We start from the raw sequence: 72,089 nt of genomic DNA on the forward strand, positions 1-72,089 counted from the left end.
AAAAAATGTGATCTCAATGAGTTTGGCCATGGCATGGTTGCTGGTGCCAGATGAGCTGATTTGAGTATTTCAGAAACTGCTGATCTCCTTTCACTCACACTGTCACAACTGTCTCTAGAGTTTACACAGAATAGTTTATAGAAAAAAAACATGCAGTGAGCAGTAGGTCTTGTTGAAGAGAGATATCAGAGGAGAATGGCCAGTCTGGTTTGAGCTTACAGGAAGGCTATGGTATCCACTTGTTACATCCTTAGTGAGCAGAAAAGCATCTCAGAGCACCCAGATGGGATACAACAGCAGAAGACCACATTAGGTACAACTACTGTCAGCCAAGAACAAAATCTGAGACTACAGCAGGCAAAGGCTCAATGATGTTTTTTTTTTTTTTCTCCCCCTAATCTGTCAGCCTTCTGCAACTCTGGGAAACCATGCCTGATAACAGCCCTATAAATGTCAAGAATGATCTTGAGTTTGTGGCTCAGGTGTGGCCTCCCAAGTTTATTTACTTTGTTTCTTGAGGTTTCCTTGACACTAAATTACATCTTACACCACTAAACAGTATAAACTTTACATTATACATTATGCTGCACAGTTAAATTGTTAAAAACATAGCATCCTTGCATAGTTAACAGCTGAAGCATAAACCTTCTTCACAAAGTGCAACTATAAAAGCAACATTCTCTCTTTTATTTTATGAAGGAAAACAGAACATTTCACTTAAACTAATTCAAGGCTCCCTACTGTCTATAATGAAAGGCTGTTAAAATGGCACGTATACACTGTACCTCCTCCTCCTGGCCACTCTGCATCTCCACAGCTGAGTCAGTATAGGTCTAGTACACTGTGTACAAATAAAGAATGCCATGCTTTAGGCAGGCATTCTGGAAAACATGGTTACCAAACAATTGTAAATATTACACAGGCAGAATTGTACATACAGTTTCTTTTACTGCAATAACACATAGTATACAGATAACAAAAGAGAAAAACAAAATGTATAAATGGGTCAAAATTATTCCTTAAACCGAGTTATAACTACAACATTCATTTTAGAGCTGTAAGGAAGAGCCACATCAACAGAGCACAAAACACAAAAACAGACTTACAGTAAACAGCAAGGCAATCACATTTATATAACTACCTTTGTCTAAGGTTGAAAATGTAAAATGATCCCCACATTCTTATTACACAATTATATTGTTTCTTTCAAGTACTTCCGCACTTCAGATCTCTTCAGTTTCCACTTGCTTGATGATAAACAGGGTATAGTGTAGATACTGGCCAATGGGGGACAGTGAGGCAGAAATACACTGCCTAATATGAAATTTCGTGGTTTGTATTATTATTTTTTTTTTTAAACAAATCTGAAAATGCTTCCTTGAGACTGATGAATGCAAACGCACACAAATTGTGTCTGTGTGTGCTGCATACAAAGCTTTATAACTGTTCACACTTTCCTTCAGTCGGCTTATAAGAGATTAAAACAAAGGATGCAATCTAGGATTTTTATAATCACAAGTTTTACTCCATGACATGAGCTTGAAGTGTGAGTTTCTAAAGCTCTCTACAGCCAACACTACTATGAGAAGAGAAAAAGAGAATTTTGCTGTGGGAAAATGAAACAAAAATGATAGTTAGGGTAAATCGGCCAATTAATCCTAACATAAACAGAGTCCTCAGTGAGGAGCATTTCCTGTTGCGTTTACCTGGTTGGTTACAGATGGTCTAGAGGGATGCAGAGGGTTTGCAACCTGCTTTCCCTGCTAGATAACTATAAATAAGACTATATAAATGAGGTGGCATATTTTTAAATCATGTGTGCACAACAACATTAAAAACTATCACATGGTCCGAACACTGAACCAACATATTTCTGTTTAATCTTACAGGTGCATAAACAGAGAGAAAACGAGAGAGAAGGATGTGAGATTGTTCCTTCTTGTCTAGGTCTGTTTATTATGCTTTAACTTGGTGTTCTTCTTGACCGTGCCATTCTTTTTGAATAACTTGAGGACTCTGTCTTTATGATCCATTATGGTGTCATCCATTGTTTTCATCATGGAGTCCACTGAATCAGTCACTTGATCCACCACTTGCTGACAGCGCTGCATATTACCCTAGGGATGACACACAGACGCATATTAAAACATACTGAATACCTGTCTAGATCTAGTGAATACACATGTAGTCATATGCAGTTACCCAGTTCCCACCCACAAGTCTCCGCTACGGTATGACAGTCTCTGACCCGGGGAGGATGACGAGTAACATGCCTCCTTTGAAATGCATGAAGATGCTGATCATGTAACATGCTTAAAAGAGAGCATTATCTACTTTATGCTGTATACGTACATGATCTAAGAGATACCTGCTTTGATCAATAGTGAGAAAGGAAGGTCATCCTTTCCCCATCAAAAGAGCAAGACCAAATGTACTGCTTTTATTTTGTTCAATATTTTGCCTAAAATCTGTGTTTAAGGCAAAAAGTTAATTGTCACGTCACTGTTTTTGTAATGTTTTCAAGATGGGTTATAAAACTGCTTCAAACAAAGCACCTTTTATGCCAACCAGCCCTCAAACTGCACCTGTGCTAGCTTTGGGTATATCTCAAGTTCCCATATCTAATCTATGCAGTTATGAAAAAGATACAGAACAAATTCCAGATAGTGAATGAAACAGCATATAGAAGGTTAGTGATGTTTTGCCTCTTGTGCAGACCTGGATGAGCTCACTGATGCGGTGCAGGTCATCATCAACTCCTGCTCTATTTTTTGGGATGAATCCCCCCTGCAAATATACATAAGAGAAACAATAAACAACTTGGTAATATCTATACTTTCCTTTACGATAGGACTGTACTTCCAGAGGTTTACTTACAGCTATATATTTTATGCTGCTTACAATTTCTCCACTTCTGTTGTCTACTTGAGTGTTATGCTGCTTCTGCTGTTCTTTGCATTAGCATATTGGTGTGCTGTGCTGCATCTGGCATTCCAAGACTGATATTATCCAAAGATTTTTTTTTTTTGTATTCTTACAATATAGGTACAGTAGGGATATAACCCCGGTGACCTCCATTGGCCCTTCTCTATCATACTGCCTAATAATCCCATCTCTGAATTGGCTACATCACTCTCCTCTCCACTAATAGCTGGTGTGTGGTGCGCGTTCTGGTGCACTATGGCTACCGTCGCATCGTCCAGGTGGACGCTACACACTAGTGCTACGTACTATGTGAAGCGCTTTGAGTGTCTAGAAAAGTGCTATATGAATGTAACTGTAACTAACTAACTAACAATAAGCCTGCTACTACATACAGTGCTGTGCAAAAGTCTTTCGCACATGCAAAGAAATGCTGTAGAGCAAAGATGTCATCAAAAATAATTAAATGAAATGTTTCTCCATTAAAAAAAAAAATACAATAAAGAGCAGTAAACAGTAATAAATGAAACAATGGCAATATTTGGCGTGACGAGCCTATGCTTAAAAAAAAAAGTAGGCTCAGGTAGAATTTGTGCAGTTTTATAAGGTAATGAGCTGTAGGTTTTATTGAGCATCTTACAGAACCAGTCACGGTTCTACTGGACACTTTGACCTTCGCACTCGCTTCTTATTTTTGCAGCAAAATCCAGCAGCTTTCATTCTGTTTTTGTCTGAAAAGTGTCTCTAACCACTTAATATGCTGCTTTCTTTACTGACATACAAACATTTTTCTGTAATGTTTAATTTTGTGCTACAAAACTAATGTTTGGAAAGCTAAAATGTTTTTGTACTGACTTGATAATGTAGAAGTCATAAAATAAAAAAATCTATAACAAAGTTTGTACTAAAAAAAAATAGGGTGCCTAAAACTTTTGCGCAGTACTGAATGTGTAGGATAAAATGAGTTAAAATCCCAGTATCGAAAAACAAGCTGCCACTGCTGGACACTTGAGCAACACACTTAATGCAAAGATACTTGTGGGTGAGATATATATGCAAAAGAGAAACATACATGTATTTCAGTTCAGGAAAGTTCAGAACTTTTGAGAAATATAGAGAAAATGTCAAATTTGTCCCCACCAGGTTTGGCAGGAAGCCAAAGAACGGGTCCCTTTTCTTTTTTTGATGATTGAAGGGCTCAGACTGTTCATCAGCCTCTTTCTCTCTCTTCTGATGGAGAACTTCCTCTCGCTTTTTCTGCCTCTCCAGAGCATCCAGCTCTTCAGCCCTGCACTCCTGCAACAAAATGGCCTACAAACCACAGACATGATGAGTTAAGTATGTATATATTTTGTAATATGTATATATATGTAAATATATTTTCCTTGTCATAAATAAAATCATTAAGACAATAAGAAGGCAAGTATAGAATACAAAATAAGTATATACAGTATAGAAGTATCTGGTATAGAGTAGACCTTCATTGGAATAGTAGTGCTTTGAATACTGAAGGTATTATGTATTAATATTTATGCATAGGTCTTTAGCGAATAGCACAATAAGAAGTTTCAGGTTAGTAACGCACATCTTTCTTTATCTTCTGAACAGTTTTCCGGGAATGCATGCCTCTGACATAAGCCTGAAGGAGGATGACAGCGGCTCTCTTTCGCTTCCACTCCTTCCTGGCAAAGTAGCCACGGATCTGCGCCTGCAGCAGCAAGGTGGCCTTACGCTCCAGTTCGTACTGGTGTGCTAACTGACATGAGCGCACAGTGGCCTGAAGACGAGCATATCCCAAATCTACCTGTGCATAAGATCACGGGCTCAATCACCACACAACACTCAGATGCCTTTCCAAAGACAGCCTTTAAAAGAAAATATGAGAACCATTCAGGCCCAGCTTATTATCCAACTGTTATAACTCACCACTTTATAGAATTTTCTGTCTGTGTGTCTACGCCAATACTTCTGCACAACCACAGCTGCAGACCTTTGTTTAAGAAACTGTTTCCTGCAGTCAGGAAGATTAAGATTAGCATAATGAGCATAGTACAGTAGCAATTTGTATATATTTTTGGTCTTGTGTATAGCTAACCTGTGCTTGTATCGTCTCAGGACTTTCTGGATAACAAGCGCCTTCTCGTTCAAGGCCTTGTCCCGTTTCAGCTCCAACATGGTATCATGGAAATCCTGTAAGAGGGTTTGGATGCTTCAAGCACTGGGTAATAAATCATAGTCTACAGTCCTAGATCATGACATGTTACATTACATTACCTTCAAAAACACTTTGGTTTTGCCAATTTTCCAGTCATCACCTGCACTGAGCACATTCTTACAAATACTCTCACTGCATGCCTTCGCACTCTCCTGGAACAGAGTAAAATGTTTTTTGAATGAACACATCATTTATAACAGTGTGCATTTTTGCTGAACTCTTCAAACTCTAACCATGTCCTTACTCTAGATTTAAAAGGCCAAGTATTTCTCACCGTTTTTGGGTCACAGATGATGGAGTTGAGTAGGACACGATAGCGATCCAGAAATTGCTGGAAGGTGTGACGGATCGGGTAGCCAGCTTTCCTGATGCGAATGGTCTCCATCATGCCCGAGTAGCGCAGCTGACGCAGGCATAACTCTCTGTCAAACAGCTGGATTATACAGGAACCAGCATGTGACCAAGAAAGAGAACATAACAATAAATTCATCCCATTTCACCAGCAAAGTTATTTAATTAGTGTACACTTTAATATATAGAGGAATAACTGGATTATTTTGCAGTGACATTACCATGGGTTTCTTAAAGTCATTCGGTTTGATGCAGCGAATGAAGTAAGGCTGGCATGCAGTCACAGTTTTTATCAGGGAGTCCAGAGATTGACGAAACTGTCCACATAAAGTGGGCACTCGCTTCTTAGTGTCTGTCATTTGCTGAAAGGAGTTCATAACATGAGCGCAACAGCTCCTATCAAAAAGTTCATACACTAAATAGAAATAAAGATGAAATCTAATTTAAACTTACATGCAAAGAGTTCTTGAAGGTGATCATCATATTGGTGTTGGCATTGCTCTTTAGATCACTGTGGAAGATCTGTTTGAGGAGATTATTAGTGGATGTTTCCACCAACATGATGAGATCTGAACTAAGAGCATCCCTGTTCTTTTCCAGAAAACCTTACAAAAGAGCAAAATTAAATAAATCTCAATATTTCTCAATAATATTAAGCATGAAATTTCATTTACAATTTCTATTGGATTGCCCATGGCCAATTACCTTTTGAGTCATAATAAACTGGCCCGGCGAAATGCTCAATTCCAAACTTTTTGTCGTGACTGTTCTTAGGAGGGATGAAGACTTTGCTTTTGTCATGGCACTTATGCATCTTTTGCAGCAAGGTGGTGTCTGTGCCCTGACATTAAACACACAATCACATTAGTGATCAGTAAAGATCTGTACAGTATACAATTACAAAGCAAATTATTTTAAATGCTATAGAGTATCAATTAGTATTTTTTTTTATATTTCTATATACGTAGTTGAATAATGATTACCTAGTTGAGAAGACAAAGTTTGTATGATAAACATCAAACATTTATACCTTAGGAAAGTGACTCTCCTCATCAATAAGAGAAAGAATGTTGAGAGGGTTGCTGGCCAGCACATCGAGGGTGCCCTGGTTATCAATGTAGTCGATGTGTTTCCACACAATGTTCTCTTTGGTGTACTCCTCCTGCTCCATCTTAAAGACATGCTTCACAAAGAACTGCTGTAGTTGCTCATTGGCAAAGTTAATGCACAGCTGTTCAAAACTGAAAGAAAGAGCCACACATATAAGAATAAAAGAATATAACAGTCAAATATCAGACAAATAGTATCAATGCATTTCTATATATTTTTTTTTTACAGAACCTGTTTTGCTCAAAGTTTTCAAATCCAAAGATGTCCAGCAAGCCTATTGAATGACTGGTATCGTTGGACTCCTCAGAGGATCGCTTGTAGATGGCACTATTGATTTTCTCCACAATCCACATGAACAATCTTCCATAGATGGCCTGTGCAGAAAGATTACCCTCATGGTTAGCAGAGCTGAAAGATTTCATTTAAGGCTAACAGGAATGGTACAGAAAAACAAACATGTATTTTTTACATGATCACAAAATGGGTTCTCACCTTTACAAAGGCATCCCTGCCATCATTTGCTTGGTCTGTGGTAAGAGGTTTAGATACACTCTCTCTGTTAGTCATGAAGGACCTTTGAGTCAAACTTGCATCTAAAGTTTTTATATCCACCTGGAGAGAAACATAAGAAACAAGTTAGGCACATTACATCAAAGATTATTATCCTTTTAATAAAAGTTCTCTTAAGAATTACCTCCAACAACTGAGCAGCCATGTTGAAATGGGTAGAGGTGATAATATCACAGCCTTCCAGATGATTTGAAATGTTGGCTTAAATAAAAATGAAAACAGACATTTTATTCTTATTAAGCATTATTGTTATGGCTTATCATACTGAACATCCAATAATGTGATCCTATGAAGTTTTACCCTTAACCACTAAAAGCCTCCTCACCCTCAAAGTCCATGTTGCCTAGGTGGAGGATGGCAGCAAGCAGCTTGTGAATTTCCCAGGACTCATTCTCTGTGAATGTCAAAATCTTCATGGCTGAGCAGAAGTGGGCATATTCCTTTTTATCATCCCGCCCCTCACAGGAAGTGCACTTGTCCTGGTTTAAAATCACAGTGACTAGGTAAGCCATTATTCAAACCATTATCTTTGCAGGTGGTATGAAAACAGTCATAATAGGACCATACCATGGTCAGATAGTTGTACTTAACAGCATTACTCAGAGACAACATTTTCTTCTGTTCAGCCTGCATGCCCATCAGCATGTAGTAAAATATATGGTAGTTCCTCTCCTCTTGAGCCTGGACAGGTTTTCAAATGTAAAGGTCATTAAACATCTCTCCATTTAACAACAAAACAAAATGTGACTCTCTTTCATTAAAGCTGATGTTGATTTGTCAAGGTCTACCTGTTGACAGACACGTGATTTCTCCAGGAGGTACTGCTCAATGCGGGCTCCTTCAATGGCTCCCTCCTTACTGAAGTGGATATCGATGTATTTCCCAAATCGACTAGAGTTATCATTGCGAATGGTCTTTGCATTACCAAAGGCTAGACACACAAAGAATCACAACAATATTGACACTATGTGATAAGAAAGCAGTAAATGATAGGTAATGTAGTTTTGTTAAACCTGTGTAAAAGGGCTGACTGAACTACCTTCCAGTATGGGGTTAGCTTCAACAATCTGTTGCTCTATCCACGATTGCTGTCCACTCACTGCTGCCAGGAACTGTAGCATCAGTTTGGTGCTCTCTGTCTTTCCTGCACCAGACTCCCCACTGACATACACAAATACACAGAACACACTCTGATGATATAATAAAAATTTACCAGATACAAAGCTGTTCTGAAGATACTATATGCTCAGGCAACCAGTTTATTCTAGTACAACCAGTACATCTAGACAACTTGAAACGACCCTCTAACCTATTCACACAGGCACAGACACCCAAGCACTTTTTAACTATTAAGGGTGACCTCAGACTAAGCACAGTGATAGAAGTGTGTTTAACTGACCTGATGATGCAGCACTGGTCTTGGCGGTTGCGGCACATGTTAAAGAAGCAGCTGTTTGCAATGGCGAACACATGTGGGGGCAGTTCACCCAGATGCCGGTTTGTGTACTGCTGCACCTGCTCTGGAGCGTAGATCGGCAGCAGCTGGTATGGGTTCACTGCCACCAGAATGGACCCTGTGTATGTCTGAGAAAAGAGAAAACGAAGCCAATGAGTGATGAAATAACTGTCATATAGTCACTCATGTAAATGGGCTAGCAGAGAAAAGCCACCCTGTAGTTCAAACTTAAAGAGGCATCAATATAATATAGTGTGTGTGTGTGTGCGTGGCATTCACATCAGATTATTTGCTGTAATGTTGTAAAGCAGATTATTATGGAAAATTGTGGAACCAAGAACAACAGCACCAACAAAGGTTGTAATGGTATGAAAAAGTGACCCAAGGCTAATTTCTTTCCAGCCCTGACTGTAGATTCATGCCTTCATCAGCGACAGTCATGGTAATGTCAAATAAAAATGCCACCTAAAGTTGATCTCCATTTGGGCTGATATTTTTCGGTCCACACGACAAATCCTTGACAGGTCATCAGGAGGCACATGTAAAAATACAGTCATGTGTGTAATGAACATGAACAAGGTGGATTTTTATTTATGAAATGAAATTTTACTCATGAAATATAACACTTCGGGTTAACTTTAAAAGTTTCATTATCGAACTACAGATATAACTTAGATTATTATCTAAGAATAGCTTAGATAGCCATCACATCTTTTATCACGGCCAGATATCACTGCCTTTAGAAATTGTTTTGGTCTTTGATTTTCTATCTACCATATTTTTGACAAACTGTGTAAGAACTCAGATTCTAAAGGCGCACTTTACTGAACATGGTGAATTCTGATTAAATTTGAAAATTTCCACTGATAAGGAACTTTGACTATGACACTCCCTGTTTATATAATGAAATAGGACTGGTAGCTACACAGATATGATATTAACACAAATATTAACACATACTAACCACTGAGGGCAAAGTCTAAGCAATCTCTCATCACACAGATGGATATGTTCATTCAATAATTCACAGAGCTCTATAATAAAGCCTGTAAAGCATTTTTTTTCCTATCTACAGAGAAAAACACGTATATGTAACTATCAGAGTGACTCACATAGATGATTCCCTCCCTGTGGCGAATCAGAAGGTTCCTGAGCAGGCCTCCTTCGTTGAGGTCGCCCAGCCGAATCATGTCATCTACGCCATTAATAGATGAGGCATGTATGTGCTTCAGGGAGCTGTACTGTTTGACTATGTGCTCCTAAAATTTACACACAACAATCAACTTTATCACACATCAAAAGACAACAGATTAAATCAGGAGGGCTCTGTTAGGTGATATTACCTTTCCTTCATCATCTATGAGTTGAATTTTGCCTGCTTCTGTGATTCTGACCTCAGCACCGATCGGCACACCTGTGCTAGAGTCCACCCACACATAATCGCCCTAAAGCAGAATTGGAAAAGAAAACAGAAAATAATCAACATATCAAGCTGAATATATGTGAAGTTTTTTAAGTCACCTTGTCATTTATATATATATATATATATATATATATATATATATATATATATATATATATATATAGAATATTACCTGTTTTAAGACCCCCATGACTGAGTTCTTTTCTTTCCCTGGCTGAGCAACAAGCAAGAATAATTAATTTCAGTGCTTTAAATAAAGACATTAAGACAGACCATCAACATCTCATATTTTCTAGAAGTTCCTGCTGTTAACCTTCAGTGTATTTATAAATTTGATTACATAGTACACACAACCATTTTACACTACCACGTTCTGATCTAGCACATGTATGCAAACAAAATAGTGCAAAAGTAGTCTAGACAAAATATCTATTAATTCTCACATGCAAGGCCTGATTATTACAATTCAGAATTACAGTGCACACTTGCATCCTTATATTTAAAAGCCTGAAAGCTTAAAAAAAAAAAAAAAAAAAAACCTGCAAATTTTTACCTGTTTTTACTGACAAATTTTCCAAGAGGGACAAAATCGCAAGCCTCTGACCCTCACTGTTTTGTAGTCGCAGAGAGGATCAGGTGCTGAATTTGTGTCTCTGCAAACAGCAGCTGTTTATGGCACTTTGACTTTGTTCTCTTTGCATAAAGCTGAGCGTGTTATCATATTGGCAGCAAATGATGGAAAGTATTCAACATCCTCTCAATAATATCACTGTGAACTCAGTGATGTGCAGACTATAAAATGGGGAAGCTCCCTATCTTGGTTCGATAAAGTAAACTGTACTGTTGAGGTCTATACTATTTATAGTGCATTTTTATTGGAAACAAATTATGGCGTAATGGAGAAAAATGATGAACCTTTGGACTTCGGAGTGAGTGATGTAGATATTAATTATTACAGGGGGTATTAAACTGTAGATAAGCAAGCTTGTGTGTCATGGCTACATAGCTGTGGTATCAGGCTGGGTGATAATATATACTGATTATTTTTTAAATTTAGTGAAAGGAGCATAGGCTTTAAACTGTCATACACCAGCATGAAATATGTGAAAAGGGAGGGCCGTCTTAAAATAAATCTTTCAGCAGAAACGACAAGGCTGTAAATTCAAGCGTCAGGGTTAATCCTTAAATTTCAGCTGCTCAGATCTATGTTTGGATTAAACTCGTTTCTGAGCACTAGATAGTAATGTCCACCAAATGACCAGAGACAACTTTTCTTTCTTGTGTCAAAGACGAAACATGTATAAAATCCACATTTTTTGTTAATATTTTTTTATATTTTAATATTGTTACGATTTTTTTTGGTCTTCTCAATCTATCCTACAGGAATGCAAACTTTTGCACTTAGCTGTATGAAGGCTGTCAAAAGATGCAACAGAATTTTATTTTAAAATAGAACGTGCTACACAAATCAACCTTTGCTTAATTAATTTCCCTCAGGTCCTGGAAAATGGCTATGCCTATAAAGGCAAAGAAAGATCTTGTGATTAGTTCGTTTCCTTGACACTAATAGAGTATAATAATAGAATTATATAGAATAGCATAATTATCAGGTGGAAAAATAAAAGCTTATTTTATACTTTAGTCACATGGCCAAGAATATATACTATATGGGCAAAAGTTTGTGGACATCTGACCATAACATTCAAGTGTGTTGACCATTCCAGATTTAGTCCCCCTTTGCTATTATAATTACTTCAACTCTTCTGGGCAGGCTTTCCACTACATTTGGAGCATGGAGCATGACTGTGGGTATTTGCCAATTCGGCCACAAAAGCACAAGTGAGGTGAAGCACTGATGGCAGGTGAGGAGGCTTGGAGTGCAGTCGGTTATTCCGTTCGTCCCAAAGGTGTTCAGTGGGTTTGAGGCCAGGGCTCAGGGCCACTCAAATTCTTCCACTCCAACCCTTGCAAACAATGTCTTTATAGAGCTTGCTTTGTGCGTAGGGACTGGAACAGGTTTGGACCCCTTATTTCCAGTGAAGGAAAATTGTAATGCTACAGCATGCAAAGACTTTCTATAGAATTGTGTGCTTCCAACTTTGTGACCACATATGGGTGTGGTCATGTGTCCACAAACATTTGGACATATAATGTAGCATCCTTAGCAAATTAAGCTTGTTTGAGGATTCCTACAGCATATAATGAACGGTTGTTAAAATGACACATTCGTACCTATACCTGCTCCTCCTGGCCATGCTGCATCTTCATAGCTGAGTCAGTACAGATCTAAGACCAAGATCAGAGCAAACCTGATGACCTGCATCAGAGAAGAGTACTGAAGAACATATATTTTGGTGTTATCTACAGCTTATATATGGTGAGAATATTATGATTTTCAAAAATTGTTAATAAAAAAAAAGTAGGCAGGCGTTCTCGAAAAGTAAGCGTTAGCTTTAAAGTAAGGTTACCAAAAATTAAAACATTACACATCTAGAATTGTACATAGTTTCTTTTTTTTTTTACTGCAATAACACATAGTATACAGATAATAAAAGAGAAAAACAAAATGTACAAAACAGTCAAAATGATTCCTTAAACTAAGTTATAACCACAACATTCACTTTATATCTGTAAAAGAAGAGCCACGTGAACAGGGCACAAGAACAGTCTTATCAAACACAAAAACAGACTTACAGTAAACAGCAAGTCAATCACATTTATACAACTATCATCATCATCATCATCATCTTCTGAGGTTGAAAATGTAAAATGATCCACACATTCTTATTACACAATTATACTGTTTCTTTCAAGTACATACTCAACCTCTATGTGCCGTCCCGAACTGCTCTTCAGCACTTCAGATCTCTTTAGTGCATCCACTTACTCGATGATAAATAAAATATAGAATGGATGCTGACGAATGGGGACAGTGAGACAGAATTATACTGCTGAATATGAAATTTGGGTTGTTGTTTTTTTAAGAACTGATCTGAAAATGCTTCTTTGAGTGTGTTGAATGCAAACACAGAGAAATTCCACAGCTACACTCACGATAGAAGGCACTGAATCTTGGATTGTATACACACTGTGCTCTAGTGGGTCCGTGTGCTGCATACCAAGCTTTATACCTGTACACACGTTCCTTCAGTCGGCTTAGTAAAGATTGTAATTAAGAGGTACGTAGTCTATGAGTCATGATTTTCCCTTCATGACATGATGGAGAAAATCCGCCTCAAGCATGTGCGAGTTTCTAAAGATCTCTATGACCAACACTACAACAACTCTAAGATGACAAAAAAAATAAATAAATAAAATGTAAGGCAATCTAATGTTCATTTTAAAATGCTAAACTAAGAATTTCCTGCAGCGGGTGGGGGAATGAAACAAAAATGTTAGTTAGGGTAACTGGGCCATTTAATCCTGACCTCACAAATCCTCAATAAGCAGCAGTTCCTGTGGAGTTTAACTGGTTGGGACAGTCAGAGGGTTTACAACCTGCTTTCTCTGCTCAGACTAATATAGATGGGGTGACATCATATATATTTAGATCATATATGTGTGATTGTGCACAGCATCCTGAAAAACCATGACATGGTCCAAACACTGAACCAAAATATTTTCATTTGACCTTACAGGTGCATAAACAGAGATTAAGAGAGATAGATGAAGGAGAGAGATTGCTCCCATCTTGTCTAGGTCCGCTCTTTGCGCTTTAACTTGGAGCTCTTCTTGACTGTGCCGTTTTTGTTGAGTAACTTGAGGACTCTGTCTTTATGGTCCAGAACTTTCATCATGGTGTCTCTTGCCTCAGTCACCTGATCCATCACTAGCTTACAGCGCTGCATGTTACCCTAGAGACAATTCATAGACAGACACACAAATACATTCATGTTTAAAACTAGTGAACTCGAATTGAGTTCCATGCAATTACCCAGTTCCCACCTACAAGTCAGTTACTGACACCGGGAGGATGAAGAATGTCTCCTCCTGTGTCACAAATCAAGCTGTTGTTCCTGAGCTTGGTGAAAAACACTAACTATGGCATTGAAATAGTATCTTTCATAGAGATGGTGAGGAAACACAAACCTAGTGCACAGAGCAGTATCAGCGAGTATCGTCGTTACAAATGAGCACAAGGTGCCATGATTTTGAGTGCACACACATATTTGTGTGTGCATCTCAGTGCTCATGGAGTTAAAGAGGAACCTGACTCATGAAGGAACCTATCCTCTTCTGGGTGACAGTGGGATTATAACCAAACCTCAAACTGCTCCATTCTGCTTCTGTGTTAGCTTTGGGTCAAGTCCAACACTACTGACTTAATGTGATTCACTTCCTTTGGGTAGATATAGAATAATATCCAGACTGTTAATACAACAGTGGATTTCATGTTTCACTTCTTGTACTGACCTGGATGAGCTCGTTGATGCGGTGCAGGTCATCATCTGCTCCTGCTCTCTTCTTTGAGATGAGTCCCTCCTGCAGTGTGGTGAGGCGGCTGTACACGTCATGCTCTAGGCTTGTCTGTAGTCACACAAGGACAAATAACTATCAAACAAATGTATTCAAGGGAAATACCTAGATAACATTTCTGAGTACTTTCCTTTACTGTTCAGCACTGTACTTCTAGAGGGTTCCATATCTATTATATTCTGTTTCACAATTGTTATACTGTTTCTTATGATGATTTAATTTACTACACTTCTGTTGTCTACTTGAATGTTATGCTGTGCCTTTTTTTTTATTATTTATTTTTTACAGTGCATTTAGTTCATTTAAGTGTTCTGTGATGCGTTTGTCATTCCGGCTGTAAATTGTGATTATCTAAAGCTTTTTCTTTTACACTCTTTACACCAAGTCAGTGGTTGGGAACCAGTGGCTCGTGAGCCACATGCGGCTCTTTGACAAAAATTATGTTGCTCGCCAGGTGTCTCCCCTTCACCAACATTTGATCGTTAAAAACACATCGCTAGAGATCAGCTTCCTGCAGAAAATGCTAATTCAATTACAATTCTTTTGTTGTAAAGTCTACTGAAGTCAGTTTACGATAATATATTATTGTACAAGTTGTTCCGGCCAGTGCATGTATGCAGCGCTGTGCGCGTGTCTCGACACCAATCAACGGCAAACCACTTACTTTTCTATGGTAACCGCTCGCGTTCAGCAAGCAGCTACCTAGATAGTTTGTGGAGATGGCGAAAAGAAAGCATTTCAAAGAGACTGGACTGAAACATATGCTTTGTCTGATTTGCACAGAACATATTGCCTCATTTAAAAAAAATTTTAAAAAATCCAATTCTTAAGAGACATTTCGAAACCCACCAGCTTTTGCAGTAAAGTACCCAGTGGGGCGAAAGCGTGCACGGAGCTCCGACGTAAACTGTAGGCTGGACAGCAGCGGCTGCAAGAGTGGACAGGAGCAACTAGAAACCTGAGTGTTACCAGCTTTGCTGGCTCATGGGAGATTGTAAGAGGAAAACCTTTTACTGATATATAAAGTCATGTATGTTGAGTACTGAACTGTTTGCGGATTTCCCGAACAAGGAGAAAATCATTCAGAAAATAAAAGACGTGCCCCTGTCATGTCATGATGGCATGTGAGATAGAGAGGGAAAACAGCACGGATATAGCTTCGGCAGATTTGTTTTTTCTCTTGCGTTGGATGAGTCCACACACACATACACACAAAAAGAAGAGGTTTTATGCTGCTCAGGTGAAAACTACATATATATTCTATATTGCTACATGTTACCTATTGTTTGTTGCATATTTATTTGTTTTCGATTTGCCTATGGACATACATAAAGTTACAGTTATTGAAGTGTTATTGAAAAAAAAAACATGTTTTATAATAGTAAAATATGAATTTTTGCAATGGCTCTTTTGAAAAAATGCATTAACCAAAAATGAAGAAATGGCTTTCTGGTGAAAAAAGGTTCCTGACTCCTGAAGAACAAAGACTGCTCCTGAAGGTTATTCAGGGTCTCTGTGTTGTACTGTACAGTTTAAAGATCGACATTAATGCAACTGCTTCCAAATTATTTGGCTGTTTGGGGAAAACCCGCTGAATTCCGGGGTTTTGACTGAAATTGGTTTCCTCTGCCTATAACTTACTTTGACTTCTCAACTTATTTATTTAAGCAACCATAAATAAGTTGCATCAAAATTACGGATTTCTTTTACCCTTTTAATCCTGCCAAGGCTATCTTTCTGCGGGAAGCCAGTTTAACAAATGCACTAATTAAAACGGTCAGTCTGCCTAACGATGTCTAAAACCATTAACTGTGGGCATTTTTAAGGTGACTCACCAGCTGCTTAAGCTGTGCAGCACACAAGTGCACCTTCCAGCCCTGGGCACGGCATGCAACCCCCCTCTGATTGGCCACGTCTTGGAGAGAATTCTTTTTCTCCTCTGCAAAAGGTAGCAAGGAACAAGTAAATTAGGCCAAAGCAACATATGAAGCATATATAAAGTATATGTAGCTGTATCATGTGCTTTTTGAAAAGATTAAATTACTAGTAAAATGGGTTTGCAGAAGACATGACATGAAAATATGCTGAAATGTTTTAACTGTATACTGTGATTTGATGACAATTTATGACTTCTAGAAAATATAGATACATACTATATTTAAGAACACAAGTGACACAGTGAGTAGAACATGATGTCCAAATCCTCACGGGAACAGAAAGCACAATACAGTACACAATACAGTATACTGTAACTCAGACACGTCCATAAGGCACGTGGCATGGCAGAGTCAAACACTTAGCATTGGTACTACATTTCACATGATCACTAGACTGTGTTAAATACTTCATTATGTTCTGTAAAGCTGCACTGTGACCATCATTGTTAAAGAGCTACACAAATATTTGTGTGCGTGGCAGTCTGGGAAAATCTTCACCTCTACTTTATGAAAACAAATATGTTTCACCAAAATTTAGAAACGTTTTTATTAACTTATTGTGGCTTTCTTTTGCATGTGCGCCCACACATGTTCACGAATGCGCACACAATATATGCTTGGACCCCACTGTATCCGATTTGGTCTTACACTACACAGCGAGAGTTGTACTGTCATCTGACTACTGCTCACACTGTACCACTTGATCTCGACGCGATGGAGAAAAAAAAAAATCCCATCACAAAAGTGTCCACAATGTACAATTCCTCGTGATTCATGAATGTTGAAAGTTAACTGCTACTGATGCCACTCGCCACCTCAGTCTGAAAATGATAGGGCTCAGTTTGCACAGTTTTATGCAATGAAACTTTAAAAGGAAAAAAGAGGTGAAGTAAAATAGACATGGAGAAAACGGGTGCTACTGTTCAATTAGTGCCAGTTTCATTACATGGGTGTTTTTGTGATGTTTCTCCCCACTTACTTAAACTCATGAAATAAGCTGGTTACTACTGCTTGTGAATATGGTTACTGAGTGGGCAATCCACACTAATGATATCAACATCAGATATAGAAACAGACATCAGACTGTAACCCTGCTCATACTATATAGTGAGGGAAAAAAGTATTTGATCCCCTGCTGATTTTGTACGTTTGCCCACTGACAAAGAAATGATCAGTCTATAATTTTAATGGTAGATTTATTTGAACAGTGAGAGACAGAATAACAACAAAAAAAATCCAGAAAAACACGTCAAAAATGTTATAAATTGATTTGCATTTTAATGAGGGAAATATGTATTTGACCCCTCTGCAAAACACGACTTAGTACTTGGTGGCAAAACCCTTGCTGGCAATCACAGAGGTCAGACGTTTCTTGTAGTTGGCCACCAGGTTTGCACACATCTCAGGAGGGATTTTGTCCCACTCCTCTTTGCAGATCTTCTCCAAGTCATTAAGGTTTCGAGGCTGACGTTTGGCAACTCGAACCTTCAGCTCCCTCCACAGATTTTCTATGGGATTAAGGTCTGGAGACTGGCTAGGCCACTCCAGGACCTTAATGTGCTTCTTCTTGAGCCACTCCTTTGTTGCCTTGGCCGTGTGTTTTGGGTCATTGTCATGCTGGAATACCTATCCACGACCCATTTTCAATGCCCTGGCTGAGGGAAGGAGGTTCTCACCCAAGATTTGACGGTACATGGCCCCGTCCATCGTCCCTTTGATGCGGTGAAGTAGTCCTGTCCCCTTAGCAGAAAAACACCCCCAAAGCATAATGTTTCCACCTCCATGTTTGACGGTGGGGATGGTGTTCTTGGGGTCATAGGCAGCATTCCTCCTCCTCCAAACACGGCGAGTTGAGTTGATGCCAAAGAGCTCCATTTTGGTCTCATCTGACCACAACACTTTCACCCAGTTGTCCTCTGAATCATTCAGATGTTCATTGGCAAACTTCAGACGGGCATGTATATGTGCTTTCTTGAGCAGGGGGACCTTGCGGGCGCTGCAGGATTTCAGTCCTTCACGGCGTAGTGTGTTACCAATTGTTTTCTTCATTGCAACTCCACGAGGTGAGATCTTGCATGGAGCCCCAGGACGAGGGAGATTGACAGTTCTTTTGTGTTTCTTCCATTCGCGAATAATAGCACCAACTGTTGTCACCTTCTCACCAAGCTGCTTGGCAATGGTCTTGTAGCCCATTCCAGACTTGTGTAGGTCTACAATCTTGTCCCTGACATCCTTGGAGAGCTCTTTGGTCTTGGCCATGGTGGAGAGTTTGGAATCTGATTGATTGATTGCTTCTGTGGACAGGTGTCTTTTATACAGGTAACAAGCTGAGATTAGGAGCACTCCCTTTAAGAGTGTGCTCCTAATCTCAGCTCGTTACCTGTATAAAAGACACCTGGGAGCCAGAAATCTTTCTGATTGAGAGGGGGTCAAAAACTTATTTCCCTCATTAAAATGCAAATCAATTTATAACATTTTTGACATGCGTTTTTCTGGATTTTCTTGTTGTTATTCTGTCTCTCACTGTTCAAATAAACCTACCATTAAAATTATAGACTGATCATTTCTTTGTAAGTGGGCAAATGTACAAAATCAGCAGGGGATCAAATACTTCTTTCCCTCACTGTATGATGTCCAATTAAATTTTACCATTCAATTCACATGCTTTAGCAATGATTCACAGAATTGTTGGCAACAATTTTTTTAATCAAGAGAGCAATATGTAAGCAACACTATTACCACTAACCTTTAACACGGATGTCGGTGTATCTCTGGAAGTGGTGGTATGCAGCTTTCCAGGGGTTTCTGTAATGACGCAGGAGCGTGATTGGTGGTCTGGGGCGCACAGGTACATACCGCACACCCTCTTCATCTGGAGAATGTGTTAAAGGTCAAAAGGTCAGATTCTCTAACTCTACATATGCATACATACATAAGCGTAACAAACAAAAAAAATCAACTAAGCGTAAAACCTCAACCGTTCTTGTAGACGACTAAATCAGTTAAACAGACAACTAGGTAACACTAAGGAATTCATAATTTTTATGAGTACTTTGTGGCCTTTGGTCCAGGGGAAGAAACTCACCCACATATTCCCTGGGAGGTGACTCTGGTCTCTCTGCTTTGCTCCCTGGAATTCTGCTGTTGGCCCTCTCTTCATCTGTGCTGTTGGTCTCCATCATCTCACCCTCCTCGTTGGAGATAACATGCTGCTGTTTGCGTGGTTTCTTGCGTGGGGAGGCGCCAGGCAGAAGATCTCCAGTCTGATGGGGAACTGTGAGGCCTGAGGCCTGGGAGGAGAAGACGGAGGCTGGGGCTGTCGATGAGGGGATGGAAAGAGCTGCAAGACAATTAACATACTGATTATATACATTCTCTCTTTTTGTCATGATGTTAGCGGTTCAATTTACTAGGATGTACAGTAATGATGATAACGTTGCATTTGCATAGGACTTTTTGTTAACTTAAATACACATACTGTACCTATAAACAAAATGACCCTGACATGAATCTGGTTAAAATGGGAGGAAACTTTTAAGTTTGCTTTCTATTCATTTGATGAGTTCTTTGACAGATGATCTGATACTTTGGGCTGTAATGCATGACCAGCACTTTACAGATGGGTTTTCACTGCTATTTTAATAATAAAACATGAATTTGAAGCATATTTAAATACCATTCCAGATAAAGGGACACACAGAAAGGTAACTCTATTGACCTGGCTGTGATGCATCCATGGACTCCGCCTCCTGCTTTACTTTGATCTCTGGAAGGACAGAGCTAAGTGCTGCTGTGCTACTGGCTGCAGGCTGAGTGGGGGAGGAGACAGCATTGGCCATAGAGGCAGGAACAGGAGGCATTACAGCCATGGCTGCAGGGAGGGCAGACAGAACTGCCGCAGACTGAGAGGGAGGTGCGGAAATAGGTGGAGCCAGAAGAGCAGGAATGGCCTGTGATAGGTGCGGAGTTGGAGCTGAGAGGGGCTGCTGTTCTCCACCATGAGTGGGCAGGGCCTCCACAGTGGCCATCACCGGAGGCGTCATGGCAACGTGAATGTCAGGTTTGGGCTTCACTCTAACCACATAAAGAAAGAATTAGATTAATTGTCAACTTTTAATTTTATCACCTGTAAGGCCTGTCAAGGGCTCGAACAGCATCACATGCATGCAAATGAAGACAATAACTTTTGGGAACAATAATTAGTCTGGTGTCCTCTCATATTAATCTAGATGAAGGAGGGTCGGCCTGGACTTACCCCGCTGGTCGTGGGGATCCAGCCAGTCGCACGCCACTATCCACTCTTGCAGAACTAGGCTCGCTCGGCTGCGCTGGGATCAAAGTTTTACGCACAGCCCTGGAAATACAGCCCAAAAACATGATTGACACTCTGACCCATAAATACAGCTCAAAACTTTATGGTTACCGGTGGAACTTTGGTTCACTGATACCATAAGTTGTCTCACTACGGGATACGTCCTGCCGCATATCCCTCTGCTAGTGCTTCAGAGTGTCCAACACTGAATTACACCATAGGAAAACAGAATGAAGTACACCATCACAGAAAAGAAACCAGCATTTGTGCAGGTTCAGGGGAGGTGGGAGGAGTTGTATTTAAGTCACAGGAAACTTTGTAGAAAATCTTAGAAATGTTTGTATGATGCCCAACATCCAGGCAAAAGATGATCAAACGTTTCTCAAAAATCAGTTGAAGCCAAAATTCAAGCCAATCAGTGAATTGTCAGGGCGTGGCCTAACATTCTAAGACTCCCAGGCTGCTCTGACACTCAAGCAGAACTAAACAATGATAAAAGTGGAAAAAATATTCAGACTGATCAAACCTACATATGAAAAACTACCAAATTATATCATTACGGTAGGCCGTCTGCTTTTAGGTTGGCTTTTGCTTGCTAGGCTTCTCAGACTCAAAAGAGACAGATCAAGTGGGAATGCAGTTTTTGGAAAACATCAGGCTTACCATGTGATTTGTGAGGGAAAACTTTACACTAGTTAGATGTAATTTACAAAAAAAGGGAGGAATTCTGGAAAACTACATATAGACATTGCACTACTTTGTAAAGCATATTCCGTGCCCATAAGACCCGTAATATTAAGCCAATCAGAATGCAATTCTGATTTAGATTACGGGACTTTAACACCGAGCCAGCTCAGGTATTCTAGTATTTACAGCTGTCTAATACTCACTTGAAAATCAAAGGTTTTTTATCAAACAGAAAGATATTCATAGTAGAGGTCATATTTCTGCTTAGAAGATCCTACTGATTTGAGCACAGCCCACTTACCCCTCATTCACAGGTTTCTTGCGGAGGATGCTGGGTCTGGGTGAAGACACAAGTGTGGGTGCACCTGTGCTCGTCCCCTGGGGGTGTGTCTGAACTACAGTGGTGATGGGCTGCGTAGCGCTGAATGTACTGCCAATAGGGTTGGTCACAAACGCAGTGCTCTCAGCCAGAACTACACCTGCTGAACAACACAAACAGCAATTTATTTCAACAGTTTAAAACCCAAACTTCTGAAAATTCAGAAAAAAAAATTATTTAGTTATTTATTATTACAAGGGATGTGCGTTCCGACGAATTTGGCTGACTTTTAAATGGAAGTTTTGTAATCGACTAGTTGTCTAGTCTAAAAGTAAGAAACCCCTAGAAGACAGTCAAAAAACTGTGTTTATATGGTCCATTTGAAATACTTAATCTATTAACAAACAGTCCAATCCCATAATTAATGTCCAACAAGCAGTCATTATTGCTATACACTCGGTCTTCTCCACGGTCTCTTTCATATTCGCATATACGTTCTGATGCACCAGCTCCAACCTTGACATGATCATTTTCTGCCCTGGTATTGTGTATTCAGGCTCGACGAAGTCCATCAACTTTCGGAAGCCTTCTCCCTCAACAAAACTGAGTGGTAGCATGTCACTTGCTATCATCTCTGAGAGAAGCACCATTATTTTTTCAGAGCGGACAGGATCACAGCGGCGGTGAGTTTAAGTGAATGTCGCGATGGGAATTCGCTTGCTTCGGCTAGTCTCTCCTACGCGAACACCTGTGCGTGCCTGCGCTGAATACAGTTACGCATGGCTCCAGTGGAATTATTATATACCAGTTTGACATGACATAGCTTACACGGAACTTTTCTGTTTTCTTACAAGTCAAAATACTCCCACACCCTGCTTGTCTTTCGAGTGGTCATTTCTGAACCCGCCACGACTGACACGGAGAAAACGCATGCGAGATCTGAGGTAAAATAAAAAGATTTTGGTTCCGCTCCAGATACGCTTTTAAAAATAACGTATTATTTTTTTCAAACGTTTTATTTTAATGTGTTATTTTAAAAATGGAACATTAAAATGAACAAAAAAAAATAAAAATAAATTTGTGCATTTTTTTCTTCGTGTAATTGACTACTGATTTCAATGTCGACATTGTCGAAAGTAACAGCTGTACCATTTAGTAGACTAGTCTCGCACATCTCTATTACCTGATGGTTTCGCCTCTGGCTGCTGTGTGGTGACTGGTGCCTGCTGAATCCCCTGTGTACTGATTGGTGCAGTGGCATGCAGGCCCTGTACTCCGATTGTTGCAGGTTGAATGCCCTGGGCAGTCATGGAAGCTGGTTGGATATTTTGAGTACTGATTTGAGCTGACTGCAGGCCAATGCGATCCACAGCCATCAGCTGCATGGGGTTCAAATGCACAGTGGTGGCCACGCCTACACCAGCCTGAGCAGGAATTGCAGAGGTTGGAGCCTGTGCTGTGACTGGACAAAAGAGATACAATAAATAAATAAATACAAATATGAAGCCTTTTGTAGTCTTTAGATCTCTACTTGGGAAAAGCATGAACTCCAATTTTAAAAAAAAAAACCAAACAGTGTGCCCTGGGTTACTGTATTTACCTGGATAGGGTCGGATGGTGGAAACAGAGCTAGTGATGGGTGTATAGGTATGTGTAAGCGGATAGGCATATGATTGGTTTGTGGGTAAAAAGTACTGGAACTGGACAGGCACAGTGGGTCTATATGCAAACAGAGAGAAAAAGAAAGACAGAAAGAGAGGGAGAGAGATCAGCAGGTGTATAAAACTCTCTTATAAATGACTCTTCAAATACCTGACACATTAATAAGCACTTGATCGTATAAACCCTTTTTTTTTAACGTTAAGAATCAGAAGTCACCTATTGTCACTGCGGGCCTCCATAGTAACAGGGTTTGGGGAGGAGCGATGACCAGAGATGGGGATCAGGTTTGTTCTCTCCCCGGAATATTCAGGTTGGATCCGAGGGGAAGTGTGGGCAATCGGCTGAGGAACCACTTTAGCTGCACCAAAACACAGGTCATGAGCAGATCTAGTCAAGTTTTAACAACACCTGGCATTTGAACACTTCATCGTTTTGATTGTTATCTGCATTCCAGAGCATTCAACCGTTTTTAAAGACAACTTTTAAAAAAGACAAACTTGTTGGGAGAAGTCACAAGCAGGACCAAGACGCTACAGGTTTAAGAACCAAACAAAGTGGAAACTTCAGATGATAGGATGTTCCAAAAAGAAATAAACAGTAATAAAGGCTATAAGCTGATAGGTGCTTACCAACAGGAATGGCAGAGCTGGTTACAGCCGTGGCATGCGAAGAGTGGGATGCCATCGTCATGGTGACTATTGTACTGCTGCTCATCTGGCTGTGAGGTGCAGAACCTTTGGAAGATAGGACGACTCAGAATCACTTTCTCACAGACATACGAACATATGGTGATTAGTGAATCATTGTTTGTTGGTATATGGACTAAAAAAATGTTTTAACTCTGTACCTGTTGTTGTAGTTGATGGAAGAGTATTGGTAGCTAAGATGGGGGCAACAGTTGCCGCAGCAACAGGAGTCACAGTGCTGAAAATAGACTTCTAGAGACAAGAATATACTCACATTAGAGTCCTTATAATAGCCTGAAGCCTCTTTGGGCATATACATTTTCAAACAAATCATTTTATACTGCTTTTGTTTTTTTTTGAAAGATTCTACGTTAAAGTACATTTTATCAATCAATCATATACTGTGTTTATATTCAAACAATCATGGCTGGTTGTGATCACATCGACTGATCTCGTGTTAAAAAGGAGCCTTACCTGGGTCATGGTGTGTGCAGGCTGGGCTTTTTGAGCTCCCATGGCTGGATGGGAAGGCAGTGTGATGCGTGTGGCCGAATCTCTTGGTGTTGGAGGCCTCTGAATACTGATGGTGGCAGGAGGAGGGTGGATTGTAAGCCCTGCACGCCTGAACAAGCAATCGTGTTCACTACAATGTTATGGTCATACATCACTTCCGCTTAAATTGCCTAAAGCATGAAGTTGTGAAAAGCAGAAAAGGATTAGATGGTAACTAACCCGTGCACTATCTCTGCAGTGTGTGTAACTGGAGGGCTGATAACAGGAGACTGTGTTCTGGCTGTTGAAATGGGGGCAACCACGGTGGGCAGCACAGCGGTGGAGGTGGTGGCTGCAGGTCGAGACTGTAAACAACATGACAATTTGCAGATACAGAACTCAAGTACACTAATTAAGGCCAATTTGGATAATCTGTTTAATAGGGGTGTTAGGATTCACTCATTTTCTCGATGTATCGATTACTAATCCTGCCGATCCATATGCATCGATCTTGAAGTATAATTTTTGATTAAACAATTGTTCGTGCCAGTCGATTATTGATTTGAAATGCTAAAAATCGAATGTGTCACGATTAAGTAATGTAGGTTACAATATTTAAACAAATTATTACTGTAGGTTATCTGAGCAAACCAATGCGAATGGCAGGCGCAGTGTATTATGTCATTACTTTCAGACTCCAGACAGTTTATTAGCTAAAGCGGCGTGTGAGAGAGTTGCGCGGGTGGAGTGCTAGCATGGAAGCTAACGGAGAGCCTGAAATCTGCAAGGCACCAGCTAATATGAAATCAAAAGTTTGGGAACATTGGTATTAACCATTGGAAAGAGATGGAAAACTGGACAAGTCAGTCGCAGTTTGCAGACATTGTAAATTCAAGTCGAAGTACTTTGGGAATACGAAAAATCTTAGCAACCATTTGCACTTTGCATTCCTGCTTGCCTATATGTTCAGGAAATGTAGGCAATGTTTACTTTTCCTGCAACAAAAACTTGGTGCAATGAACAATATAAAGTAGTTTATCATTCTTTTTCTTGCTCGAGATATTTTTGAAGTTAAATACTGTGAATAATACATTTTAAAAAGTTACTGAATTGAACTGCCGAATCAAACAGTTGTTAAGTGGATCGAATCATTCTGAATTTTCCAAAAAATCACTTCTGAATCAGATCGAAAACCAATGAATCGTGAATCAAATCTGTCAATCCAAAGATTCACACCCCTACTGTTTAATAATGATGCATGTGACCGTGGCAACTGAATAGCAACATTACACATAAAACCAGAAGTAAACATGAGCAAGCAGAGAGTAGAAACAACTGTTTGATAGACTAGGCGGCATAAAAGCAGATTAATATTTAACAGCAGAAAGTGAGTGTGCTGATACAGCTCTGAGCAGGAAATGTACCGGAATGGACTGATGGATGATGTGCTGTACGGCTGCAGGTTGACCAGATGCTGCATTTGCTCCACACGCAGGTCTCAGAACCGTAGGGCCTTTAGTACTCGACATCACAGCTGCAGCAGCAGCACCTGAAAATCAGATTACAATTGCACCGCAATCACTCTTGCACCTTCAACTTACTGCAAAATTTTCGTTTATTAAGGTTGATAAAACATGCCTTCAAGTGATAGGAAAGTCGACTTATAAGCAGCCAGTAATCTTCAGTCACTTCTAACTAACTGATAATAAATAACATTATAGTAATATAAATATAGGTTGTGTCAATTAAGAAAAAATATATAGCGTTTGCTCAGCTTCTCAGTCAATAAAATAATTCTACGTATAAGCTACTTAAAAATTAGTAGAGCTTCCACCCTTACCACGGATACTATAATTAAATTAATGACTCATTTAGACCAAGAATCTCAGACTTAATTCCATGCAAATGCTTTGATCAAATTATTGCCAAAGTCTGTCGTCCCCCCCCCAATTATCATATTTTGTACCCGTACACAGTGACGCACAACAGTACATTTTGGATGTAACTATATTTGAGCTGACCTCTGGGCAAGTGGGAAGTGAATGGGTGAGGGGGAGCGGTAGGAGAGCTGATCTGCAGTGCAGGTGTGCTGCTCCTGATGATCTGCAGGTTGGTTGCCATCAGGTGGTGCAGATTACTCTGTCCCTGCAAGAAAGCAAAATAAAAACATTGTCCATCGTCTCCACTTTCAGGACACAGAGTAAATAAAAAATTTCCCTGAGTTGGACAAACCGAGTGTATCGGGCCTACCTGCTGGCCGCTGATGGTCGCCACGGGTATGGAGGCTGGAGGCATACTGCTTTCCAGGGTAACAGTAATATGACCAGGCACCTTTGCAGGTCCAGGAAGGTGCCCTTGACTAGCAGCTGGAGCTGGGGCAATAAGTCGACTGGGCATAGCAGACTTTAAGCTAGCCTGTAGGGGAAAAAAATATATTACTAATCTTTTTCCCCCAATACACTTGCTTGATTTACTATTATTAAATAACAAAAAAGCTTTTAAACTTACTGCCTGAATAATACAGATGTGCTGAGATAATTTTCAAAACATATGTGCTTTATTCAGCACACCCTTCTGACCCCATTCTTTCTTCTCTACTTAGGTACTTACTCACAAAAACTGGTTAAGCAGCCTAACATCCCCAAAGCACAGGCTATTCATTGAACATGAACTACTGGTACCTTAATTGCTCCGTCAGCGAAGGCAGACTGCTGGCCTGGGGCCAGATGAGCTGGTGGTGCAGCTACAGCAACTGTGGGGTTCGGCTGGATAGACACGTGCTGTGCCAAAGCTGGAGACTGGCTCAAAGTCTGCACTTGAGGATAGGGCCTAACCACCACCGTCTCCTGCTTATCGTCACGGAACTGCAAGGACGCTCCAGCCACGCTGCCACTAGGGAGAGAGTCCTGAGGGTGGTCTGCCTCTCTGCTGCCTTCTTCTCCACCTACAGGAAGTCACAATGTAGTTTAGTAAAGTCAAAATTGTTGTTCCAACCATATGCATCTAAATAGTGTGACGAAACAGAAACGCCTGGGATCCACGGTGCAACACAGGAGACAAAACAGGTCAAAACAGCTACGTGCAGAATGACATATAGTGCTAAGAACAAGCAAAACAGTACAATAAATAATAGAGCTTTAAAATTCCTTTAATTGTTGCACTTAGTTTTATATTAGCGATAATCGTATACTGCCCCAAGATAGGGTTTAAATTCCTGCCAGCAAAAATATTTTGTAGATTTAAAGCTTCTCAAACACATGGGTTATATCCTATAATACATTATATATTTTTTACAACATATTTATTTATTTATGACAGGACAGCAGACTACGTGTGTAGATTACATGTAACTAAACCATTCATCTGGAGCAAATCAAAACATCTAAAACTATGGCTGAAATGAACTGGAGATGAGCATCTACCTGGTTGGCCTCCTTGAATGAGGGTGCTGTTGCCAGCGGGTGCTGGGCCTTGTCCCACTCCTGAAGAAGGCAAGGGCGCCCGGGGAAACTGCTGAGAACTCATTTTACCTCAACAACCTACAAGCAAAGAAAATCTAATAAGAGAGGAGTACTTCAATTTATAACAATCCCAATATCAGAGCTCTCTGTATGTCGGAAACCACATCGTATTCATTATACAGCACACTTCTGAAATCCCACAATGCACCACAATAAGTTACTCTCCAGAGAAATTAGAACATCCTGTCTGTGGGACTGTGTTTATTCAACTGATAGTCTGCACTATTTTAAGCTCCACCTCTATGTTCCCTCTTGGTTCACACAGTACCTGGGTAAGAAGATTAACCAAACTCAGCGGAGTTACTAGAGGATGGCTCACTTAATGGTGGAAATAGCAACAATGTAGAGGATTATGGGGAATTTTCTAAACAGTGACTCGAATCAGAAAATAAACTGAACCCATCAGTGAATCGAATCGGAAAATAAACTGAAACCGTCAGTGAATCGAATCGGAAAATAAACTGAACCCGTCAGTGAGTCGAATCGGAAAATAAACTGAATCCGTCAGTGAATCGAATCGGAAAATAAACTGAATCAGCCAGTGAATCGAATCGGAAAATTCTTAAATTATGTCCCATTCAGTGTTGCCAACATAGAGACCCTGCCGCTACATTTGGTGAGTTTTTATGATGTAAATGATGTAAATCTTCATTTTAAAACAAATTTAAAACTTGCTCAAGGGCCCAGCAGTGGCAGTTATGGGATTTGAACTCACGACCTTCCGATCAGGAGTTCAATGTCTGAACCTTAGAAGTCCAACATTAAGAAATAAACTATAATATATAATTTTCTATTCTGTTCAATCTCAATTCTATTAAATTATAAGTCAACATCTTCCATGTTCCCTAATTTGTCATTAGATTTGCCAATGACCATGATGAACACATCAATATGCAAATTATTATATTTTTTTTTAGCATGCTTTAGTTACTTTCCTCTGAAAAGTGTTGGCAGCACTGAATGCATTCGTAAATCCTTAAAACACATGGCATTTCGGCAGCATTGGTGCAGTTTGCAACATGTGGATCCAGGGTTGTTATTTGTTTGTTTTTTTGGCAGCTCACATTTAGAAAGTAAAATATACAGAAAAAAAAACAAGCCGTGTCGTGTAGACGATTTCTTATAAATGACTCATCAAATATACAACATGTTCCTTCATGCATTTGGGTCGATTCAGAGTCGACTCGCAATTGAATTGTGTTAAAGTTTGATCAGAACGGGATTGAGACCAGCAGGGTGTTTTTGTCCACACCCGAGTGTGATTGTGGTGTTCTCATCTGTCCAAACTAAGCACACCAAAGAAGAAAACAAACAACAAAAGCACCATAAAGCAAACCAAACAGCAAACAAACCAAAAGTATCACTTTCCCTCTGACTCAGATGGAAGTACTACAGTTGCAATCAAAAGGCCTTCATTAGATGCACCAGGTGTGCTTGAGCTGGAACACATGAAATATCTGAACTGGTTAGGGGCAGAAAAAGGAAACTATCAACGGCTGCAACCAGATTTCTGAGAAGGCAGGTTGTGTAAAATCTTCGAGTGACTGCAAAAGACGTGCAGCAAGACCTGGTGGTAACAGGCACTGAGGTTGCAGTGAGCACAGTAAGGTGCGTACTAAACGCAGAAGGTTTCCATGCCAGAACTCCAAGACGTTCACCACTACTGAACCAAAAGCACAAGAAAAGTCTCTCAAAATCATATAAATAAGCCAGATAAATTTTGGGACTCTGTTCTGTGGAGCAATGAAACAAAACTTATCGGCACGTTTCGGCACGATGGATCAGCGGTATGTCTGGAGAAAGAAGAATGAAGAAAGAACACTCTGTCCACAGTCAAGCATGGTGGTGGCTCGGTGATGCTCTGGGGCTGCTTTGCATCCTCTGGCACTGGAAACCTGCAGCATGTGGAAGGCAAGATGGATTCATTGAAGCATCAGGAAATCCTAGGAGAAAACATCATGCTGTCTGTGAGGAAGCTGAAGATTGGTTGTTATTGGACCTTCCAGCAGGACAAGGATCCCAAGAATAGCTCAAATTCCACCAAAGCTTGGTTGCAGAAGAAGTCCTGGAAGATTCTCAGGGAATCACAGTCACCTGACTTGAACCCTACAGAAAATCTCTGGTGGGATTTGAAGAAGGCGGCTGCAGCACGCAAACCCAAGAATATTACTGAACTGGAGGCCATTGCTCATGTGGAATGGGTTAAGATTCCTCAGGAACACTGCCAGAAGCTCTGCATCTTGTTTTGCAGCAGGTCATAACAGCAAAAGGTGCTCTACTAAGTACTAAAGATGATTGCCATGAAGGGGTTGAATAAATTTGAGACTTGAGAAGTCAGTATAAGTTGCATTTTCAATTGAATTTGGGGAAACCACTTGAAGTATTCGTTGTGTTGAACTATTTCAATTGCTTTTGTTTGATTTATTCATTACAAACTGCTGAAAGTCTGAAATGATGACGATAAACGTGATTTGCAATGTCTCTAACTGCATTAAAGACAGGTCCAAAGCGAAATGTTTCCATTCCTGTAGATGTGCCTGGCTTCGTTGGGTTCTGCATGCTACTCTAACACAACACAATACAATACAATACAATACAATACAATACAATACAATACAATACACCAACAACAACAACAACACCCGCAACCAACTCTCCATTTTCTTTCTAGCTACTTAGCTAATAATAGCGACCCTAAAAATATAAACAAACAGCTCAATTAATTAACTAGCATTGAGCTAGCCACCGGGCAACTTCACAGCGTTTTACATTTTGAACCATTAGCAGCGAATAAAATATCAGCCAATTTAAATGCATGTCGTCAACAATAACAACAACAACAACAACAACAACAACAACAACAGAAACACCCAAGCTATACAGTTAGGTTAGAGGCAGTGTCGGAACTAAGCAGGCTAGCAATGCTAAATAGTTACAAACTGTTAAAAAGCTAACACAAATAACTAAATACTAAACTGCTAAATTAAATCTGATAGCGATTATATAACTAGGATACGACCAGGATAAATCGGCTGTTTGTTGCAGGTTCGTTGCAAACAGGACTAATATATAAAACATTCTGTATCCTAATGTTGGCTAGCTAACTTCCTAGCTTGTTGGCTAAATAACAATTAGCTGCCCGTGAATCACTCGAGCCAGTAATATGGGTTTCATAGTGATATATTTTATATCGGACAGCATTTGTATATCATGCAGCACAATCCTACAAAGACCACAAGTAAGATAAGAACACAAAGTAGTTTTTTTTTTTTTTTTTAAATAAGATGCTACCGTGAATCCGTCATTTAGTGCTGTTCCATAACTACGGGGTGAAAGTAGCAGCAATGAACAGGAAAGAAAATGGATGAAAGAAACCAAGATTTACAATAAAAGTCCAGTTTCGCCCTTTCTATTATTATTATTATTATTATTATTATTATTATTATTATTATTATCATCAGTCTCTGTAGTCTCATCAGTTATTCCAATTATTTACAAATACAGTCTGGCGTTTTCTTTTTTTATCTAATAAAAACGAAAGCCACATAGCTGTTATTTATTATTAATTAATATTATAATGATACACCTGCGGACAGTAATTATACTCTTCTTATGCTCATTATGGTTATGATAAAGGTTCTTTGTGTTTCACAAAAAGAGAATAAAATTAAATAAAAACAAACAGTTGCTTAACAATGTTTATATGTCAAGGCGCTGGTCAATTCTCGAATCTGATTGGTCACATCAAGATTAATTCATTAATTTTCTATAACAACAGCTGTGACAGGTGTGCTGCTGTAGTTAAAATCACAGGTTTATTTATATTAATGCGCTCCTTCAATAAGTTACTCTATGAATAGTAACAGCAGGGACTTGTGTGGCGGACTCTACATAACCTACAGCCATACGCTAATAATAAACAGGCTTATAATACGTTGTTTAACAAATAAAAACTTACAGTTAAACTTTCTGTAAGGAGATGCTTATTTAACATTTATGGAAGGAGTCTAAAGTGTCAGGGCTTTGGAGCTAGTGGCCTAGGCATTCTCGGATATCTCGGTAACATGACAAGTTGCTTATTTATTTATTTATTTATTTATTTATTTATTTATTTTTGCTTATTAACATCAAGAGAGAGAAAAAACGAGGCCAGTGAGTAAATGTCTGTTTATGCTCTTTAAACGGATGTTATATCACAAGTGAAAACAGGAATTAACTTGTCTTGCAGACATTCCACAATATTAAATGTCACTATAAATATCTAAAAGCACGACTCATTAACAAGGATGGGAAAAAAAGCATTTCCCCAACCCGACACTGATTATTTTACTATAACAGCACCCCTATAATGTTTTATTTATATTGAACCCATCCATACATCCAATATGGATATGAATGAATAACTCAAAAAGCGTTTCCGGACTTGTGCCACTAGATGGCAGAGTAGGATTAAAGGTCAGTTTAAATGTTCCTGTGCAACTCTTAGTATTCACGAGCAGTAAAAAAAAAATATTTTATTTCAATCAGTAGTACGCTTCTGTGTGCAAAACTATGCTGCAGTCCTTTAAAGGCAGAGGAGCACAAGGTCTCTAACATCCACCAGCTCCGTGATGTCATCATGGAGGAGTGGAAGAGGACTCCAGTGGCAACCTGTGAAGCTCTGGTGAACTCCATGACCAAGAGGGTTAAGGCAGTGCTGGAAAATAATGGTGCCACACAAAATATTGACACTTTGGGCCCAATTTGGACATTTTCACTTAGGGGTGTACTCACTTTTGTTGCCAGCGGTTTAGACATTAATGGCTGTGTGTTGAGTTATTTTGAGAGGACAGCAAATTTACACTGTTATACAAGCTGTACACTCACTACTTTACATTGTAGCAAAGTGTCATTTCTTCAGTGTTGTCACATGAAAAGATATAATCAAATATTTACAAAAATGTGAGGGGTGTACTCATTTTTGTGAGATACTGTATATATATCTCAGCAATCTGGTTAAGTATATATATATATATATATATATATATATATATATATATATATATATATATATATATATATATATATAATTATTATTATTATTTTATTTTTTTGGATGTGTACAAAATTCTTTCATACATCCAAGATAAGTAAGTAACTAAGTAAGTAAATATTATTTATACAGCACATGTAAACCAGTGTCTGGTGGCCAATGTCCAAACTGCTACATGTAAACGAGTGACAAAAACAGTATTTAGGATGAAGATTTAGGCTGGACTTCACTGTTTCTAATCTGGCAATCCTTGAGGGAAAGTGTTCTTCCTCTTTTAATCTCATGTGGCATTATTTACCGTTTTTTGATTGCCATAACACACTTCCGCATTCCATAGCACATTGTAACAGGCACAAAGCCTGAGCAGTTCCTGTGGAACTGAGAACTCTATTTGAACCTAGTCTCTATTTGTATCTGTATAATGTGCACTGTTCACCAGGTTTCTCGTCTCATTCTGCATTCTTGAAATTAGGACATCTGCATGGGCTAGCACAATTTTATTTCATTTCTTCTGATTAACAGTTCAATTTAATTACATTTTTAAAAATTTGTATAGAACTTTTAATCCAGATGTAGATTTAGATCTATAATGAGAAAGAGGTGACGTGTGGAAGAAACCTTGAGAGGAATTAGACTCAATAGGGAACCTATTCTCTTCAGGGTGACACTGAATAGTGGGATTGTAGATCATTACTGTTCTACAATTGTATACGATAAAGTACAACAGTGTTATGATTGTTGAAAAGATGTTCTGTATGAGAATATTATGACTAAATCCTGGGATGAGCACAGGACAGTCTTTATGGTTATAGCAGCACTTCCTAGGTACATGTCTAAAGTATCCAGATGAGATTATCCACTGAACTAGGGTAATAAACTGTTTTTGGGAAGTACAAATCTTCGGGGTATCCACGTGGGACCATACACCACAGCAGAAAGTACATCAAAAGTGCAGAAAGATCCAAGGATAAATGAGGCAGCTCTGTAGGGTGAGAGGAGCCACAGCAGTAGAAGTGTGTATCACATCAAGCAGCAGGAGTGCACATAGAGTTATAATAATGACCAATATGCCCATGTAACTGCTATAATAAAGGCTAAATTACCAAACCAAGTCTACAGGTTCAGTGACTTGATGCTGACTTGATGTTATTGTATATTGACCCAGAAGTGTCTCAGGTCCCATGGCAAGAAACCATTTACAAAATAATATCTTAATATCTCTTAGGGTGATCTTCCATGGAAATTGGGATCAGGAGAGCAAATGTTTCAGGGCTTCCTGTCTTGTTCCTGTCCAGCTCACATTCCAGGGGCCTCCACTAATATTTACACAAGGCATTCCCCTATATTTCTGCTCAAAGTTGGTAGCATTTCTCTTTCTATATCTAGTACCTTAGAACTTTCATTCTAGTAAGAATAATGTGTGTCTGCCTCACTTGTAATCATACTGGATGGAAAATAAGTACAAGCCCCATAGACTTTCCCAAGAATTAGATCCCAAGAACTAGGTTCATGTTAATGTTAAAGTTGATGAAGAGATTCTATAAGCCAGAATGTAGGGTGTTGAACTAAATTCTGACTTGGGAGCAGGCACGGACTGACCATTGGGAAGTTCGGGATTTTTCCCGGTGGGCCGGTCTTATGAGGACCGGCCTTTTTTCCCCAACCCCGGCATTATATAGCCTATATATAGATGTATACAGATATATATGCAACATTTTAAATAATAAAAGCAGGCTATTAAGTCAAATTAGGTGTCAGGTGATCATTACATTAATTCAACTTTCAATTTTTGCTTTCTGTACACACAAACATGTGGAGGAAATCCTTTAGAAAAAATTTTTTTCATCGTTTTACATTAGCTTAACACAAACAATACAAATGAACAGGCTGTGGTTTTTTTTTTTCTTTAAATTAATGACTTGTTGATCAAGAAACATGTTGTGTCAATTCGAATTTGGTGAATGAAATTGGGGGCGCTTGTATTAAAATATATATATATATTTTAATCATCAGATAATACATAATGGATAATGAATAGCAAGACATTTATTTTCAGCACTCCTCATGACTTCATGTTTATAACAGCTTGCGTTTCATCAACTTAATACTAGAAATGTCAAAACACCTGGTCATCTCATATAGTGTGAATCTTTTTCTTGTCCTGCTATAGGTGAAAATATATTTCAAGATACATTTCACTGTAAGCAGTTGAAAGACATGCTAAAGTCAGGATATGCATGAAACCCCAAGGTAGGGGAAGGGCCATGATGTCAGGTGCATGACAGACCATTCTGGAGCTGAAAAGTCTCTGAGGCCTGGCAGCAATGTCTCTGAGTCCTGGCAGCATTAGCATCAGGTTGCTCTTAAATTTCACTGGGGGCCATTACATCATCTGGATATCAGGGCGAGTTGGCAACCCCAGGGTGATGTGTGATCCTAGTTGTAGCTATTTTTCAAGGGGACCAGTCTGTTATTTATAGAGACGAGAATGTTATCCACCCCCCCCCCCAACCCCCAGCCCCCAGCCCCCAACCCCCTGAGAAAGGTGCTTCTGCATGATGCATGTACTGAGTCCTTAACCTAAGTGTAAAGAAAATCAGCACCTTATTACAATCATGTGCTAGGTGTTCACTAATTTTGTTCAGTTTACTTGCAACACAAGTCGAAATCAGAGATAGAGATGATTCGATTGTAAACAATGTGTCTTTTTACATATGGTGACTTTTTTTTATTACCATAATACATATAATAGGTCGTATCTCTCAGCATAATTTGGATTGCGGAGGAGCAGACAGATAATACTCCCAAAACAATAAAGCGTCCGTTACTGTGAAGAGATCAAGCAAGGTGTGCAAGCTCATACCTGATAAGTGATCATAAATTTATGATCATATATTCATAAAACCGTTAACAGTTTGATTAGTTGTGAATAAGGATAGATATAATTCAGTATGGCCGACCTCTGATTTTCCTGAAAGTCTAGCACATTATTATGTCAATAAATAACTTATCTGAACTAAAAAAAAAAAAAATGCCCACAATGTCATGAATTTTTAATTCTTCTTCCATACCAAAATTACATTACTTTTACTCTGTTTACTCTGAAATATGGCAACCGTCACCTGTATGACTGTAGAAAAAAAACAACAACAGAGCAATAAGACAGATTTGATGAATGGTAGATATTCCTAAAGGAATGCTCCTTTCTTTGCACTACATTCACAGACAGCAATTTATCTATGAATGAATTACTTGCCAGGCTTGAGAGTGGGAGTACTGCTGAACATTAAGTGTTTTTTGTGCAATGCTATGCTGCATGTTGGAATTCCTGGCAGCTCGACTGAGAGAAATCATCAAACCAGAGTGTCACTAATGATTAAAGATCTGACACTCTCCTGTCGAAGTAACTGATAAAAGTTGCAGATTGAAGCAAGACTTCAATCTGCAGGTGCTCTAAGGTAGAGGCCTGACATTATTGGAAAGAGGAGGAGGACAAGCTAAAATGCCTGTGCTTTGAGGTTTTGCTGAGTTTACAGCATATTATCGCAAGGCAAGAGGATATTCATGTTTCTCACATCTTAAAAAAAAAACATTAATTAAATGAATTTTCTAGAGTTTTAGTGTGGTTTAAGTAACACGTTTGTTTCCTTCTCTTTCTGTTTCTACTTAGTTATAGCTAATATGCATATTGCATGGCATAAGTCAGGGGTTTAGCATGTTTTTATCCAAAATAATTTGGGGTAGGCCTCAGCTAAGGTAGAAATTTTTTGTGAGCTATATTTTGAATCAGCATTCTAGGGTCCAAATGACACAATTATCACAATTCACTTCAAAGTGAATCATGATAAATATTCATTTATTCATCTTCAGTAAACATTTTGTTCTGGTTAGGATCATGGTGGATCGAGAGTCTATACCAGTAACACTGGGTACAAGGCAAGAAAATTCACCCTGGTGCATCTTAGTGCACAATGCTCCCACTCATTCACACCTATGGGAAACCTGCCTACCTGCATGTCTTTGGACAGTGGGAGGAAACCAGAAAACTCAGAGGAAACCCATGCAAACCAAGGGAGAACATGCAAAACTCCACATGCACAGTAACGAGTAACCCTGGAGCTGTAACATGGCAATACTATCTACTACGCCACCTTGCCACCTATGCTAAACATGCTAACGTTACATTTTTAAATCAGTCCACTGCTGTTTACCCTGCTCACCCATGACTGTGCTGCGAAGTTCAATTCTAATTACATCATCAAGTTTGCTGATGACACTTTTGTGGGCCTCATCAGAAACAATGATGAGTCAGCGTACAGAATGGTGTAGAGACAACAATATATCTCTTAATGTTGACTAAAGAGAGTAAAGACTAAAAAGTAAAGAGAGTAAAGACTAAAAAGTAAAGAGAGTAAAGACTAAAGAGATGATTGTCAACTGCAGGAGAACCCAAATGGACCACTCACAACTGCACATCAATGGAATAACTGTGGAGAGAGTCAAAAGCTCCAAGTTTCTTGGTGTGCACATGACTGAGGACCTCTTCTGGTCTCTCAACACCACCTGCCTAATCAAGAAGGCCCAGCAGCATGTCCACTTCTTGATGAGGCTGAAGAGAGCCAAACTTTTGCATGTAAAATGAGTGGCTGTATCTTCAGACATGCAGGTTACTTGAAGGCAACCTTTTCATGCAATGAACATTTTTCATTTGAACGAAATAAACTGATTTTGAAGATACCCAGCAGAGTACTGTTTGAAACTAGGGGGTCTCAGCTTGGATTGTAAATGTTGATTTTCAGTATTAATGAGAAAATACAACAGCTGAAGAAGTTGTGCTCTTCATCAGGAAAATAACATTCCATATGAGATAAACTATGATGGAATTGTAACCTTTATAGCCTTTTGCACTTCCTGCTGTAAAATATTTCAGCTTCTTCAAGAGTTTCAGGATGTTTAAGGTGTGTTTTGTTGGAAGACACATAAAAATCCATCCGCGCCTGGTGAGGTTCTTCACACCGCAAGTAAAATGCACGTGCGCATACCATTCATGCCTTTGTCCCACACATGGGCCTTTGTCCATATGGGGTCTGCATGTCTCTCTTAAAGCTACAGCACTGATGTTATATGAAAGCTGCTTCTTCTGTCCCTCAACCCTACCCAGCTACCAAACGCAAACAGTGTGACCACAAACCATAAATATGTGGCAGCATGCCTTTGTTCACCTGCCAGCCTGTGGCACTAACAGAGCTCTTGTGAAAGAGACATAGGGAACATTTCTGTGTGGAGCCAAATTCCTAACCAGCTTATATCTGTGCTCATAAACTAGAAGGTGCAAATGAATGAGTCTCCAAAATAAACACAGCTTGGAAAGAGCTATTTGATATAGATATTTAGGCTACATAATATGTTGTTATTGGCCTTTGTGATATGGGAATATGCATATGAGCCTTCTAATCTATCAGTAAATGTTTTATTGTATGCTGTGTGGATTCTGACCAATCTCAGACACACCAGATGAATCAGGCACCAACACTACCTGCTATGCCAATGTACAGCCCCTAATCACCAATTAGGGCCAATGAGCATCAGAACTAAACCATGGAGCAATGGAAAAAGGTGGCCTGGTCTGATTAATCGCACATTCTTTTATATCATGTGGACGGCCAGGTGCATGTGCATGGCTTACCTGGGGAAGATGCACTATGGGAAGAAGGCAAGTTGACGGAGGAAGTGTGATGCTCTGGGCAATGTTCTGCTGGCAAACCTTGGGTCCTGGCATTCATGAAGATGTCACTTTGACATGTACCACTTATCTACATTCACATTGTTGTAGACCAGGTACACCCCTTCATGGCAATGGTATTCCCTAATGGCAGTGTCCTCTTTCAACAGGACAATGTGCCCTTCCACACTGCAATAATTGTTCAGGAATAGTTTGAGGAACATGTCAAAAAGGTCATGGTGTTGACTTGGCCTTCAAATTCCCCACATGTCAGTCCAACTGAGCATCTGTTGGATGTGCTGGACAAGTAAAATCCTTAGAGGCCACACCTCACAACTTACAGGACTTAAAGTATCTGCTGCTAAGGTCTTGGTGCCAGAACCACAGCACACCTTCAGAGGTTTTGTGGAGTCCATGCCTCAATGGGTTAGAGCTGTTTTGGCAGCAAGGAGGACCTACACGATATTAGGCAGATGGTTTTAATGTTATGGCTGATTGGTCTATCTATCTATCTATCTATCTATCTATCTATCTATCTATCTATCTATACACTACAGTGTATGACCAAAAGTTTGTGAACACCTGACCATCAAAGCCATATGTGAGCCTTCCCCAAACACAGAATTGTCTAGATTGTTTTTATATGCTGTAGCATTAAGATTCCCCTTCACTGCAACTAAGAGGTGTAACCCACATCTGTTCAGCATGACAATGCCCCAGTGCACAAAGTGAGGTCCATAAAGACATGGTTGGCCAAGGTTGGTGTGGAAGAACTTGAGTGGCCTGCACAAAGTCCTGACTTCAATCTCATTGGGATGAATTAGAACACCAACAGACATCAGTGCCTGACCTCACTAATGCTTTTATAGCTTAATGAGCACAAATCCCCACAACTTCGCTCCGAAATCCAGTGGAAAGCCTTCCCAGAAGAGTGGAGCATATTATAACAACAAAGGGGAACTAAATCTGGAATGGGATGTTCAACATCGGTGATGGGTGATTGTCCAGGTGTCCACATACGTTTCGCCATATAGTGTACATATATTGTAAACATAGAGTTACAGTTTATATAGGTTTATGTAGGTTAATAGATTCAGCAGTGTCACTCATGGGACATCTTACTACAGGAAAAACCACACAACACATCGGAGCTTGTTGCTAGTCTCTCGTTAGGTCATTAGAAAACTACAAATTATTTTCACTGTTCACCAGTCAGGCCTGACCTCCACTTGCAGCACTGCTGTTAATGCTAATGAAATGGCACACTGCTAGTACAGGTCAATGGATCTGTTTTAACAATAATAAAAAAGCACTTTCTCTCCCATCCATCAACAGGGACTACCATAGGGCCACAACAAACCAGAAGCTATTTGAGTGGTGAAAACTCTCAGTACAGCAGCGACAATGACATGATTATGACCTTGTGTGGTGCTGGTACAAGCGTATAAGGCACAGCAGCTCTGGTTTTAACACCTCCATTTCAGTACTTGTGCCTTGGTCAGAAACTGACCATGTAAGAAGAGCATCGGGGCACAGAAAAATTAGCTGTAGTCTCTAATTTCACAGTGGATCAACAAGGTAGGCATGTCTAATAAAATTGCTGGGTAGTGTACACAGTGTATAATACCCCAGAAACACTGCTGCACCTAGTACAGTTATCAGTACCAGACACGCTACCATGTTAGTCACAATATCTGATCAGTAGTGGTCCTAGTGTGGTCTTTTTCCACAAATTGATAGTTTACAGTCAATTAATCACCTACACAGTGCACCTGTATAGTAGGTATACATGATAAAATAGCAAATAAGAGTGATTTACATTAGGTATTAGTTTTAAAAAGGTTATGGGCAGAAGATTCACAACTTTGGCCTAAAAATAAAGCATTCTGTTAAGTGGGAATAATGCTAAAATTAGGGAGTTTCCCATAGAAATTCTGGCAGAAGTTTGAGTATATATAACCACTGTAACAAAAAAAACCCCACCATACTGCTAAAATGTGAGACTCAGCTTTACCTCATCTAGAAGTAACAGCTCAGGCAGGAAGGCGTGTAGAACATTGACATTGCCAATTCCTTTCTCCTTTAAAAAAAAAAAAAAAGAAAGAAAGAATCTCTCTGTGTGGTGGAACAATTTGACTCAGAGATGCCACAGCATACCACTGGGATGTGTAGTTTGGGAGCAAAAGAAATTTATTTCAAGGGTTACATGACACACAACGAATTTTCAGATGTTCCAAGAACAAGCAAATAAAATGCAGAAAAGTATTTTTGAAGTTTGATCCTCAACGCAGCATTTGTTTGTGTAGTAAAATTAGAAGTAGAAGGCAACAAGATTAAATGTGTGTCTGACAGATAGATAGACAGAGATACAGACAATAATTTGAGGCCAAATGAAAGAAGAAGGGGAATTTTTCAGCAGGAGCAGGAAGACGAGGAGGGGGCAGATGCATTCCATGCACAGACCAAGCAGGAAGTTTTGGAATCTCCATGGCAATCAAAGCAAAACACAGGACTTAACTGAGCCATTTTGCCAAATATTTCTGGCTGAAATCTTGGACAAAATGTATGTGCAAAGGTCAATTTCTCAAAGCCAAGGCTCTGCTTGTTTCAGTGTGTTTTGGATTACTGATGCTAATGTAGTGAAACAATGTAATAACATTAATTAACATTGTTTTTTTAAGTACAACATTTGACACAATTTTTATTACCAGATTCTGTCTGAAGCATTGATAGTTCAACTTAATATTCTATTAAACAGAAGCACACCAAGCTCTTTCACTGTGAAAGAAGGCAATTTCTCTGTAATGAATGTGGAACCACCTCTGTGATTTGCTTTTCCCTGGAAAACTACAGGAATTTTTGGTATGCATCTGGTCCATGGATTGGCACCTTGTCCAGGGTGTACCCCGCCTTGTGCCTGATGCTCCCTGGAATAGGCTCCAGGCTTCCCCGTGACCCTGAAAGGGATAAGCGGTATAGAAGTTGGATGGATGGATGGATCTGGTCCATGGCCATTCTGCAGACATTTAAAGGAAAAACTCTTGAAAAGTGCCAGAAATTAGGTTCCTCACAGTAAAGGATCACACAATATTTGCACCAAGTTGGTGAACATCTTTTTAGCAACCTCATCTAGAATGCAAAAAGAAAAGACAAAGAATATCAGAATCTTCAAACGCAATGGTTGTTAGACTGGGCATCTTAGGTCTTTAATACAACAGACAATAACTGAGTACTTTACTGAAACCAGTCAAAGCGAGAAGGTGACCTTGAAGCATGCCAAGACCACTTTGTTCTTCTCAAGTCATTCCTCAAGTGATGCTGCTTGAGTCTTCCCTTCCTGAGCTGAGTAAAGTCACACCTTTATACCACAAATAAACCCAACACCCAAGATACCTGCAAAACATTTAAGGAGTGCCACATTGCGTCTATCAACAGAAGCACAGCAGAAAACTAAGGATTTTGTGTGAAAATCAAGACATACTTTGAGCTCTTCAGAATAACCCATGGAGTAACATCTTACTCACGACACAGGTAAATGCTTCAAACATGAAGAACCGTATGCTCTTTACACATCGCAAAATCATCCATACAGACACACGTAACGCTCACCTCCTGCCTTGTGAATCAACTGTCTGAATTCCTGAGTGACTATTTCAAAAATGTGCCAAATGCATAGAGTGAAGAGCTCTTGAAAGATTAACATGACAGAAAGAAGCCAAAAAGGGAGGAAAGGTGAAACCATTCCAGACAGATTGTCATCATTAATCACTGGAGTGGTTTCAACCGTCATAAAAAAACACATGAAGTAGTGCACTCACAGTGCTGCCTGAGGGAACAGTTACAATCACTAAAATGTAATAAAATAAACCCTAACACTGTGGGCTCACTTGGTTACTAACCTCAGTTTTCCCCCTTTTGCATTGGAATGTTTGAACATTTTGCTGTATCAAGATAACATGAAGTCCCAGATATTCCTCTGTCACTCGGCTAAATATAATTTCTCATTGTGTTAAGTGCAAAATGCTTTGTTTTTACCATGACTACGCTTAGAGGGTGAGTTTTCCAGAACATGCTGAGCTCTGTTGTAGTGGGCCAGTTAAAGGAAAACTCCACCCTGAAATATGTGAAATCTGTTTATTTATGGTGTGCTTAGCAAATCTGGTGCTAATTGTTGGTTGGTGCTGTATTTTGTCATTCCTGTAAGTTAGCAGTTGTCTGCTGTGCTAACATCAAAGGGGGATATGGCTAGTGCAGTTACAATGATGTTTGATATAGGTAAAAAAAATAATTAAAAAAAAGGTCAAGCATGATGGATACAGCGCGCAGCTCCTTATTAGCTCCTCAGATATTACCTGCATTTTTAATTAAATGAACGAACTGGCTGTCTATTTTATTCAAAATATATTTAAACAATGTAATAATAATAAAGTCATTTCAATGAATGTTTATTCTTTATGTGTCAGCTCCCTTATCATGATTATGGTAGGGGGGAAATCAGCTGACTTTGCTTTGCTGTCATTTCTTAATTTGGATTTCTAAAGGACTGCCATAGATGAGTAGAACAAATTGCGACATTGGGAGGAGACTGTAAAATTACATGAGTGTGTTGTGGAGTAATTTGTTTAAATAAGCAAGCTAAGAAAGTCTTCTTTTTTTTCAACACAGCATTTGTATTATGTTTAACGTTAGTGGCTTGAAATTTAATTTTGCGTATATTATGAATATTATGAATTAAGATTCTCAATAATTAATTCACATATCAGGGAAGTATATGGAATATTAACACCATTCATCTTAAGCACTGTTATTAATACATTTTATACATATGCAATCTGTTTTAGATGCTGAACGGTTCAAATACTTTCTATTCTAATTGTGAAAATCTTCCGAACAAGTCAAGCATTTTCTTTGTTTCATGCAAACTCTCCAAAAATGTCCAGAGTCCCATCAGCAGCATGAGAGCCCCTTTGTGTGAACATTCCTGCTAAAGAAGAGCAGCATGGTGACTATAGGGGCATGGGTGCGAAGCTGGAGTGATGGGACAAATTTGCAATGCAGGTTTGCCCGCTAGCACTCAAGCAGGTGGCAGACATGTTTTCCCATAGCCAGGCTGCTTTATTCTGTGTGCAATGAAAGATACCATTCATGCCGATGAAGGGACTCAGATTAGAGACGTTTGTACAGACTTGCACTGGTTAAAAAAAACAGTCAGTGGGTCAGAGCACAACAACCCTCCTTCTTCCCCTGAGTACATATCAAGCAAGTAAAAAAAGAGAGAGAGAGAGAGAGAGAGAGAGAGAGAGAGAACCAGGCAACACAAAGGTTTTTGAAAATATATATATATTAAAGTTTTATTCAATTAATGAAATGTTAATGGCATACAAAAAATCCCATTCCAGAAGTTCACAGCAACATCTAAGTATGGGTGAACCAGTTTGAGCAAGGTGTCTACACTTGACCTTACTAGTTCTAATATTCTTATTATATAACTTATTTGTAATGCAAATCTTTGGCATTATGTTCATGTCACTAGATACTATAAAGGCATAATAATATACAAAATATATTAACATATTTTCTTTTCCAAACAGCCCTTTCTGTAAACAGTCCAAGTAGAGAGTAAAATATCATGAGTCCTCATCATCAACTACAAATCATTGGCCAGCAAATCATTTGTGTTGGAGACAGGGCAATGGAGAAAAAGTAGCATTCAGTGATAGGAAAGGACATGGTACAATACTGATTACCCATATTTCCAGTCTAGAGTGAGTATGGCTTTCCAGATTTGGAGAAATATGGGTCTACCCTTATTTTACCATCAAATCTCACACAGGCTTACTAGTCTTACTAGAAAATCACATCACACACTCACACACGCAGCCGCTTTGACCATAGAAATGCAAGTTAAGACAGTTACAAGTTTATAATACCATATCTTATCAACTACCATTTTAGCTGCATTCCATATATAAGATGTACGGTTTGTTATTATTAGTACTATAACAATCAAGGTCAAACATGGTCAAATATGAAGATGTTGATGTATGTAACCATATTATGATGTAAGTGTTCATGGTAGAACCAGCTACCGTAGCGCCGAGGAAATAAATAGACCCAGAAAGAGAATAGTAGCGTGAATGCCAGTCATTTCACACAGGCCAGAGGTCAGGCAACAGAGAGCCTTTTTCACCAAGCAGGAACATTCTGGCATGTGAGACTGTAGCTCCAGCTTGTCAGCAAAGGACAGAGGCATAAAAGAGACAAGTACGTGCCCAGCAGTCTAAGTCCACAAAAGGAGGCTTCTCATTCCACTGCTTAAAACAGGGTGAGAGATGCCCACTGGCAGCCAATTATAATAAGAACACCAACTGTAATGTTAATTTTGTCAAAGGGAGTGTCAGAGTTCAGTCAATCGGTATTTACCCAACTATTCTGGTAAATGGTGTAACACTAGGCCTGCTGGTTTACGCTATACTTGGCTTCCGGCAAACCTTATCATCCTTTTTTTGGGACATTTAATGGTCAGAATGACCAAAGTGACTGTGTGTTTTATCCAGGAATGCAGGATAGTCTTACACAGAAAGCTATACTAAGATGTTTCAGAAACACTGCCCTTGGATAATGCTTCAAGGGAAACTTGACATGACAACAACAGTTGGGTGTCAAAAACAGACATTCCAAAAAAAAGTTGTCTTAATAAAGTTGTTCCTACTCACATACAACACTCTTTAAAGAAACCTCACACACAGTTCAGCAGCAATTATCATAAATAAAAATACATGGCAAAAAAGCTCACAGATATACTGTTTTATATGTTCTTATGCCATTTCACAGCAGCCTCTTGGAGTTCTGCAGAGTCCTGTACAAGTACCTCGGATTCAGAGGTGAGCCAGGAGAGATTTCCCAGCACTGTTTGTTTTATTTTAAGAAAAGTGAGCTCAGCTCTCCTCTCTGTACTGGGCAGAAATCTGGGGTTCCTCTCTCTCTCTTGAAGCTCCTGTAGTCTGTCACAAAGCAGACTGGCTTCTCAAGCACCATTAAGATGAGATTATCTTGCTTGGCAATTCTTACTCATTTTTCACAGATTCAGACACTGTCGATCTGAACGCCTTTCACGTGTACATGAAGGAGAATCAGACTGGATTGAGTTAAAGTTCCTTTCCAAGATCTTTAGATGAGAATCTCCACCATGTCACTCTCGGCACTCTTGGCAGCGCTGACAGGAGTTTGGGTCTGAGGCTTTTGTGCGGTAGCATCTGCAAAGAGACACATGTGGAAAATGTACATTACAGTCTGATGACACTATATACATATACATATATATATATATATATATATATATATATATATATATATATACATATATATATATATATATATATATATATATATATATATCTATCTATCTCAAAAGGCTTGAGTGTATGTAATCAGAGTCTATGCTAACCAACCCCCTGTACAGTGCTCTAGAGGCTACTTTTTCACCGAATGACCAAAAATCACTCATTTTTATTAAAATTGTGTTCTGACTGAATATCAGCAAGCAGAGTATTGTCAGGTACACACCAGAGCTGGGTGAAGGTGTGTGATTGGAGGCATTTGTTGAAATGGCAGGTTCTATCTGCTCATCGCACTGGGTACTGCAGTCTCGGCTCTGGACTTTAGCAAGCGAATGAGGCGCAGAAGGCATCATCACGGCTGCCGTCTGGTCATCCGAGAGGCTCTTCCCTGCCAACACAGACGGAAAAAGGAAGCAGTTTAATTGCTGGCTCCCACACACAAGTGCTCCTCCACCCTTACACACATCTGCTCCGCTGTAGACATCCCTATCTATTCTGGCAAGTCTATTCCAGAATGGGGAGCTGAAAATGCATTCCGATTCACTAGACCAGGCCTATTTGAGGTGCATCGACGCCATCCTCTGCAGCATTATTTTGGATAAGCACATTCTTTCCAGGGCAACTTTACATAGCTGTCTACTGAAGAAGCTGCCAGTTGTCAGGATAAAAGTACATGCTGTATCATTTAGGCATTTCTAAGCCTGGCTTGCTAACCTCTGACCCGCTCACCTTTGGGCCGTGCACTGGTTGTGGTGATGGTGCTGATGGAGGGGACGGACCGGGCTGGGCGAAGACCTGTGAGTTCAGGACGATTCTGTTCCCGCTGTGAGCGCTCCTGCAGGACCTTAATCATGGCATCCTTCTCCAGAAGCTTGGCGTACAGGGCTCGGATTCTGGTGTGAACGGATTTAACAGTTATGGTCATGGACAGAAGGTTATACTTGTAACATAACCCTAAAGATGTTTGTCACTCAACTGTGAATTAATCGAAAAATACCTATTCTCCATCTCCTGATGTCTGTGATCAGATGATGGCACGACTCCATTGAAGCTGTTATTGGGTGAGTGCCGGGGAGAATGGTTAATGATGGTTGTATCCCTGCAACAAAGATGCAAAATACATTACAATCGTGCACAGAAGGTCAAAATAGTTTCCTATGAAAGCACTTTTTACTGTCACTCACCTCTGGGCAGCAGCAGTGGCTGCAGCATCCATTGCAAACTGGCGCATCGTGCTCTCCTCCAGGTACTTCTGTTCCCAGCGGGTGATGTCAGCCTCCAAAGCCAGGATGCGCTCCTCTCTCTCCCTTAGCCGCTGCTGCAAAGAGGTGACATTCAGACTGGACATGGAAGTGCTGATTGCCTGCTGGCCTTGAGACTGCCACTGAAAATGGACAAGACAAATGGTTAGTAAAAAAATCCACCCAGCCAGTTCGTCAAGTCCTAAAGATGAGTGAGGATTTACCTGCTGTGCCCTCAGGCTCTTCAGCTCCTGCTCCAGTCGGGTGCGAAGCTTCATCTCTAGAGCCTCCCTTTTCTCGCATGCGGCCTGAAGCTGGGCTAAAGCACTTTGCAGCCTCTCCACCTTCTCCACGTATGCCCTCTTCTTACGCAGCTCTTCCTCCAGCTGTCTGTTCCGGGTCTGAGCAGACACCAAAGCCTGCTCTAGCACCTCGCGACGCCGACACCACTCCTCTCCGGAAGCTCTCAAACACTGCAACTCACGCTCGAGCTGCTCCCGTTCTCGCTGATGCTCCTCATCTAAACATACAAAGAGAAAGAGACAGAGAATATGAGAGCTATTTCTATTCCATAACTGGGCCCTCTTTTTTTGGTTTGTTTAACAACACTACTAGAGATGTACTACAGAAACATTTTTGGCATGCGTCCTCTTGTTCTCAACTTGAAATGAACTGCGTCACTGTAGCAGAGACACTGAGCATAGTTGTTAAGAGGACCACAAAATGAATAGTAACACTTAAGGTCTAGGGTGTGCCTTCAGCATTCCCCAGGCCTCGGCTTCATTCTAACAGATCCTTATGTGACAACCTTCCCACAGGAGCCTGGAACAAAAGACGACTGCTTGATTTACACACGCCTGTCTGGACTGTCCTCTGACCCAGCATTCCAGAGATCCGGCAAAATTCCCAGACTACCAACTAAACTAGAATTTAGTGCACCAAATTCAGCCACCCCAATTAGCACTTAACTGAGTATTAAAAGAGAGCATTGAGAGAACAGAACCTCACCTCCACTGGCTTGTTTTTTGGGCCTGAATATGGTGGATATGATGGAAATAAAGGAAAAAACAAAAGCGCGCATTAGTTATTCAGCTCTCCACAGTACTCAAGCCCTGATTATACGACGCGAAATGCTGGACAGGAATGGAATGCAGACTTCCTCTTATCCACTTACTCACACAGGCACGTCTTTATATCCAGTGGAACTCTGGAATGCCTATGGTCATGTGGTAAACAAGTAAAAAAAAAAAAAAAGCTCCTCAAGGTCACTGGAGTATTATCGTATGCATTGCTTCAAGATATGAGAAGCTGAATCACCTCCTCTCTTGAGCTAATGGTAGATTCTGAAAATAGCTATCAGAATCTGCCCTGTTGAAAAATGTCAACACTTGCACATTAATATTTATATAAGTAGCGATGGTGCCTTTAAGACAAACATCTTAGTACTTGAGGGAATGCATTTCCATTATATAACAAACTATGGATCACTTTGAGCAGATTACTTTCCAGCCCAAGGTCCAAATTAACATTCTTGTGAAGGCACTGTAATTCACAGAGGGTCAAATCAAACAGCTTGGTCCGAGCAGAGGGGGTGAGCAACATACCAGAACATACCAGAACCCCTTCAGAGATGCCAGTGCCATCAGCAACTGAATACCTCACAGAGCATTGCACAATACCTGTTTACTCCATGCCCGTTTCTGCATTCTTTAACACCACTATGCCCAAACAAGGAAAGAAAGTGAGCCAGGTCTTGCTTAAATCTGGACTGGGTATCTTAGGCTTCCAGAGAAGGGTGATCTGGGCCTCTTCCACTGAGCTGAGGGGGTGGGAGGCATTCCAGGATCATGGAATAACCCAAAATACCTGAAAATATTTCTGGAATCCAGGCCACATTTACTGATGCTGTTAATAATGGCTGGCTCTCAATTTCTGAGAGCAGCTCTCTCAGTTGGATGAGAGCATGATCCCCCTTCTGCTGGGCCTTAGCTACCACAAATGAGCCACAACTCAACGTGCCACTATAATTTGTCACAGGAGAGCTGGCCTTTGCAGTGCTAATGGGCGCGTAATCTTGGAATGTGATTTGTCAAAACAAAAGCTTTCTCAGGAATTACAGCTATCATAAACATGTGGAGGAGTGTTGCTTGAGGAATGTTAAGGTATGTACCAGTAATGACAAAAAGCCCAAACTGCTGCTGCAGCCCAGGGTTGAACAACAAATTAAAAGAACAAATCATTTGAACTGATTTTTTACGTACTTTGTTCAGCCAGTTTGGCAAAGGCATGCTGGCTGCGGTCTTGTTCTTCCATGATTGCTCTCTGTTTATTAGCCGTTTCCAGGCGGTCTAAAATAAGACATAGACATAGTGTAAATTCACATTTGGCAGAAAACAAGTGTGCAGCCAGTGGCACAATGTAAAACAATATGTTGTAACCCTAAACAGGATTTACTGATGTCTAAGAAACACCTTCCAAACAGAACATACCCCTAAGATCTCGGTTGAAGTCATGAAGCCTCTTGATTTCACATTCAAGCTTGTTCCTCATGGTTTTCTCAAGGGTCTCTCTCTTTGCCGATCCCCTCATAAGTGTCTCATACGCTTCGGATATTCTCTGAATCTCCTGCTCCAGCTGGGAGAAGGGAAAGAAAAGAAGCCCTTAGTCAAATATGTTCTTTTTACATTTGATCACAGGACTTTGTAGCCTGAATAAGATTAAATGAAACTCTTTATGTGTTACACCTAAAGGTAATTGAACTGAGATCACTGAGAATGAGAGACAGGGAAATAAGTGCTCAGCTCCTATGCATTCCGTTTTCCTACAAGTGAATCACTCTCAGGTACTTTGGGGACTGGGAATTGAATTAACATTCCAGAAAGAGCACTTATGGATCCCAGGTGTTTGCACACTCATCTCTACTGCATGACAAGGCAAGTCAAAGGAACAAAGGAGCAGGATACATTAAAGACATGCCATTCATTGTACATGTATTACATGTACCATTGAGACCAATCCCATATACAGAACAAAACTGCTGCTTTGCTTTGGTTGCTTTACAAACACAGCAAAAAAGACAGAGGCTTCCATGTGGGGTCATGCTTTGGGGGTGAAAGTGAAAGAGGCCATTCAGTCTGGGAATCCACAGCTGTGAGTTTCAGCCGGTCAGCTGCAGGCTCCCCAGAATCCCCTCTGCAGTCACAGGGACACCGGGATGAGCTCAGACATCTGCTCCAACCAGCAGACAAAAGAAACTAAGAACAGCTCACTAAAGCCCCTCCTTTGTGTTCAGTTTATGGCCTATTGATCCAGAGGAGCAAGGTCTGCTCTATAGAATCTGCATGATTATAGACAACCCACTTTTGGGACAACAGCAAAATAGTAGCTAACGTAAATTACTTTCTTCTCCATTGATTTACCATGACATTCTCACATATGGTACTGGCATTATCATATTACAAGAAAATGCTGGGAATTTCAGTCATGAGCAAATTCATTATGCCTTTGGATATTAAACAAAACTCTAGAATATAATCACTCTGTTACTGAGAATGAAGGTGTTTTAAAGTCAAATTAAATGAGAAGAGTCTCCTTCACTGGACACATTGCTAAAGAGCTCATCTCTATGGAACACTTGGTCGCTTCCATTAACACACTGACTTCTTTTATCTAACCCTTTGTTAGCAGAAAACTGAACAAAACCCAGCAATAATATGTGTCACAAAGTTGGCAATGATAATAACAATAAATAATACTAAGTTCCATTTATATAGCAATTTCCCAACACTCAAAGTCGCTGCACAAAAACCTAGTAAAAAAGATTATTTGGAAGAAGAAAGGGAAATGTTTTATGAGAAAATGTATGTTTAAAGATGCCATGTTATAACCTAAACCAAGGAATTACTTTTTGCAGTCTTGCTGCTTTCTCACTGTAACTCTCCACTTCCCTCTTCAGCCTCTCATTTTCTTTAATCAGCTGTTCCATTTGAAGATTGGGAGCAGGGATACTGTAGCCTCCGACAATGACCTCCTGGCCAGCAGAGGTCAGTGTAGGTAGGGTGTTTTGTCGAGCCACCTGTGTTTGGGCCTGAACGTACCTAGTAGAAACACAGAGGCAGATCTGATTAATTGCTGATGAATACATTGTGAAATGTGCAGTATTGTAGGGTGGCTGAATGCTTTAACATTTACCTGTGATGCTGAGAGTGGAAAGCAGGAGGCTCCCTGTAATAGAGTCCATTCTCCTGAGAATGGCTCAGCATATATCCAGGGGCTTTGAGCATAAACGGGTACTCAGGGGGTGGCCCACGGTGATCTGACCCTTCATGCACACCAGCAACAGCACTACTGGACAGCTGGGGATAGCTGTGTGACGAGCTCATAGGCACCTGATCATGGGCCCCATTCCTCTCCAGCGACAGCTGCATGAGGCGCTCGCTCAGTGATCGAGCATGCTCCCGTTTAAGATCCCACATGTTCTGGTCCTGTGGGAGACCCGAATCTGGGCTAAGCATCTCTGGACCGGTCTGCTGAAGGCCCCTCTGGGCAGCCAAATATTGTGAGTGAGCCTTGGCCTCCTCGTAGGTGGGCAACTCCTCTGTGTGGAGCTGGTAGAGATGGCACGCTGAGCTCTCGGAGTGCTGGTAGTCACCCTGGTGCTCTTGTCCTTGTGGCTCCTGACGCATGGACGTCTGGAGGAAGTGCGACTCCTCCTGTGTGAGGCTTTCCAGAGATGAACGTGGGCTCCCAGCACCTCCACCACTACCGCTGCTACCGCCACGAAGAGCTTGTTGCTGGATGGCCAGAAGAGCGCGTGTGTCCGTAGGGTTCCCGTAGCGCAGCTGCTCCTGGATGAGCCGGTGCAGCACCGTGCCTGACGACTCCTCTGCAGTTCTCATCTCAGTCAATTTGTTGCACAATAATAAAAAAAGTTACACTTTGTGTATAAGTAATTCCCTCTTTTGCCTGGTCAATCTGGAATTGTATAGGAAAAACATCTAGTTATCCCTACCCAATGAATTAAACAGTTTGCACGGTGTAAAGAAAATATCTACAACAACATAAAATGTATTTTATATCCCATGATCCTATTATGTAAAAATTCAAAAAAAAAATTTGAAAATATCCAGCAGACAGTTGGACCTCAGGACATTACTGGAGAGTGAGTAACATTTCTGCACCAGTCATTGCGTCAGTTGTTTCCTGCTGCAAACGTATGCGAATTCTTTTCCATTGCCTCACCTTCTCCTATCACCCCTGGGTTAATGTGGAAAAAAGTCACTAATTGGAGAAAAAAGTCTAATGGTAATAAATAAAATAAAAAAAACGCTTTATAATGATAATCCAGAGGCTGCAGAATACACAAACAAATTCGTCACTTTGACTCCTATTTGAATGCCATTAGACTACAACTTACATTCTAAAGAGAACATTAGGAAAATACATAAGTGGTACCAGTGAACATCAGGGGGAAAATCCCTTAGGAATAACTTCAAGTAGTTTCCACTTTTATTCAGCAAGGCTTATGAATCATTAATAACACAAACAGCAAGAAGTTTATCCAGATGTTGCACTACAGCCTCTGCAATTGGTTTATTCTGAAACATTAGTAACTATAACGCTGAAGTTAAATTCAGTAGTAAGATCACACGCTTTGGCTTTTGTGAAGCAACACAAACATGAAAACTATCTGCTGGAGTTAACAAATAAACCAAAAAAACACACCTTTAAACTCACCGAAATCACAGTCGCATCAAAATAGACTTGAGGACGGCGTTATAACTCGTAATTCTGCTGAAGAATATAATCCTAAAAGAAGAGTATATACTTCCATTGGTGTTTCCCCATTGAGCTCCTCCGCTAGAGTGAGGCACGCGGAGTTGCGCCACTAATAAAGCGCGAGGCGCGATTGTTCGCCGCGTCTGGAATGTTTGGAATGCAGAGCTGCGCGCGCCCCCACCGGTCCAACACGCGGCCACGGGAGCGCGGAGAGGAGGGGGGAGGGGCGGAGCGCGCGCACAAAGCGACCTACTGCAAATCTGCACTTACAACCTTCCCTGGGTAGGCAATAATAATAATAATAATAATAATAATAATAATAATAATAATAATAATAGTCATTATCATCATCATCATAATAGTAGTAGTAGTAATAATAATAATAATAATAACAATCATAATAATAATCATAATAATAGTAGTAGTAGTAGTAGTAACAACAACAATAATAATCATCATCACATTAATAATAATAAACAAATAATGGAATAAACATGGCCAGAATTGCTGTAGTATAAGGCGATTGTGTGTTTATTGATTTTAAATTTCATTTAAAGTCTGTTTCCTAATTTTCAATTTTCTCTCTGCTCACAGCAAGTGGAAAACAGAAAAGAAAAGCTCACTGGCTGTACATAGGTACATAGGCCTATGTAAAATAACTGTGAAATGGTTTAAGACGTAATACACATGAAGTGCTCCTGATTAAACGCTTATCCTCTGCTGTGTTTTCATGCTCTGTTTCAGTGTCCTTTACCCTAATGACCACTACTTCTTATGTTCAATACCTAAAATATGTCACAGTTGGTGGACATACAGTCACAACCAGCTTTTCTTTTCTTGTTTTGCTGTGCTGTTGGAAATGCCCCTATGAAAGGAAATGGACAGACTTTAAATGGCTGCAAGAATTTAGAAATCAGTGAATGCACATGTAACTTCTTCTCACAGGTTAAACTCAGTCAGTAAGATTTCTTTCCACGCTCCTATTGTTACTAGGGAGCTGAAATATAATGGCCACTGAACCAGACTCCAGAACTGGAAATGGAAGCATGACTTCTGTGGTGACCTGATAAAGAATAGATTTTAAGCTCTTCTGTTTGCTGGTGAATATTTAAATCCTGCCCCATGCCATAGTGTGATTCCTGAGTGTCTTTGTGGACAGTGAGGGAGGAGAGTGTGTATGTACGTGTGTGTGTGTGTGTGTGTGTGTGTGTGTGTAGTGTGCATGTTTGAGGCATGCTGCCTGCCAGCTGTCCATAGAGCGAAATAGCCCACCCCCTTAATAAGCTTTCAGAGAGACGCATTGTTATCCCCAAGGCAGACATTACAGCGAGAGGTCTACCATCTGCTCCTGAACGGTCCATCCCCCCATTACACCCCGATACGATCCCCCATTACACCCTTACACACACACGCGCACAGCTCCATCATTCACATATATGCGCATATGTACTAGGGAAAAGCCTGATAAAATGCATATATACACCACCATTTATGTAAGCTCTTTCTCTTAGTGTCTTTGTTACCGAATTAGCTTTGTAATGGTTGATGAATCTCATCTCATCTCAGTTATACAGAACATGCCTGAGGGACAGTGAACTGTACCAACAACCACACGACACAAGCAGGTTCAAATACTGAATGAAAGCACATGGTTTGTGCACAGCAGCTATGTAGAAAGTTCTCACTTGTTCTTGTGTACAGTCAGTTTCCTGAACATGTAGATGCACACTGGTCTATGGATCTGTTTCCAGTGAGCATGCAAAGCTTGACTATATCCCACCTCGAACATAAACATCTCACAGGAAAAAGGGGGTGAATTCATGTAGCAGGTTGAAAATGAAGCAAGAATAAAGGTGATATCTGTGTTTTTAAGAGCTGTTGGATGTAATGAATGGTTACAATATAATAATAATAATCAGAAATAGCCCTATAAACACACTTGTGGTGGGTTGTTGAGTGTTAGCCAATGCTCAAAAGAAGCCATTTTCAAATTGTTCTACGAAGGTGGTATCAGTAATGTGTCAGTAAATGTATCAGTAAACACATTAAAGTGTGTGTTCAGAGGCAAACACATACCATCCAATTTTACAGTGTTTTGAATTACACTTGTCCACATGTTAATGATTAACCATGAGTAAGTGTGAATCACTGCACAAGCCTGTGAAATGATCCAATCCTCACAGTGTCTCTAATCTATCTGGCATTTAAAATCTTTACTGGACTTAAATTCCATTTCTTCAGTACTTGAGCAGCTGCCTGGTAATGATGATGATGATGATGGTGCTCTCACTTGCTGTAGAAACTGACTATATTTCTATAATGGTAATGTGCTAAGAAATATGAACAGTGATGCAGAAGATATCGTTTGTCCAGCAAAGATAGGTCAGAGGTGAGAGAAAGATGGACCTGACTGCCTCGACCTTGACTCTCTTTGTCTTCCTCCACAGGGAGGAAATGGCTGCATTCCACACATTAGCATGCGCAAAGGGGGCCGGCGTGTCGGCTATTATGGCCAGGAAAAGCGGGGGTGAGGAGGGGCGCCCACATTTTCTACTTAATTAGGCTTTTCTCGACAAACAACACCTCTGCACACTTGAATGCCTGAGCTGCCACATGTACACCACACAATAGCAGCAATGTGTGTGTGTGTGTGTGTGTGTGTATGTGTGTGTGTGTGTGTGTGTGTGTGTGTGTGTGTGTCCATATTCATATGGGACAGAGAATACATTACATAACAACAGGATTTACTCCTTTTTGTAAGCATTAAATTATACACAATGGATAGCATTTGCATAAAAATCATGCACATTCAGTCTAAAATTGTACTCAGTTAATATAGTCATTAATACTTTCTACCATCTGTCTAAGATGTATTTGAAAAGAATTCATATTCCATTAGCCGAAAGAGAACAAAAATATATAATTTTATAGATATATATTGATTATACTGTAGATGTTATATTAATAGTTTGTGTAGATCATCCCTAATAGTAATTTGTTTTAAGAATTAGCTATTTGTTATACAAAACATCTTGGTGAGAGAACATTGTAAGAAATTCCCCTCTCATTTCTGTGCACATACTTTCTTTTTCACAGTATGTCACAGTGCAGTAGTTGGCCAGCGATCTGTTGTGCCCAATTGTAAGCCTTTAAAGATGTAGATAAGCACATTTACCAGTTATATAACACAATACTGGAATCAAGTGTGGCTTTTATGGTCATGTTCAAATGATAAACACATTCCTGTAACAAATGAGCAGGGAATAAAACATAAGATTAATCAGTACCAGTTGTCGTATTAAAAAAAAGATTTCTAATGCTTACTTTTTATGCAATGTACATGAAGCATTTCATTTAACAGTAATATTATTGTTATTATTATTATTATTATTATTATTATTATTATTATTATTATTATTTATTACTAGGCACATTTTAACACAGCAATTACGGTAAGTAGGATGGTTATAAATAAGAAATTAAAGTTTAACTTCCATCTAAAACTGCTAAATACAATGGTAAACAAGTTTTGATTATAGTAAATGTTTTCAAGAGTCTGATGAATGGCAGAAGTAGGGTGTTGTTGACTTTCTTAAATGAACACAGAGCTCTTACTGTTTGCGAGGGCTGTAACAGACAAACAGCAAACACCAGAATGGCACGAGGAGTGTGTTAAACAACTGGTCTTAAACTGTATTTACACAAGCGTGTGCCGTTGAATAGACCCGAAGTGCACCTGCCTACAGTATGAATTCCTCACCAGAGCGCTGACGACAATCAGATCATCCATTTAAAGCTGTTCAAGCAACTCACAGTACAGCTAATGACTACCATTTCCATTAGAAACACATAGTAAGTTTTTATATTTATATTAACTTTATTTGTTGACTTGACAATAGCTTAAGAGAACCTCTCTGCTTCTGAGACATTCATTAGTATGCAAAAACTCTTCAAGCTTATTCAAATTTTTAAAACAGCCACTGCTTGGATTTGCATATTTCCCCTCAATGTCACATCCATTCTTAGTGCTTATCAGAAAAGAGCTGTGCACCAAGCTACTGCGCCCAGAGGTCATAACTTATCAGGGGTCAGAGTGCAGCTGCTAGAGGAGAGAAGATCCTTATCAGCCATATTTCCCCTAGCCCATTGACCTCTCATTTGCCTAACCAAATTCATCATTGCCAGAGGGCCACTGTGGCCCACTAATGGCCCAAAAAGCAACCCAATTATCCACCCCCCGCCCCCACCACCACCAAACACATCCATACAAATCCACACAAACACGACAGCTGCATGCGTCCTTGAGTCCCTGTTAGAAAACTGAAATTGTCTGTGATCATCCTCTTCACTGCCCTGCATTGTCCTCGCCTCTCTCTAGGTCATCTAGCCGGTTTGCTCAGCTTTCACTCAGGTTTTCCACCTCATGCTCCACATATATAAGATTTATGCATATCACAGGTCTTAATGTTAACATTTTGAGCAGGTAGCACTGGTTTATAAGCAAGTAGTGGTTGTAATAAAGAACCTATAATACTTCTAAAAAGTGTTAATCCCAATAAGTGGTGGTGTATCTCAGGTGAAAGAAAAGTGATTTTTTCAGTCATTTTCATAAACTAGGCAGGAGAAATCGCTGTTTGCTATTTAGGATTATGTCTGAGGCTGATACCTGATACCATTATCACTAGCTTTCACTGATTTGTGAGGCTAACACAATGCTTGATCATTATGTTGTCATTACAAACACTCACAGCAACATCAAATTTAATTTCCAGATTAGCCTTCTTAGCTTGGGAAAAGAGGAATTGTTCAACATTGCACACACCAGGTAGTTCAAAGCATGTCTATATAAAGGGCGTCTGCTAAATACCGTACATGCACATAGTAAGAATAATTTTCAAATGACATAATCCACTACAAATAGCATGAGGACTTTTTATATTTATATACTAGAAATATATACACAACACACATAGTATTGTCACACTGTACAGCCCTGTATAATAAGTTATCTTTTACATTTTTTGCTATCAATGTCATTGTTTTTATGTAAGGAATAAAACATTATGGAACACGCCGTTACAGGAAAATAATCAACAAGAGGGTGGTGTGATGTGGCCCAGTGTGAAGTAGAGATCATCTTACACTCAAAAGCTGATTGTTTTCAGCATGTTTTATTAGATTGTTTTTTTTTTATGCCAAAACTAACAATGGCTTTCTTTCCTAAAAAAACAAACAAACCATACTTTAATCAGTACTGTGTTTAATCTTGTGGCAGTTGCTGTGATCTCTTACATTACAACCTCTGTAAATAGTTGTTTCCTCACCAGCCTCAGATTTTTTTCTCTCTTGAATTTAATGAGACAAAAAAAATGCACCTTGTCATGTTACTGAGAAATCACAAAGCACAAGGACCTCTACCCTGAAGACGTTCCCTTTTCAGAACCATAAAACCTTAAATCTTTACCTCCAACTGTTACAAATCACTGACATGAAATACTTCTTCCAAAAAAGATAAATAAATATATCTTTATGAAAAGGGTCACCATATCAACCATACTGTATTATATATACATGTGTAAGTTACATTAGGGGGGCATGGTGGCTTAGCATGTTTTCCTTGCACCTCTGGGGTTGGGGGGTGGATTCCCGCCTCCGTCCTGTGTGTACGGAGTTTGCATGTTCTCCCCGTGCATCGGGGGTTTCCTCTGGGTACTCCAGTTTCCTCCCCCAGTCCAAAGACATGCACTGTGGGCTGATTGGAATCTCTAAAAGTGTCCAAAGTGTATGAGTTGGTGTGAGTATGTGCGCTGAGTTCCCTGTGATAGGCTCCAGGCGCCTGTGATCCTGTGTAGGATAATCAGTACAGAAAATGCATGGATGACTGGATGGAAGTTACATTAACTAATATGTTAAACTATTCCACGTGTGTTTATTTACAAGTTTCTTTCTACATGTACAATACACAATCTAGTATCTATTCCCTGCTACCTATAAATTGTTAACCTAAATTGTATATGTATATCAATGTATATCTGGGTTTGTGTACGTTTATATATTGTTGTATGTAATTATGCTGATTTGCAAAGGCAAAGAAAAAGAGATTCTGATTCTTTTTCATTTGACCACACTGATTTGAAAGCCATGGCAAAAAGACTTATGTGTGTGCTGATCTGGACCTGGAACATAAATACCAGTATCAGCTCTACAGGTATGTACCCAAAATAAGTTTTATTTCCTGCTTTCTATGACACACATGTGACGTCTGCTCTTTCAGATTTTAATTGGACCCAAATGTCCCACTGACAGCCGCCTTCAAAGGCAGGTTACAACTTTCTCCTGCAGCGTAAAAAGAGTACAAAGGCAGCTTTGGCTTGCGCCTCAGAGTCCACACAAAGAACAAAGGAGCAGTGTGTGTTTGGGGCTGAAGACAGCAGCTCTGATCAGTATGGCTTAGTCCCTGACATTTACTAAGAAAGCATATACAAGGCTTAATTGGCATCTAATTCTGCTTTTCATTAAACACATTTACAAGCAAGAGAGATTGTACGTCTAAGCAAAGTACAACCTGTAATACAGTGTGGATGTGTTGCACTACATAGTAGGTTGTGTTGACAGATTATGTTCTCTTTTTTACTGTTCTACTCCAAGGTGAAGAAAAAAAAAGTTAACCTTTGTGTTGTTGGTACAACAACGGAACGGCACGGATGCTGAGTATTGAAAAATGAGTCATGTTGGAACTTGCCCTTATGTTAACTGCAAGTAGGACATTCCATGATATCAGTGTCGCATAAAAGTATTCCAGTACTCGGAGAGTTCTTGTTTGTATTATAAACACCAGCTTTGTATGTTGGGAAGATTCCATTTTTTTATGATGATGTTTGAGGATAAAGCTGATGACAAAAAGGTCATCAGGCAGTGTTTAGTAAACACAGGATCAATCCTTGGCTATAAATGCAATGCAATTCATGTTTTTAACTCATCCGTATGTACGCCTATCAACATTATCACATTTTAAACGTTTTTCAGTGACGCAGATGTTCATGTTGAGAAAAAAAATATATAATACGTCAGGCTGCAAGTTGACACTATGGTATAATGAGTCTTTAAGAGCTCTTTCAATGTCTTTTTAAAGACATTGGCATATTTGTGCAGATGATTGGTGAGTGGCTTTGGATGTGGGATTGGTGGGCGCTGCTGTTTTTGTGTAAACAAAGTGAGAGGAAGTCGAGCTCACAGCCTTAACAGGAGCTGCACCTGTCCGTCCTCCAGCACCATATGGCGTGTGTGAGGAGAGCATGCAACATCGCTTTCTTTGTAATGTACTTATACAAGGAAACGGTACACATATACACATTACTCAGTTACACATTTCAATTATTGACAAATTCTGCTTGTACTAAATTTGGTGTAAATCAATCCAGCATGAAGAAAGTATACAAATCAATGTATACACAGACTGAAGCTTTAATGTAACCTGAAGTCTATGGAAACACATCAGAACATTCTGCGTTATAAAAAATAACGTATATCAAGCGGATCCCCATCTCCTGTCTGACTTATTGCTGCTTTAAACTCGACTCCTTTAACGTGTTTACCAACAGTCCTCATCCCCCACACCGAGCCAGGCCTGAACAAAGCCGTGGTCACAGCACCTGTCCTCCTCTGAGCAGCTTTATCAATGAGAGGTATTCTCTCACTTTCACTCCACATTCCTCACGCCTATTAGAGCAGAAGCAGGTGGGAGATCAGCGAGATGGTGATCTCTGCTCTGTCTCACAGCATAAGGAGCTGTTGTGATGGAGGCACTCTATATGGAAATGCGCTTTATTCAGGCCAAACGAGAACAGTGCTGAATTTAAGTCACTCGCATTGGTGTGTTATTTAGGTGGTAAGTGACGCAAATAATTTTTTCTTGTTTACAACCAACCTCCTCACCTTAATTGCTATACTTTGTAAATGTTGGTAAAGTGTGTAATTATTAGCAGCCTATTATCATTATTATATTAAGTAATTCAAAAGGGGCCATACTTAAAAGACTCCTGTGGAAATAAGGATTTACAGTGTGTGATGTTTTCATTTCTACTAAATGAAGGTGTACCATATAATTCCAAAAAGCGTCCCTTCTATGTCAATCATCTTTAAAGGCTTACACCTCGGCATGTATGTAGGTTTGCCAGATTAAAAAAAAAAAAAAATTAAAATAAAACATGTAGAAATGAATGAAAGAGAAATTGGTTAGAATGCCAACTGCTTCTCAAAGCTTAAGAACAAAAAGCTCATTTGTTTTTTTTAATGCCCTATAACCTACATAAATATTTTATACTTATATTAAAATTAAATATTATTTCATCAATATTTAAAATATTTATATCACACGTTCTTGCAGGTTTGCACAACATTCAAGTGCACTGTTTACAGAGTGTGCTTATATATTTCTTGCATATTTTTGTATAGAAATACAGCTGAGGTCATATGTTTACGTACACCTTGCAGAATCTGGAAAATGTTAATAATCATCAAAATTTTATTTTATGTTTTTATTTAGTACTGCCCTGAATAAACTATTTCACATAACAGATGTTTACACATATTTAACAAGACACAATAATAACTGAATTTACACATTCGTAATACGGTGTGCTGTTACTTGGATGATCATTGACTGTTTTTAACTTTTGTGATAGTTGTTCATGGGTCCCTTGTTTGTCCTGAGTAGTTAAACTGCCCACTGTTCTCCAGAAAAAATCCTCCAGGACCTGCACATTCTTTGCTTTTCCAGCATGTGAATATATGGTTGGAGCTAAAGTCTTCAGAAAGGTAGAGCTCCAGCAACAGGGTTGGTGACCACTGCCCTAGGGAACCCTTAAAGGTTGTATGTAGAACCCAACAACAGAGTGTTTCCTAATCAAAATGAGTTCCATGTAGAACCATTTTTTGGAAGTTGAGGACCATTTAGTTATCCAGTGAATCCTTGAAGAACTTTTTTTTTTCTCAGATTGGATTTTGTCTCACTGTACATCTGGGGTTTGGATGAGATAACAGTAAAACAGGTAACTATTGTTAAAGGTAGGGTCAGGTTTAGAATTTTGGAAATCCAGAAAATAATCCAGAAAGAAGGAAAGAAAGAAAGGAGGGAGGAACAAAAACAAAGAAAAATATATATTTGAAGAAAATCAAGAAAGAAAAAGGAGAATGTGAGAATAATGTCAAACGCTCTGTGATGTGACCATTCACTGAATAAAACCATGTTCTGTCACCAAATGTACATTCTGCTCTTGTCCTGCAGTAACATGATCATATAGCATGAGCGGAAGTGACTGTAAACCCGCCTTTTGAGTTATTACTCCTAGCTTTGTCTTCAACAGAAGATCGATAATAGAAGGGATCAGCTTTCGTCTCTCTGCAGATCCATCTGAGAGCAGATGGTTCACTAAGCGATCACTTCCAGGGCAGATAAAGTTGTCTCCCAAGGCCATACGGTCCAGAGATCCTCAGGCAACTAATCAACGGCTGAAATGAGATGGATGCTTTTAAGCCTGTAGCCTAGTGACAGCAAATACACACACACACACACACACACTCAGGCCAGGTGGTGGGGATGGGCGGTGTGTCACAGCACCCAGCTGCTGAATATAATCTTTTTGTATTGTGCAGAATGCTTACAGCACCTGGCATCTACAGCATATGCATCATAAAAGGGGCATTTACTTTTTAGCTGATGTGGATCTGACTTTCTTTGGATCATCAGTAAACTGAAACATATGAAATACGTAGTCAAGTCTGGAATGTACTTTATTCATGCAAAAATCTGATATGATGAGTGGTTCAATGACACATAAAGAGTGAGCAGTTGTTTTAGCTGATGTAGATATGGCACAGTTAAAGAGTGCAGCTTTCACTGGTCTTTTATTTAACAGTATGATAGTTTTCAGCTATATTGGGATTCAGGAGGTGAGCACTAGCTCTTTCATGTGTAATTTCCAAGTGTAATTTCTGTTGTTTTCCAGCTTGCCATCCAGAGTAAGCACTTGTAACAGCAACAGGTTATACATCGCTGTAGGCTATTTCTGGGTTCTTTGGCCAAAATGATCATTGTTTGTAGAAACATAAGCTCACATATTTTACTGAAGAAAAAAAAAGAAGAAAGAAAAAAACTGGGTTGCCTTATATGGCATCAAATTATAATTTTAGCTTATGGTGTAAAAGTGTTTTAATACCAAGTTTCTCTTTTGAAAGTTAGTGTTATTAAGCTCATTTAAGGTAAATAAATTTGCCTCCAGACAATTATATTTGCAGTGGCCACTCTTAATGTGTGTATGCTTTAAAAGCTTTTAATTTTTTTATTATTATTATTTAAATCAAGAACTAAAAGAAGTGAATGTTAGAGAATTGAATGATTTGAAACACTGCAATAATTAAATAAATTAATAGATTTTTTTTATACTTCACGACACACTACTCTACACCTAAACTCATCTTAATGATCAGCAAACCGAGTCTATCAAAAAAAGAGAAAGAAAACAAGTGAAAGAAAATGTACATGACAACATAAAATTCACTTAATTTTAGATACACGACTATGTGTAAAAAGTAAAGGTAAAAGACGTTTTAAAAATAGGTAAAGTGTCCCTCACAATGTTCATGTTTCAACTTAACACCTGTCTGCAACATTTTTGCCTGTCCCAACCCACTGTAACTACACTTTATCTCACAATATAATCATCAAAATACTTCAGAAATCCATTTATCCATTCATCTCCTGCCTGAAATATTCTTTTCCATGAGTCATTTAGTGCACATTCACCCTTGTGAAATATTTGGAATGATCCTCATGTCACACATTCAACAGGAGGTTGCAATATCCAGATTTCCTGAAGGTCTTCAAAAGAAAAAAGGGTTAATTTTTTTCCATGTAATTTTTTTCTTTATTTTCTGTGATATTCTGACATTGACTGATGAAGCCACTTCATCAGTACAACACTGATATCCAAACAGGTTTTATTATTATTATTATTATTATTATTATTATTATTATCATTATTAAGCAAATCATTAGAATTCCTTGATATTCTTCTGCTATTAGCCTGAATGCTTGTTAACCACATTTCGGTGTATTTGACTCAACCCTGTTACTCATTTTAAGGTAAACTGTAGCCATGAAACCTTGTAAAAAATAAGCTGGTTGCCTGAGATGTGTTTGTGAATAGTTAAATGCATGTTTTCTAAGACTCAATGTTGAAAATGAACTTTAATTCGAGTTATAAATTCTACCAATCATGAAATCACCCATGATAAACTACTGGGTTGTCATTTTTTAGACAGTTATTTGACCTGCTAAACTGTGATTTACTTTTTATATCCATGGTATAAACATTGAATCCTGAAGTTAAACTTAGCATCTAGCCATTGTTGTCCATTGTGAGTGGTCCTGGCTGCTGCTCTGAGTGGACTGCTGGATGAGGATGAGGGGGGAGGAATAATGTCTCTGACTCTACAGCCCCCTCCACCTCGAGCCGTCTGTCTGCCTACGTGTTTCTGCCACTCTGCTCCCATTGTTCCCCACTTCCTGATAGGAGGCACTCGGGTCAGGAGGCTCACTCAACTGCAAAGGAATGTGGACAAAAATTACGGACATTTCCTGAGATTTCATAGCGCAATTCCTGTCGTTTTCTAGCTCACTGTTTGGAGCGAGCACATCCGGCTATACACACACATGCAATTCAAGACACACACGAATACCTAAAATCTCGCTGTCATGAAAGTGACCCACATACAGCAAGTGAGACAAATATGCGCCCAAGGACAAAGAGAGTAAGTGGATGAGTGTACGAGTGTATAAAGGCTTTTGTAAATAACAAAAGTTCATTAATGAATAACGCCCCGTGAAATATCTTGCATAACTGTCTCGCAAACACATCTCGTGGAATTTGACTGGAAGAATTTCAGTAGAATTTGTTCTTTTACAGACTTTACTATGTCTGAAATTCAAATGTGGGCTGTTGAATGCCAGTAAAAGTATTTCTCACCCAGTCTACCCTGCCATGTAAAGAGAGAATAACATGACCAGGCCCATCCTAGAAACCCAGACCCCATGAAACTTGCCTTTATTTCCTATAATTTCTCTGGTGGTGTTGTGTTTCTCATCAAAAGTCAACTCACCTTTTAACATTAGGACAATTAGCATTTCAGTGGGCAGGAGGAAATGGGTCTGCAGAGCCACAGGCCGCGTGAGCACAAAGGAATCTCAGGGACAGAACAATGCTTTTGACACCAACCGTCTCACCAGCCTTGGTGTCAATGTCTCAAGCAGACTTTCTTTCTTACTGATGTTACCTGAGACCAAAATATTCTCACCCCTGAAACCCTTCCCAGCCCTCAGGCAAGCGAAAAAGGAGAGACAGAAAACCAGAAAAAAGATATTTTAGATAGAAAGATAGAAGTATTTCTAGTGACTTTTAAACATCCACTTGTACAAAAGGAAAGTATTTAAGTGGCAGTAAATCCTTTCTGAATGTTCTGTATGTTAATCATAATGAAGGCCTTTTCTCAATTTAGACAAATTAACAAAATTCATATCCGAAAACCCGACATTTCTTTATATTGTACATTAAAGCTGCTATTTCTTTAAATGGATTGATTTTTGATTCAAGATAACGACTCCTTAGACACATTATCTTTCAAAATGTAAGCTGAGCTAAAGGAAACTTCTAAAATTAGACCAAGATAGATAAACAAAGAGGGGAAGACAAAAGTTCTGCTACTGAAATTGAATGTTACTTGAGTTACTGTGCATTCTGTATAGTGTAACCTCAATTGACAAAAAAAAGCCTTAAAAATTATACAATAAGGAATTCAGAGACATTACATCTGGCAAAAGACCACAAGATTTATTATCATACACAGCTTAGGAGGAATAGTCAGGCTCTAAATACCACAGAACATGACGGTTCTCACGACTGCCCTCTTCTTTTATTTGTGCCCAGATTGATCTGTTATGGCATCTTCTCTCTGAAATATGCAGCAAGAGCCAAGAAATGCACTTTCCTGAGAACTGCAGCCTGATGTTTAAACATCAAGCCCCTGTAGTGTATATTCAGAATTACAAACACTCACTCACATGGAACCATCAGGCAATGCAATACAGTCCTCAGATTGCCAATAAAGTGTGTATGAATAATTGAAGTGTTTTGAAGTGTTCATAAACCCTGGAAGGTGTGTGAAACAGTATGAGAGGGTCACATGTTCAGCCAGGATCACAAATTCATGTCACCTAGTAGGATGTTGCACTAGCTGAGAAATAACGATACCTCCAGTGTGCATGTTTAGGGTAAAACACAGATATATGCTCATCAATGAAGTGACAGTTGGTTGTAGTCAGCTGGCATAATAAAAATGGTGACATGGCAGAGAAGAATCCCACCAGTATTAGGATTGTATAAACCTGCTTGCTTTTACTTAATTGTGGGCAGTGGTGACTCACGGTTAAGGTGCTGGGTTACTGCTCAGAAGGTTGGGGGTTCTATCCCCCGCACCACCAAGTTGCCACTACTGGGCCCTTGAGCAAGGCCCTTAACCCTCTCTGCTCAGGGTGCTGACCCTGTGCTCTGACCTCAACTTACTTACAAGCATGTCTATGTTTAATTTTTTTATTGAAGCAAACAAAGTTATCCAACACTTACCCATGTGAAAAACTAATTGCCCTCTTAAACTTAAAATCTGGTTGTGCCATCTTTAGCAGCAATAACTGCAAACAAATGCTTCCGATAACTGGTGATCAGTGTTTCACTTATTTCTAGGACTAGGACTTACTCCCATGCTTTGGATCATTGTCTTGATTCATAATCCAGTTGCTAACAGACTGAAGACCGGACATTCTCATTTAGGACTGTCCGGTCGAGAACAGAGTTCATGTTTCCCTCAGTTATTGCAAGTTGCCCATTCCCTGAAGCAGCAAAGCTTCCCCACACCATCACACTTCCACCACCATGCTTGACCGTAGGTATCCACAGAACATTATCCCAAAAGGTTTGAGGATCATCAAGGTGTGTTTTGGTAAAATTCATACGAGTCTTAATGTTCTGAGTTAGCAGTGGTTTTCACCTCGCCACTCTTCCATGGGTGACATTTTTGCCCAGTGTCTTTCTGAGTCATGAACAGGACCTTTATTGATGCAAGAGAAGCCTGTATGTCCTTTGTTGTTGTTCTTGGCTCATTTGTGACTTCCTGGATGAGTCGTTGCTGTGCTCTTGGAGGAATTTTGGAAGGTTGGCCACTTCTGGGAAGGTTCTCTACTGTGCTGAATTTTTCTATTTAGAGATAACGGCTCTCACTGTGGTTCTTTGGGGTCCCAGAGCCTTTGAAATAGCTTTGCAACCCTTCCCAGACTGATGTATTTCAATCTCCTTCTTCCTAATGGTTTCAGGAATTTCTTTAAATTTTGGCATAGTGTGTTACTGGATAAGACCTTTTAACCAACTTCATGCTGTTGAAAAAGTTCAATTTAAGTTTTGATTTGATTGAACAGGGTTCGCAGAAATCAGGCCTGGTTGTATCTAGTCCAGCTGAACCCCATTATGAATGCAGTTCTTTAAGCCAAATACACTTAAATATAACAAGTTTGAGTTAATTTTTTGTTATATTTAAGTGTATTTGGCTTAAAGAAATTTATTTATCAACTTAAAAATTTTGAGGTAATTAGTTTCCTTAAATGAATGAGTGAAATGACCTATCTGGTTTTACAGTGTGTGTTAACTGACATCACATAGAATGGCTTATGTGGTTTGTGACACTATATGACACACTCAATTATGGACAAAATCCTGTGACATAGATAGAAACCGTAACAACAGCCATTTTGAAGCCAGAATTTATTTCTTCCTCAGCATGTGCTGTGTTAAAATGGGATCATGTTCATTATGCTTATGAGGAGATTTCATATAAGCATCTCACTTTTGTTGTATTCCCACTTCTGTTAGCACATATGACACAATATTGATGTTTCTCAATACAGTGCAGTCAATAGTTTCTTTATCAGTCAATGCTAAGTGTAATTACGGTGTAATTTTAGTTGTATGCAGGCTTTCCTTAGTAATTTATCAACACTTCTGAGGAAAATATTGATAATACTGACATTTCTGTCTCTTTCCCACTGTAGTTCTGCTTTTACACTGTCCATATAAAAGAATATGGACAGCGTATCTACATGCTAGCTAGCTTACTCATTAGTCTCGATCATGGTTGGAATCCGTATTTCCCAGCTACCTATTTCAACAGTTTACACAAAACCACTATAAGCGCATGGCAGGAGTATCACATGTTCACCACCCCATACCAGAAGCACAAGTCCATGAGTTCCATTTGAATGCACTATTATTTGGTGTCAATCTGCATAGCTCTTGGGATGAGGTGTGGCCCAATATTTAAAGGTGGACTTGTAGGTTTTGGATTCAAGCAATACTATAGTACCAATTTGATTTCTAGATCTATTTTAATAATTACACTATTATGAAACTGTGCAAATGGAAACGTACAAATAGTTATACTTATATAAATAGCTTATGATGTCTTGTTAGCTACATTAGCCTCAGCCTCAGTAAAAAACTAAACTTGTACATTAAAACTTCTTCACTGATTGACTACATCTGGGATACGGGCTCTCCCCAGCTTCCCCCCCCCCCCCCCCCCCCCCGTTTTTGTCCCTTTAACAAAGACAATATGGCTTTTTGAAAATGTACGTACCACAAAAATGGCACAATCTAGGATGCAGAAATGTTTTTCAAAGAAACAGATGAGAATGCATCTGTTTTGAGGCATGAAAATGTTTTCACTATACTGTTAAAAATACAATTTCAAGCTTATTTTCTTAAATCTGGATAGGGTGCTAGGGGATTTGGCCAACAATGTATGAAGATTACACAATCAAGCATGGCAACTTTTAGTTGTACAAAGTTCAGAACAGTCATAATGTAAAAATTCTTATGACTTAAATCATCATTCCTCTCATAACATATAAGTTGGCTTTCAAACTGTTTTTATCTGTGTTCCTGTCAGCATGATGCCTATTTTAAACACCCATTTCTGAGGGTGAGTTTTCTCAACATTAAACCTGAATTTCCACATTCTTTGTTGAGCCAAGGATGAGCAGAAACCGGTCTCATATGTCTCTGCTGTGTGTTTTTGAGTGCACGTGTGATTTCACAGATAAGACTTGGCAGCATATGTACCGTTAAAGTGTGTGTAAACAGCACATGCAGATTTTGGACATACAACTGTCATGTACTTATCAATGTAATTGTAGTCTATTGCTGTATTTATACCACATACTGCAAATGACTGATGCTTGTGTATTATTTCAGTGCACATTTTCTTGCAGTAATATGCAGTTTTGAACAGTGCTGGACTAAGAAACCCACTGAAGGCTAGGGTTATCAAAAATGCTGAGACACAGTAACATTTATCACCGTCCATGAAAAAGCCTCTCTCAGGTGACGAGGGGAGCGTTCTTCACAAACTATTCTGGCTGTATGCTAATTATGTCTGCTTATTTCTCAGCATTCCATTGATGTAGCATGGAGACTAAAAGGGGGAAGTGAAGGAGACTGGAACCGGAGACACAGGGACAGCATGTTTACCGTTCCACAGTGGTCTCCATTCCAGGGCTTTCCACCGTGTGCTACATTCAGCAGGAGGCTTTACATGACCGACATTCCTGTTCAGAGCCACATGGACACTCGCGCACGCACACGTTTACAGCCAAAAACCAGGACTCAAGGTCAGAGCTAATATGACTCAATCGAGCAAATAAGCTGAACAAACATTACACTGACTTAAATATTCTTTTCTTAATACACGTTGGATGTGGCTATATCTGTATACATTTTCGTAGGTTTGAAAGATTAGAGAAGATTTAGTCTCATATTGACAAATGCATGTATCATTATTTATTTATACAATATACATCAAAAGGGGTTTCACTATTCACAAACATCTGAACTTATGCCTTGTAAATCGTTATTTAATGCAATGTGCCATGATTTTGTACAAATAGAGACTAATTTGTGAATAATTGGACATCCTTCTGTACAAATCTCTGAATTTGTATATGCATCAAATACAAAAACAAAAAGGACTTTTCAAACCTTCAAACCAGGGAAAGAGAACAAATGAACTAATGAATGAATGGACAGACAGACAAACAACAAACAAACAAATTACCACAGAGGTGGCAAAAAAAACTTTAAAATAATTGTTAGAAATGTATTGTGGACCATTACAGCATTATGTTTCTCTTTCTCTGTTAATATACAGTATAATAGAGAACAAGAGAGTAATAAGGGTATAATGGTACATAATATTTATGCAAATTGATAACCTTTTTATTTCTCTATAAGACAAACCAGTTTGTGAAGTTTCTGAATGTGACATGCAAGCATTTGATGCCTTAAATACATTTGTTTAAATGATCAAGTCTTCCTCTTCATACTTTTTCAATGCACACTTGATCCAGATACTTGCTGAACCTTCTACCGTCAAGCACAACCAATCAGATAATGGCTTCATAAAATATTATCAAGTTTACAACAGTTGTAATGTTGGCTTGGTCATGTTATAGTCATGATAGCTAACAGTGAATGAGTTGTGAATGACTATCATACTAAAATTGCATTGGGTAATATACACTGACCACAATATGAAGTTTGGCTGGTTTAGAATAGAAGAATTTTATAAACATAATGAAAGTTTGCTTCACAGAAAGTATGGCGATGTCCAGTACAAAAAGAACATGTTCAACACAAAAAAAGAGGATAAAGTTTGGAGAAAGTTGGAGAAAGGCGGTGCCTATAAAGTCCCAGCATTATCAGACTCTGTGTATCGAGCTGTTTCCCCCTCGTGAAGCATGTGTGACCCTCACAGCTACAGAGCTCGGCCTGAGAAAACACTGTTGGCCAACTGAGCAAACATCGTATGGCTGTCCATGGGAATGCTCCTGCTGACCCTTCATTAGTCCAAAATCACCAGAGCCAGGGAGGAGAGAGAGGGGAGAAATGAGGGGGTCTGTGACAGGAATGAGAAAACATACAAACACACATGTGCATACACATACACATACACACAATCAGAAGTAAGAGGTCAAGAAATATCTACCGGTACATGTTCCAGGTTGGACCTGTGACATCTTTTGTGCTCTGTGTGTATGTGTGTGTGTGTGTGTGAGAGAGAGGGGGGGGGGGCGGCAGTGGTATTGTGGGAGTAGGAGACGAAGGAGGAAGGAGAAGTGACTCTGACCCACTGATAGCCCTCATCAGGCGGCCGATGGAGCGGCTGATGTCATGCACAGGCCTGGAACTTTCTCAGGCAGCGCATCAGCAGGCGGCAGATAAGACTTGCTCTCAGTACCTTTGCCATCTGTCCATTACATAGAGAACAGAAAGAGGACATATCAGTAATGAGAAGGCCGTGGGAAAGGGCCCAAGCCTGTTAAAAACACACCTCTGCTTCTCCTGTTTTCCATCCAACACAACCAAACAAGAAACACATCATGCTTGGCTGTAACTACAGATTTACAGCCTTCCTTGAGCACACTGTGTGCAAGATTATGTCATTTTAGAATGACTTGGAAAAGTGTACATACGTATAAATATGTCCACCATCCATCTGTTTGAACAATATAAAGATCAAAGTTAACAGCTATCCTATTGACCATTAACTCAGTAGGAGTTTGCAGGCTTTATGTGAGCACACATTAGCATTTTCACTACTATTGTATGCTATCCTGCTGGGGATCTGCATTCCTTACATTCCTCTGGCTGACCCTACAGACTCTCAGAAGCAACATGC

At 39.6% G+C, this 72,089-nt stretch overlaps 3 protein-coding genes across 9 annotated transcripts; all 3 read right to left on the minus strand.

Annotated features, from left to right (window-relative positions):
• Positions 1-940: 940 nt before the first annotated feature.
• LOC128614935 (unconventional myosin-VIIa) lies at positions 941-12,394 on the minus strand. Of its 5 annotated transcripts, none has more exons than XM_053636655.1 (24): positions 12,286-12,394; positions 10,220-10,261; positions 9,968-10,069; positions 9,737-9,883; positions 8,568-8,752; positions 8,208-8,329; positions 7,957-8,099; positions 7,736-7,849; positions 7,494-7,647; positions 7,293-7,369; positions 7,091-7,210; positions 6,830-6,972; positions 6,519-6,729; positions 6,194-6,329; positions 5,942-6,093; positions 5,710-5,850; positions 5,412-5,570; positions 5,197-5,289; positions 5,018-5,112; positions 4,849-4,933; positions 4,508-4,726; positions 4,063-4,233; positions 2,719-2,787; positions 941-2,117 (listed from the first exon to the last, which is right to left on the minus strand). In XM_053636655.1, the coding sequence occupies exons 1-24, from the start codon at positions 12,313-12,315 to the stop codon at positions 1,944-1,946; spliced, it is 3,084 nt and encodes a 1,027-aa protein (XP_053492630.1). In that variant the 5' UTR covers positions 12,316-12,394; the 3' UTR covers positions 941-1,943. The 5 variants fall into 5 exon arrangements, with proteins under 5 accessions (XP_053492630.1, XP_053492631.1, XP_053492632.1 ...); XM_053636656.1 differs by having other exon boundaries at positions 12,280-12,394; XM_053636657.1 differs by lacking the exon at positions 12,286-12,394 and adding an exon at positions 10,601-11,093.
• A 156-nt stretch (positions 12,395-12,550) lies between these two features.
• Positions 12,551-31,479, minus strand: sap130a (Sin3A-associated protein a). 2 transcript variants are annotated; one of them, XM_053636654.1, is made up of 21 exons: positions 31,431-31,479; positions 28,041-28,157; positions 27,300-27,562; positions 26,869-27,033; positions 26,640-26,763; positions 26,043-26,167; positions 24,859-24,983; positions 24,601-24,748; positions 24,288-24,378; positions 24,070-24,174; positions 23,657-23,798; positions 23,379-23,497; positions 22,962-23,240; positions 21,761-21,938; positions 20,716-20,814; positions 20,179-20,534; positions 19,546-19,800; positions 19,207-19,332; positions 16,359-16,462; positions 14,461-14,574; positions 12,551-13,901 (listed from the first exon to the last, which is right to left on the minus strand). In XM_053636654.1, exons 2-21 carry the CDS (start codon positions 28,141-28,143, stop codon positions 13,743-13,745), a joined length of 3,180 nt encoding a protein of 1,059 aa, XP_053492629.1. In that variant the 5' UTR covers positions 28,144-28,157; positions 31,431-31,479; the 3' UTR covers positions 12,551-13,742. The 2 variants fall into 2 exon arrangements, with proteins under 2 accessions (XP_053492629.1, XP_053492628.1); XM_053636653.1 differs by having other exon boundaries at positions 21,761-21,941.
• A 12,737-nt stretch (positions 31,480-44,216) lies between these two features.
• On the minus strand, positions 44,217-53,409 carry amotl2a (angiomotin like 2a). 2 transcript variants are annotated; one of them, XM_053636783.1, is made up of 11 exons: positions 53,199-53,409; positions 51,666-52,448; positions 51,379-51,571; positions 49,964-50,108; positions 49,736-49,822; positions 47,699-47,994; positions 47,418-47,617; positions 47,231-47,332; positions 46,963-47,126; positions 46,460-46,621; positions 44,217-46,149 (listed from the first exon to the last, which is right to left on the minus strand). In XM_053636783.1, the coding sequence occupies exons 2-11, from the start codon at positions 52,370-52,372 to the stop codon at positions 46,064-46,066; spliced, it is 2,142 nt and encodes a 713-aa protein (XP_053492758.1). In that variant the 5' UTR covers positions 52,373-52,448; positions 53,199-53,409; the 3' UTR covers positions 44,217-46,063. The 2 variants fall into 2 exon arrangements, with proteins under 2 accessions (XP_053492758.1, XP_053492757.1); XM_053636782.1 differs by having other exon boundaries at positions 53,211-53,408.
• Between the last annotated feature and the right edge of the window lie 18,680 nt (positions 53,410-72,089).

Source organism: Ictalurus furcatus, chromosome 11, assembly GCF_023375685.1.
Source record: "Ictalurus furcatus strain D&B chromosome 11, Billie_1.0, whole genome shotgun sequence".
In the NCBI taxonomy this organism is placed as follows: Eukaryota; Metazoa; Chordata; class Actinopteri; order Siluriformes; family Ictaluridae; genus Ictalurus; species Ictalurus furcatus.

Excerpts from the sequence above, each read along its gene's own strand:
- LOC128614935 (XM_053636655.1), bottom strand. The coding sequence starts at position 12,315 with ATGAAGATGCAGCATGGCCAGGAGGAGCAG. Across the intron at positions 9,884-9,967 it reads TCATAGATGATGAAGGAAAG|GAGCACATAGTCAAACAGTA; the intron begins GTAATATCACCT and ends TGTAAATTTTAG. Across the intron at positions 7,370-7,493 it reads AGGCAACATGGACTTTGAGG|CCAACATTTCAAATCATCTG; the intron begins GTGAGGAGGCTT and ends TTTTTATTTAAG.
- sap130a (XM_053636653.1), bottom strand. The coding sequence starts at position 28,143 with ATGAGTTCTCAGCAGTTTCCCCGGGCGCCCTTGCCTTCTTCAGGAGTG. Across the intron at positions 24,175-24,287 it reads TCCATCAACTACAACAACAG|GTTCTGCACCTCACAGCCAG; the intron begins GTACAGAGTTAA and ends TATCTTCCAAAG. Across the intron at positions 20,535-20,715 it reads GGATCCCCACGACCAGCGGG|AGTGAAGCCCAAACCTGACA; the intron begins GTAAGTCCAGGC and ends TTATGTGGTTAG.
- amotl2a (XM_053636783.1), bottom strand. The coding sequence starts at position 52,372 with ATGAGAACTGCAGAGGAGTCGTCAGGCACGGTGCTGCACCGGCTCATC. Across the intron at positions 47,618-47,698 it reads AGAGCCTGAGGGCACAGCAG|TGGCAGTCTCAAGGCCAGCA; the intron begins GTAAATCCTCAC and ends GTCCATTTTCAG. Across the intron at positions 46,150-46,459 it reads CACACCTTCACCCAGCTCTG|ATGCTACCGCACAAAAGCCT; the intron begins GTGTGTACCTGA and ends GTCTCTTTGCAG.